Source organism: Peromyscus eremicus, chromosome 8a, assembly GCF_949786415.1.
Source record: "Peromyscus eremicus chromosome 8a, PerEre_H2_v1, whole genome shotgun sequence".
NCBI lineage: Eukaryota > Metazoa > Chordata > Mammalia > Rodentia > Cricetidae > Peromyscus > Peromyscus eremicus.
In genome coordinates this window covers 103,219,230-103,289,966 of record NC_081423.1, presented here as the reverse complement: position 1 = coordinate 103,289,966, position 70,737 = coordinate 103,219,230, and the positions used below count along the sequence as shown (strand labels likewise).

Sequence of the window (70,737 nt, the reverse complement as noted above, 5' to 3'; positions counted from 1 at the left end):
CCTGGGATTCCTTTGAGAGTGTTAGCTGAAGCTCTCTATCCTGTGTCCAGCATCCATGGTTATCGCAGGGATGCTGACCATGTTGAACAGGGTCCCACCACTTGCTAGCTACATGTGGCTCTCTATAGACATTTTTTTCCAAGGCAGAGCCTGGTGGCAGCCTGGAGCACCCTGCTCAGGGACCTATGGGGAAGTTTATCTTGTCAGTATGACAGCTCCCTGGCCTAACTCCTGAGCAAGCTGGCTCAGATCCGCCAACGTCAATCTGAGTGGTGAATGGTACTCTCCTCAGATGACCTGTGTCCCCACCTGTGGTCTGTACACCCAGAACTTCACCCTTGGACAGAGCAAACCCCAAGTTCTCCACTCCTAATTCAAGTGGGCTGTGGACATCCATCAGCCCAACCCTGGTTCCCAGAACGGTCCAGCAGCTCCTTGAAAGTGGGTTATAAATACAAGTCATGAAATGGGACCCTCAGGACATAAGTGGATGGAGGAATCTGGTGATGGGACTGATTCAGCACTTCTAGGAAAAGAAGTGAGCTTCTCCGAGCTTCGCTTACAGGAAGCCTGCAAGGAAATGGCCGGCTATTAACAACAGTTCCTAAAAAGGAAGAACAGGAACTCCGCTGCCCACTCCCACCCATGGTAACCTTGCTCCTCTCCCACATGCCTCAACTCTCCAGTGAGATCACTTGAGGGGCCTTTTTGTCCATAGCCCATCTTCAGTCTCATGGGCCTCCAAAAAAGCTAACCTCCTGCCCCAACCAATTAGACTCAGTACCCCACGCTTAATGAAAGGGAAGAATCAGTAGCCATCTTGAGAGATGCTTTACCCCTCCCCTCCTCCAAAGGTATTTGCTGACCAGCAGTTTTAGAAGTGATCAGAAGTTGAACTTAAGGCTAGGACAATAAATCTATGTATCCTGGACTTGGCGAAACAAGATATGGGGAGTAATGGGCTCAACTGACCAGAAGCTGACATCAGAAGAGAGTAGGACTGGAACAATAAATCTGAATGTATATATCCTGGGTTCAACAAAAGCAGGACATAGGGAGTAAAAAATTTATGTCTCTGTAGATACCCTGAATCCTGTTAGCCACCAGGAACCTCATGCTTATAGTTCAGCCAGTAACTTCAAAGAACTGCCTCACCCCTCGCCCTCCTCGTCCAATCCCAAGCTGCATGTAAACTTTTCCTATGTAAACCCCTTAAAGTGAGTGCTCAGGGCCGTTCTCCACCCGCTGTGTTGGATGCTGGATGCTGACCAAGCTTGCTTGTTTTGTTTTTAAAAACCTGTGTGTGCTTGCATCAGATATTGGCTCTGTGGTGGTCTTGCTTGGGGGTCTTGCAACCTGGGCACAACACTTACTAGTGAGCCAGACAGGAGGAATTGAATGTCAGTGGGCTGTTAGGTTACCTTGTAGCCAAGGATCTCATTCTTACTCAGACTCTTCACTTAGCTGAACATTAAGGTGAGATGTCTGAGCAGTTTTCAAACACTGTGCAAAGATGGAGGAGAGATACAGGAATGTCTGCATCCTAATGTGAGTAAAGAGATCCGCCTGATTGAACTTGGGAAGAAAGTACATGTTAATACTGTGACATGGTCTTGTAGAAGTTGCCAAACATTCTGGACCACCCACTAGTTTCTGATGTGGAATGCTTAAAGGAGACAGATTTGGAATATGTTTTATTTTATTTTATTTTGTTCTTTTAAAAGAAAAAGTTACTGTTCTGCTGGAGAAATGACTAGCTGGTATGAGTACTCAGTGTTCTTCCAAAGGACCCAAGTTCATTGCCAGCATCCGTGTTGGTCAGCTCACAACCACTTTTAACAATGGTGCCAGGGGATCTCATGCCTTCTTCTAGCCTTCCTGGGCATGTGCAAACATGTGGCATACACTCACAGAGACATACGTATGTGCCCATAAATAAAAATATATGCATAAAATGTGTTGGGGACCGATTCCGAACAGCGGTGTCCTTACTTTATCAAACCTTACAAAAGCAGGAAGTTCCTGGCCTAACCTCGGGCTGTACAACTTCCTGGAGTACCTGCTAATCAGCCAGCTGCAGGGGCCTGGGACCAAAGCGACCTCACCCTCCCTTAGGAATTTTCCATTCTTCTCTCCGTGCTTTCCCTGTTCCCCCTCCCTGCCTGAAGCCCTGTTTATAAGCCTCAACACCCAGTCAATAAACGAGACCTCGACGCAACTCAGAATGTTTCTGTCTTCCTTTACGCGCCTGGTCTCCTTTCTCTCTCGCCCCCATTGATCTTTCAGGAGGTGCCTCCTCGGGTCTCATCAAATAACCTGGCCCGCAGGACCGGGCAAAAATGTATTACATTTATTTATTTGGGTGTCCCAATGTGTGTGGGCACTTGTGCTACAGCGTGTGTGTGGCAGTCAGTTAATTCTTTCCTTCCACAGTGTGGGTCAAACTCAGGCCATCTGGCTTGGTGGCAAGTGTTTTTACCACTGAGCCATCTCATCAGCATTTTTTTTTTCAAAGATTTATTTATTTATTATATATACAGCATGTATGACAGCAGTCCAGAAGAGGGCACCAGATCTCATTACAGATGGTTGTGAGCCACCATGTGGTTGCTGGGAATTGAACTCAGGACCTCTGGAAGAGCAGTCAGTGCTTTTAACCTCTGAGCCATCTCTCCAGCCCCAGCATTTATTTTTTATTCTTATTATTTATTCTTGGTTATTATTAGTATTTTGGGTTTTTTTTTTTTAAGATGGGGTCTCACTATGTATCCCAGGCTGGCCTCAAATTCATGGCCATCCTCTTGCCACAGACTGCTGAGTGCTGGGGTTATAGGTGTACTCTAATGTGGCACTTGGAGAAGCTGGCTGGTGGCAGCTAAATCTCTAGGTGTGGTATCTGGATTCCTGCAGTCTTCTGCTCCGACCTTTGGAGAGTGCCAGCCAGGTTTGCTACAGTGAGGAGGCACTCCTCAGGACATCCCTGGTCCTTGTTCTGCTGTTCTAGAAGCATCTCCTCATTCTGCCTGGTGGTGGCGGACTAATGACAATCAAGCCTGGAAGTGGTGCCCAGCAAGTCCCTGTCCCTGTCCATCCTGCAGCTCTTGATAAAACCCCAACTGGAATTGAGAGCAGGCAGTGGGGGGCACCTGGGCCCTCCTCAATACCTTGTCCCCAGCAGCAGCAGAACAAGGCTGGTTCTGAGATACCTCTTAAACTCTGTCTTCCTACCAGAGAAGAGTAGCATCCTAGGGCCACGGCCCATCCCTGGGTGCTTAGGGACTGAGGCATGGCTGTCCTTTAACTCACTGTCGTGTCCTGTCTCCAAGGACCAGCACTCTGATCCTAAGATAGTTCTGGGAAGGGGAGGCAGGCAGCCAACAGGACAGGGTGACTCAGTTGGCCTTTCTCTGTGCTGAGCACCACTCCTGGCTCTGAAGATCAAAGCCCTGCCAGAGAAGACATAGAAGGCCATCAAGATCAGGGCTGCTGAGAGAGAAACCAACACTAGCCCTCAGTCCATGCCACCTTCCTGGAGTTGTGTGCCTCATCTAGACTTTTGGGAGAAGGGAACCGATGATGCTGTGGTTAGAGGATGGGTGGACTCCTTGGTTCAAGAGGCATGGCCCAGTAATTCTCCCTGCTTTGGGATCCCACTCAGTCCTCAGCCAATGTCTGATAATTAAACCACAACTAGATCTGGGAGAAACTCATGTTTATAGCATAGAGGAGTTTAAGAAAGAGGCAAGATCTGAGAACACACATGTATATGGGTCCTGTCAAAGAAAAGCCCTTAGGAGCCTTGCTACCTTATAGGTGTAGTTCTCTGAGAAAGCCTGAGAAGTACTGGCCTGTCCATGCCTGCTTGGCACCCAGACAGTGGGCCCAGTGCTCCCTCCCCCTCAGGGTCCAGGGCTCTCCTCAGAGGTGAAACAGCTGGGCCTGAAGTCAAGCCCCCTAAGTGGGGCAGAGCCATGTGTTTTAGCTTTCTACTGTCCCAAAAGTCCTCTCCAGAAAGCCACGGGGCTGAGGGACTGGCCTATTCTTGCCTCATCTTGAACTCCAGCTCCTGGCAGGGAAGCTGTCTCCTGCAGGCTTCCCTAGAGCTCATGTGTCATCACATCAGGAGTGATGAGGATTCTCATACACTATCAAAAGAAAGACTCAAGTTTCCAGGAAAATGGCCTACCAGGGGTGTGGTGCCTTCAGTCTGAGCTCAGAGGGCCCAGAACAAAGCAGGGGCTAGCTCTCTGGAGACCTAAGCCATGCTGATGAGGACATCACCCCTGGCCAGAGGCTGCTGGGTCTGGTGGGAGGCTGGACCTGGAGGTGAGTGGACATCGTTCCTCTGTCTGCAGAGTGCAAGGAGACCCCAATCCAGGAGCTCTGCCTTCCATCTCTAGGTTCTATGGCCTGTGTCCAAGCCCAAAGGCAGAGAGAGAGTCCACAGCCTAGAATGTGGATGCTCTTCACATACTTGATGGCAGGAAAGAGGGAGGATGGTGCCATAAACATCAGTGACATCTGCCTGCATCTGGAGAAGGACCAGTAACACTCAGAGCATGCAGAGGAGAAAAGGGCTGCCCATATTGCACTGTGTGGACCCACCGAGTGAATTTAAACCTCAGAGGACCTGGCATAGCAGAGGCTTGAAAATTCCCTTGTGGGCATTGTTACAGGTGATTTTAAAATTTCCATTATTTAATATTTTTAAATATCTCACAAAAAAAGTCGTCATAAAGGGAAGACCATACTCGTTTTTAGAAGCCCTCAACTATGCACATGTGTGCTGCAGACCTCTGCCCTGCCTCTGCCCTGCCTACCCCTGTATCCTTCCTGCCATACTCAGGAAGGTGACATCTGAAGCTGTACTGCTGAGCTGCTTCTCGGCAAAGGAGAAGATATAGGAAGATACTGGGTGGAGACAGAGGCAAGGGCAGGGAAATGGGTCCCCAGCTTTACACTTGAGCAAGGGATTCCCCTAGGGTCAGCGCCCACAGGGATGGAGACAGCGTCAGCTACAGCAGCCTGAGGATTCACCTGAACCTTTTAGGGACTTTAACTCAGGCAAAACTGGATCTTTAGCTTTTTATTTTATTTTATGAAAAATTATATTCTATTTTACATATAGCAATAAAACTTGCATATTGGAATACTCTGATATAGCTATAAACAGAAGGAAAAAGGGAACTTTTTTTGGCTTACAGAACCCCTTCCCAGAGAACAATTTTTTTAATCATTTTTTTCCGAGCCAATGTGACAAATATCCTTAGGGACTGGTCACAAATGGCCAGTGGAATTTTTTTAAAAGCCGACTTTCACAATCACTGTCTGAATGGAATAGAAAGTTCTGGATTCTTTTGAAATGCAAAAAAAAAAAATAAATAAAAAAAAATTGGTTCTTGTTACTTCAATTCCCCAAAAACTGAATTTCCAGATCTGCCATGGAAAAGAAAATAACAACAGAGACAAAACAGTTATAGAACTAATACGTCTTCTCTGTGAGAAATCACTCCTCACACTTAGAGATTAATAAAGTGAAACACTCAATAATAACACAGGACTGGTTCTGGCTAATGCATAGAAGGGAAGCAGCCTTGAGTAGACATGTCACCAGTTTCTGTCTTAGGCTTAAACATTCTGCATATCCTGTCATCTTTGAATCTCTTTCAAGCCTTGAATAACATAAACAGAGAGAGGGACAGGGGACTGCAAGTCTGGTCACTGGAGCAGGTGGGTGGTTTCTACAGCAAAGATATTGCCAGAACTACTTCATAGGTACATCAGTGTTGTTCTCAAATAGTTGTTACGCAGTTACCTTGCTCACCTGGCAGAACTATTGTTTTCCTGAAAACAGAATTGAGACCTGTTGGCAGGTGAGGATTTAATGTTGGTTGTCACCGGTGCTGCCCCCATAAACTGTGGTTAGAGGAACTCTTTGATGTGGCCAGTTTTAAGTCAGGGTTTTGTTCTGGGATGGAGACTTTGTTCCTTTTGTCATGGAAACGGCAATTAGGGGTCAGTCTTGGTGAGCAAACACTAACAGCAGTCTTCTAGCAGCCCTCAAACTTCAATGATAGGACAAAAGTTTCTAACAGCCTTGTCAGTACACTGCCTATCTTCCGGTCGTGTGGGAGGCAGCACTCCTTTAGCTAAGTTCTACTTGAATCACTTAGTACTTCCTAAGCAAGTTTATTAGGAAGTACTTTTGTCTATTTTGTTACCTCAGGTTTCTCCTGCATCAAAACTAGGGGAGATTTTAGTTTCACATCCTTTTCATGACTCAGGTGTCATTTATTCTCACTCATCACCTAATATTACCCTCTCTTGATCTCCTTTCTAAATTTTAGACTATGCCCACACTTACACTTGCTTGCATGTATATATTGTGGGCTAGGATGAGGGAGAACATGTTGTTTTTACCTGAGTTTGGGTTGCCTTAATATACTTCCTAGGTTATTTATTTTCCTGCAAATTTCGTAATTTCATTTTTCTTTATAGCTGAATAATACTCTGTTTTGTATATGTACCACATTTTCATTATCTGTCCATCTGTTGATCGACATCTACACTGGCTCCATTTCTTTGCTATGGTAATTAGAACATCAATAAGCATGGATGAGTCTCTGTGGTAGAAGATGGAGTCCTTTGGGTATATGCTTAGGAGTGGTAAAGTAGTTGGCTCATGTGATAGTTCTATTTTTTTTAAAAGAACATCCAAACTGATTTGCACAACGACTGTATTCATTTGCACCCCCACCAGCAGTGAATAAGGGCTCCTCTTCCTCGACATCCTCCCCAGCATTTCTTGTCAGATTTCTTGATGATAGCCATTCGGACTGGGGAGAGGTGATATCTCATAGTAGTTTTAATGCATGTCCCTGAGGAGTAAGAATGTGGAATACCTTTAGAAATAGTTACTGGTCATTTGTGTTTCTTCTTTTGAACTTTCCATTTCATTAGTCCATTTTTAACTGGCAATTTTGTTACCTTGATGTTTAATTTCTGCAATTCTTTGTTGTGGGGTGTGGTGGTTTGAATAAAAATAGCCCCTGTAGGCTCATAAGAAGTGGCACTATTTGAAAAGATTAGGAGGTGTGGTCTTGTTGGAAGAAGTGTGTCACTGGGGGTCGGGGGTGGGGTGGGGGGTGGCTATGAGGTTTCAAAAGCCAAGCAAGGCCCAGTGACTCTCTCCCTGCTGCCTGCAAATGTGGATGTAGAACTCTCAACTCCTTCTCCAGCACCATGTCTGCCTACATGCTGCTATGCTTCCCGCTACACTGATAATAAAATAAACCTCTGAACTATAAGCCAGGCCCTATTAAATGTTTACCTTTATAAGAGTTGTTGTGGTCAGCCTGGCGGTGGTGGCACACATCTTTAATCTCAGCACTTGGGAGGCAGAGGCAGGCAGATCTCTGAATTCAAGGCCAGCCTGGTCTACAGAGCGAGTTCCAGGACAGCCAGGGCTACACAGAGAAAAAAACCTGTCTTGAAAAAACAAAAAACAAAGCAAAATAAAAAAAGTTGTCGTGGTTATGGTGTCTCTTCACACAATAGAAAGTTGACTGAGACATGGGGGTCCTTGCAAGCTCTATGTCCAGCAGAGAAATGAACCACTAGAGGCAAGAAGAAAATTCAGTTCAGCACAATTTGGTTAGCCGGGCTCCTTCAAATCTAGGGAGTCTAACTTCAAGCAGTTTATTTTTCTTACATATTTAAACACAGTAAAACTTTGGGATACGTTTCCTTATGACAATTATCACAACAAAGTTTAAGGCTTGGCTACATCAGAACTCCCTTACAAACTGTATGTCCTTTGTAAAGTACCTTGTGACCTCTTCCACAAGAATGGGTTCTATTGATTGAGAAGCAATGGGCTGTCTCCACAGAACAGCAAAAGATCACCAAGTTATTAAACAATATTCACTCCAGCCTTCCATGTGAACAGGTGTCAATTTCTTCTGTTGAAGAAAAAAGCCTGCATGTTTAACAATTCTGGCTTCTCTAGTGCTGCCTGTGAGTGAGTGGACCTCTGTCCTCTATACTTTGTAAATTTTGAATATTTAGCCCCATCTGAAGTACAGCTGGTAAAGATTTTCTCCCAATCTGTGGGCTGCCTGTTTGGTCTGCTGAGAGCTTCTTTTGCTGGAGATTAGTGGACCACACCTCTGGGTGTGTCTGTGGTAGCAGTTCCAGAGACTTTGGTATATGGGACAGTAACTGGGGAGAAACCCCTGCCCTGGATGCAGGCAGCACCATCCAATAGGTTGTGGGCCCAGGTAGCATAAAAGTACAAGGAGAGGAAGCCAGCTATTAAGTGCAAGCTCTACTCTTCCTGCTATGTCTGTGATATCAGACTACCGGTGGCCAAAGGGAACTTCCAGGCCTTGAGGGTTGAACTGCACCACGGAGGCTCCTTGTCCTGAGACGTCCAGTATCTTGTGCTGGGAAGCTTCTGGGGTCCTCCTGTAAGCACCTTCCATTTCACGGTAGGATCATGGAGAGTACAGACACTTGTTATTATTTCTGGCTTTGTGTAGGTTCTGGGGATTTGAACTTAGATCCTCGTGTTTGCACAGGAAGTGCTTTACCTGTGGAGCCATCTCTTCACACACAGACACACACGCGCACACACACACACACACACATCCTCCCTCTCTTCCTCCACAGAACTTTGAATAATGCAGAAAGAAAATACATTGTTACAGGTAGCCTACCAGAGATAACCACTCAGACACAGTTTATAGTCAACTGAAAGTCTTCATCCAGGCTGACTGGGACCACACCAGATATTCCGGGACCTAGGTGTGGCCTCAAGTGTCCAGAACACAGGATTTTAAAGGCAGAACCCACACACTGGCATCTCTGGGCGGGGGGGGGGGGGGGGGGGGGGGCGCTTCACAGAAGAAGGCAGAAGCAAACAGTTTTAACAAAGGCTAAAAGCAATGAAGTAGAGGGGTTTCATATAGGCCATTTACCAGAAGCTAAATTAGCTAGGACATCTTGACTTTGGGTTCCTAGAACAGAGTCGGGTAATTTTGCATGAGATTCTCCATCAAGTTAAACCTGGAATGGCCTCAGCAAGAATGCAAGATGGAGGAACCTCTACGTTGCCTTGCCCTGTCACAACATTTAGGGGCGGAAAGAGGAAAGAAGACGTAAGAAGGAAGGGAAAGGGATCTCAGAGCCAAGTGCTCTAAAGGAAGGTGGTAGGAAAAACAGAGAGAGGCCTGGGAGATGGTGCATGGGTCAAGGGCACAAACTGCTCTGACAGAGGGCCTGAGTTCAGCTCCCAAAGTCACACACTGCCTGTACCATTCGAGCCCCAGGGGATCTGATGCCCTTTTCTGGACTCATTGGGCACCTGGCCACTCACATATACAGACACATGCATACACACATAAAATAATAAATACACACATTAAAAATAATAAAAATAAATCTTAAAAAATAATAAAGCTTCAAATAAGAGAACATTTAAAATTTTCCCTGAAGGTGAGTAGCCAAAGAGAGAACCAGATGTCTATATCTGGCCCTCACACACACATACACCACATATACACACACAAACACATACTAAGTTTTAAAAAACTGTCCCTAAAGAAACAGGAACCAACAAACATCTCGTTCTTCATCTGTTCTGGAAGAGATTAGAACACAGAAACCAAAGTACTGTAAAAATGGGAAACAAAATCCTAGAATTGTGCTGAGCATGGTGGTGCACACCTCTGATTACAACACTTAGGAGCAGAGGTGCACGCCTCTAATTACAACACTTAGGAGCAGAGGCAGGTGGATCTCTGTGACCTTCAGGCCAGCCTAGCGTAGCTGAATTTTTCTTTGGGCCATCAGCTCACAAACAACGACACAGAGACTTATTATTAATTATGAAAGTTCAGCCTTAGCTTAGGTTTGTCCCACTAGCTCTTATCACATATTAACCTGCTTCTATTAATCTACATTTTACCACATGGCTTTTTATGTTTCTTTCATTCTGTATGTCTGACTCCCTCTGTGTCTCGTTGGCATCTTGCTGGTGTAAATTCGAGTGCCTAGATTCCTTTTCCTCTCTCTCCCCAGAAATCCCACCTAGCCTCCCTGCCTAGATATTGGCTGTTAAGCTTTTTATTACACCAGTCACAGCAATACATCTTCACAGTGTACAAATATTCCACAGCAGCCTAGTCTACATAGTGAAGTCTAGCTATGGCTGCATAGTGAAACTCTGCTCCCCACGAAAAAAATTCTGGAATTGTGTCTCTACGTATCACTGGGCCTGAAGCAGTCAGACACACCCTAAGGCCCACGAATCTCAGAGCTTGGCCACTTAGAGATGGCCTCAAAACCATCTGGGAGATGGGAGAGCTGGGAGTCATAAAACTGACTACATGCATAAGTAGTGACAGTGTCCATGCCCTCAGGAAGTTAGCTGTCCATGATGAAGCAGTGTAACAGTAACAGGGACCGTAAACAATTCAAATTTCAGTGCCTGATATACAACTCAATTTACAGAGTACTTGCCTAGAATGCATGAGGCCCTGGATTTGACCTCCAGTTTCACGTAAACCAGACATGGTAGCACAGGTCTATAACAGCAGCACACTAGAGTTGAAAGCAGGAAGATCAGAAGCTCAAGGTCATCCTTGCCTACGTAGAATATTTTGAGGCCAGTCTGGGGATATACGAGACCCTGTCTCAAGAAGGTGGGGGCGGGGAGACAGGGAGAGAATGAATTTAAATTCCTGCAGGACATCCTATGTTGTCTAAGGAGCAGTCTAAGGAGAGACTTAACAGCTTACTCACAGGAAAGGGTTAACCCACAGCTCTGATAGCCTACCTCAGCTAGATCTCAAGTACGTATTTCCTGACTTCATTTTACTCTTCTACATAACATTGCTACAGAGAAAATGAGAAGAAAGTCTTTTCATTCCACTTCATGAGTCAAACTGTGACTACATGCATTTCCTTCTGCTAATTCCTGCCTCAGGAACCGATTCCAGTAACAGCAAGGCTCAGTCTAGGCTGTCAGCAGATGAGTGCTGAGTTCTGCCAGAGGCGGACACTGTGGGTCTGATCTTGCTGGGGAGGTATGTATGGCAGGCTTTTTGTTGCGTTTGTTTGTTTTAAGTAAGTGTTTATAAAGGAACTTAGAAACCCGCAAGAGCAAAGCAACGAGGAAAGGCCAATGCTTATCAAAATGAACAGGAACTGTGGTGCCCAGCGGAATCCTCGAATAAACGCTATGCTCTGATCATGCAGCACACAGTGGTACAGGGGGAGTTTTAGGAAAATACCACTCAGGAATATGCTGGCACAAAGAGCCAGCTTTCCTTTTTGTTTTTGTTTTGTTTTATTTTTTGAGCCAGGGTCTCAAGTAGCTGAGGGTGGCTTTGAACTCTTGATCTTCCTGCCTCCATCTCCCAAATACTAGGATTATGTGTGCCACCCTACTCAGCTGATATGAGAGGCTATGATTTTTCTCTTTGTGTATGTGTATATACACACTTGTGCACATAAGTGTAGACCACCACTGTCCACCTTATTTTTGAGATAGGGTCTCAGATTGGCCTTGAGCTCACCAAGTTGAGTGGGCTTCTACTTGAATCTATATGTCTCCACCTCTTCAGCATTGGGATTATAGAAGTATGTCACTATACCTGGCTTATAAAAAAAGATGTAGCAGGAATCTTAAAGAGTCTTATTAATAAAATCAAACCTGAGGCCAGGTATTGGGGTGAACGCTGAAAGATCAGAGAAACAGAACAAGCCACAGACACCTCACCTTGCCAGTTCCTCAGCTGATCCTGTTTCCTCAGACTGGAAGCCTCTGAGTCCTCATCCAGAATGGCTCTCAGCTGAACTGCTGCTCAAAAGCCTAAAAGCTTAACCAGCCAAATGCTTAACCAGCCTAGTTCCTGGTTTTCACGCCTTATATACCTTTCTGCTTTCTGCCATTACTTCCTGGAATTAAAGGCTCAACTCTTGGGATTAAAGGCGTGAGTCACCATGCCTGGCTGTTTCCAGTGTGGCTTTAAACCCACAGAGATCCAGATGGATCTCTGCCTCTGGAATGCTAGGATTAAAGGTGTGAGTGCCACCATTTTCTGACCTCTATGTCTGTCTAGTGGCTGTTCTGTTCTCTGACCCCAGATGAGATGAGTTTATTAGGGTGCACGATACACTGGGGAACACATTATCACCACAAAAACATGTATTGGTTTTATTTATTTGAATGAGTAGTATTTTGTCTGCACATATGTATGTGCCCCATGTGTGTGCCTGGTCATCCTTGTCCTTTGACCCCTCTCTTCCCAGAGGCCAGAGAAGCACATTGGATCCCCAGGAACTGGAGTTACAAATGACTGTGAGCCATCATATGGGTTCTGGGAACTGAATCCAGATCCTCCAAAAGAGAACTCACTGATCCTCACTGAGTGGTTTCTTTGCTTTTTACACAGCTGCTTTTTTCTCTTTTTTGTTTGTTTGCTTCTTAGTTTGGATTCTAGTGATCGAATCCCGGTCTTCATGCTTAAATAGCAAGCACTCTGCCTACTAATCTGCCTCCCAGTCCTAGCAAAGCTCCCTGAAAACATCAGTGTGGCCACGCCCTTAACCCACAGTTTGCCACCTACCTGTTGTCTTTTCTCCCTTGTCAACAACATATGGGATATATTTATCCCACTTTCTATCATCTTATTACCTTGGGAAAATCCACCCGGTGCCAAGATAATGCCTGTCATTTCAGCACTTGAGAGATGGAGGTAGGAGGATCAAAAGTTCAGTCATTCTCGGCAACATACTGAGTTCAAGGCAACCTAGGCTATATGAGATCATGTCTGAAAAATAATAGATAAAAAACAAGGACTGGGATATATATAGAGAGATCAGCGGTAGAGCCCTTGCTTAAGATGCACAAAATCAGCCAGGCGGTGGTGGCGCACGCCTTTAATCCCAGCACTCGGGAGGCAGAGCCAGGCGGATCTCTGTGAGTTCGAGGCCAGCCTGGGCTACCAAGTGAGTTCCAGGAAAAGCACAAAGCTACACAGAGAAACCCTGTCTTGAAAAACGGAAAAAAAAAAAAAAAAAAAAAAAAAAAAAAAAAGATGCACAAAATCCTGGGTGTGACACTGGGTACACACACACACACACACACACACACACACACACACACACACACAGACTTTTAAAAAGAACATGATTAAGACAGAAAGGATCATAATATGCTGCTGGCTACACATCTACACATCCTTCTTTGTTTTTACTTTTGTCCTGTGGTCCGGCTGGCATGCTCCGTGGCTTCTTTTTCCTCATTTTGCTCACCCAGCCTTCTTTCCGAAGAGAAGTTGTCTCAGTGGCTGCGCCCTTGTCAGCTGTCCCTGGCAGAGCTTGCTTCTGCCACGCCCCTTGCCCCAGCACGGTGAACTCTACATTGAAGCCACAGCTAAACAAACAAGAGGCTGGCTTCTTGAGATCAGCTGTGCCTGGCTCTAAGTTACTCCATCTTGTGTGGAGAAGTGGCTTCAGGCTGTGCCTGCCCCTGGTGACTCCATTTTACAAGCAGCATTTGGCTCTATTTAGAGTGCAAATGCCAAGACAGATATCAGCACCTGTCCGTTATCAGTGGTGACATGAGGCCCAGGCTTATGCAAGTAAAAAAGAACTAGCTATGGCACCAGCATGGGTTAGAACCACATGGATGTTACTCTGAACTGGACATCCCACTGAAAGAAACTTAGATAGGTTGGTGGAGGACACGGGACTCTACATCTCACAGAAAAAGCACTCTAGATGTTTTGTTTGTTTTGTTCTGTTTTGGAGACAGAGCATGGGGTAGCTCAGGCTGGCCTTGAACTCCCTATACTCCTTCCTCTACTTCCCTAGTGCTAGAATCACAGGCATGTGCCACACAGCCTATCCATTCCCAATTTAAAAAGAAACCGGGCAGGCCATGGTGGTGCATATCTTTGATCCCAGCTCGGGAGGGAGAAGCAGGCAGATCTCTGTGAGTTTGAAGCTGGTCTGGTCTATATAATAATTTCCAGGCCAGCAAGGACTACACAGTAAGACCCTGTGTTCCCCCAAAATTGTCAATTGTCCTTGGCTTTGTTTGTTTACATTATTTAAAAAGTGTGTGTGTGTGTGTGTGTGTGTGTGTGTGTGTGTGTGTGTGTACAACCTGCAGGAGTCGGTTCTCTTCTTCCACCATGTGGAGCCCTGGGGTCAAACTCAGGCTGTCAGCCTTGGTGGCAAGCACCTTTACCTGCTGAGCCATCTTACTGATGCCCCAGGTTTTGAAAGAAAAAAAATCTTGGAATTTCTTATGAGGTAGTGGGTGGAAGCGTCCCATGCTTTGGCAAATTCTTTGTTTCCTAGGGTGTTCTTTGAAGGATCTGGACCGCAGAGACTTACTCTGTCTTTTTCTTTGAAAATCAGCTTCCGGCCACTCTGCTGGCGTGTGTTCCTACTAACGAGGGGCGTGCACTACCACTGACGACACCTTCAAGGAAACACTAATTTTGTAAGTGAGACACACAGAAGGGCATCGTGGCACATACCTGTAATCCTTTCCCCAGTCAGTTTGGAGACTCTGTGGAGTTGTTTGGACTCATTCTGAATTAATTTTACTTTCTGCAATTTGTCTGACAGGAAGTGTGGGATCCTTATCTTTCGGAGCTCTTCTGGGCCATTAGAGTTCTGTTGAACCGTTGGGGTGACTGCCACTTGTGTGACAAGCCAGCTTGTGGAGCACTTTTGAGCAAATCTGAGTTCTGTTGAACTATTTGGGTATTCCAGGAAAGCTTGGATCTTGTGGTAGCAAGCAGGAAAAGGAAATAAGGAACTGAGAAAAACAAGAGTATAGAAGATACCTCTTTTAATTTGTGTAACTATGAAAAATATTAAATCTATACTACTTTGGTGTTCCCTAGAGAGAATTCAAACTAAACTTAGGGTAATTGTTGTGGTTAGTTTTCTTTTTTAAAAAAAAATTTTATTTATGTACATTGGTGTTTTGTCTGCATGTATATCTGTATGAGGGTGTCAGGTACCCTAGAACTGGAGTTACAGACAGTTGTGAACTGCTGTGTGGGTGCTGGGAATTGAACCCAGATCCTCTAGAAGAGCAACCAGTACTCTTAACCGCTGAGGTATCTTTCCAGCCCCTATGGTTAGTTTTCATTGTCGATTTGAAATAATCTAGAGTCACTTGGTTAGTGAGAATGACTAATTATCCACTCACTGTGGGCAGCACCATTCCCTAGGCAAGGGGCCCTGGACTGGATAAGGATAGAGAAAGTGAGTTCAGCATGAGCATGCATCCATTAATTCATTATTCTCTGCTCCTGGCTATCAATGTGATGTGTGACTAATTGCTTCACGTTTTTGTTGCCTTGAATTTCCCAGAATGGTAGACTGTGACCTGAAATTGTGAGCCAAATAAACATTTTCTCTTTTAAGTTGATCTTGTCAGAGTATTTTAGCTCAGCAATGGCTAACAAAACTAAGACAGTAAAGCTGGCATGGTGGTGCAAGCCTTTAGTCCCAGCATAGGAGGCAGAGTCAGCTAGAGCTCTATGACTCCAAGGCCAGCCTAGTCTGTAGTCAGAAGTTTTCCTGTGTCCTGCCCAGTCCTGCAGCCACACAGACTCAAGCAAACACACAGAGGCTTATATTAATTACAAACTGGGTGGCCTGTGGCTCAAGCTTCTTGCTAGCTAGCTCTTGTATCTTAAATTAATCCATTTCTATTGATTCATAAGTTGCCACGTGGCCATGGATTACTGGTGTTTTTACATCTCGCTTCTCCTGCCAGTGGCTCACAGCGTCTCTTCCCTTCTGCCTTTCTTCTTCCTGCCTATCTGCTTTTATTTCCTGCCTGCCTCTAAGCTGCCTTGCCATAGGCCAATACAGCTTTATTTGTCAACCAGTCAGAGCAACACATATTCACAACATACAGAAAGATATCCCACAGCACTAATCTACATAGAATGTCTCAAAAAAATAAAACAAACAAAAAATTAAGACAGTGATTTATCTAAGAGTGCTAATGTAATTGTTTTTGTTTTGTGTTTAAAACAAAGCATGAGCATTTACCTCTCAAACCCTAGTTTACCTTTAAAGGTTTATCTTTAAAACCCTGTCTCTAGGAAGATGGGAAATTAAGGGGACCCAGGAAGCTCCAACACAGTTAACAACATACAGTTAATATTCATTTTGTTTATAGATATTTTATGTTCAATTAGCAAGGAAAAGTAATAATAAATAAAATAGTAAGGAACCAGACTGAAGGCCTGAGTGTATATGGTCTCAGGTCATGTGCCGTTCCTTTCCTGTACATCGATGTGATATGTGACAATTAACTTCGTGTACAGGGGCAGAATGTAATCTTCCTTCATTCCTGTGATCTGGATTTTAAGTCTGTTGATAGTATCCTGTCACGTGTCCCTCAAGAACCACACTGTGTCTTCCCTCTGAAGACAGCCACTTCAAAATCCACCCAGATTCTATTCTTGGCTGTCTGTGACTGGTGCCCACACTCTAGGACATGTCTTACCATCTCCCCAAGCACCTCTTTCCTTCTCTTAACCTTCATGTTTAAAAATCTAAATTTAAAATGTCTTTTAAGGCTGGTGAGATGGTTGAGCTGATAAAGGCACTGACTATCTCTATCACTCTCTATAGTGCACTGAAGTTGCCATCCTGAGCCTCTATGGCTTGATTCTACTCTTTGGCTAAGTTTTGGACCTCCTAATAGTTTCCTTATTATCTTCTTTTTTTTTTTAAAGTTTTCTGCAATGTATATATTTTATTTTTATTTATTTTAGAATAAGTATTATTTATTTTATGCGCACTGGTATTTTGCCATGGGTGTTGGGTCCCCTGAAACTGGCATTACTGGCGGTTGTGAGCTGCCATGTGGGTGCTGGGAATTGAACTCAGGTCCTCTGGAGGAGCAGTCAGTGCTCTTAACCTCTGAGCCATCTCTCCAGCCCTCCTTATTATCTTCTTATCATGGTCATTATTATTATTTGTGTGCGAGAGAGTAAGGCTACTGTGATGTGCATGTTGAGATCAAAGGACAATTTGCAGAAGTCTGTAGCAGGAATCTTAAAAATTCTTATCAATAAAACAAACCCAGGGTCTGGTATTGGGGTGAATGCTGGAAGATCAGAGAAGCAAAACAAGCCACAGCCGCCTCACCTTGCCAATTCCTCAGGTGATCCTGTTTCCTCAGACTGGAAGCCTCTGTGTCCTCATATCCAAATGGATCGCAGCTGAACTGCTTCTTGAAAGCCTGAAAGCTTAACCAGCCTCTAGTTCTCACGCCTTATATACCTTTCTGCTTTCTGCCATCACTTCCTGGGATTAAAGGCGTGAGTCACCATGCCTGGCTGTTTCCAGTGTGGCCTTGAACTCACAGAGATCCATGCCTCCAGAAGGCTAGGATTAAAGGTGTGAGTGCCACCATTTTCTAGCCTCTGTATATAGTGGCTGTTCTGTTCTCTGACCCCAGATAAGTTTATTTGGGGAACACAGTACCACCACAGAAGTCAGTTCTTGCCTTCTACCACATGGAACACAATATTTTGGGGAACACAATACCACCACAGAAGTCAGTTCTCACCTTCCACCACATGGATTCCAGGAATGTAACTCATGTTATCAGGTTATCAATCTTAGGGACAAGTAACTTTACCCATTAAGCTATCCTGCAGACCCACGGATGCCTTAATAACTAACCACTTATAGTGACTGTTTATGCATCTGTATTGGCTTCTTACTCCAGCAAGTCCTCTTTGAATGGTGTAGCTTCTTTAATGCTTTGGAATCATCCAGCAACCTACATTTACAAACCAACAACAGCAAAGTGAGGCTGAATGGAAAGACAGGGAAAGTTCAGGGATACAGAAAGAAAAATGAGCCCTCACCCAGAGTCTGGTTGAGGCCTCTCACCAGCTGAGAGTTAAGGTTTCATCACAATAAAATTAACTGTGAGGAAAGTCTACAGAGTCAATTGCTATTTGAGACAGTCTCCATTCTGTAGTCCAGGTTGACCTAAAATTTGTGGTACTTTTCCTGCTCTAGATGACAAAATGCTAGAGTTACAGGAATGAGCCACCATGCTTAGTTAGAATTCTTACTTATAGACAGAGCTCAAATAGGGATGTTAAAATATCAATGACCCATGTTTATATCCTAACATATATACATTTGAATTTAGCCTTATTCCTTTCTGGTTCGAAGTCCTGTAATTTCCTAAGAATCACAATAACAACATAATCAGCCTTGTTCACAGTCAAAACATACATTGACTTCCTTGTAACCTAATAAGCCAAGGGTTTATCTGACATTTTCACCTGAGTTTTATTATTATTATTATTATTATTATTATTATTATTATTATTATTATTTGGTTTTTTTAAGACAGGGTTTCTCTGTGTAATAGCCCTGGCTGTCCTGGAACTTGCTCTATAGACCAGGCTGGCCTCTAACTCACAGAGATTCACCTGCCTCTGCCTCCCTAATGCTGGGATTAAAAACATGTGCCACTACATCTGCCTACATTTTGATCTGTTTTTATCTTAGCCATCTATAACTGTCCTGTGCACTGAAGAAACCACCCTATGATCTCATTCAATAAACTCCTTAGATCAGCATAAGCAAACTGAAACACTGATATTTAATCTTTAAAACCTTTGACCATCATGACTGCAAGAGACACTAAATCCATACATGTGGTGATCCTTTGGATTCTACTGTGAAGTTCATGCTGCTCCAGGATGCACCTGGCCTTCAAGACCCTCTCAAGACGTCTCACTTGGGTAAAGGTACTTACCACCAAGGCTGACAACCCAAGTTCTATCTCTGGAACCTTAATGATATTGGAGAAGAGACTCCTTCAAGTTGTCCATTGGCTTTTATACACCTGCTATGGCACATGTGCCCCCCACAACAAAATAAATAAGCATCAAAAAAATTTAAGAGAAAATCCTGTCTCCCTCTCCCACAGTTAAATCTATATTAAAACTCTCTATCTCTATCTATCTGTCTGTGTATCTCTATCTCTTTCCCGTGTGTGTGTGTGTGTGTGTGTGTGTGTGTGTGTGTGTGTACATGAATATGCACATACAAGTGTGCTTGTGGAGGTCAGAGGTCAACACTGGGCACTTCCAGCCCTATCACTCTCTGCCTCGTTCTCTTGAGATGCGGTCTCTCTCAGAACCTGAAGCTTGCTGGTTTTTTGGTTAGGCTGCCTGGCTAGCCAGCAAGCTCTGCTGATCGCCCCATCTCCACTCCTCATAGCACTGGGATCACAGGCATACAGGATATATCTGGCTTTTCAAAGGGTGCCAGGGATTCAAACTCGGGTCCAAGTGCTTATGCAACAGGTGTTCTTACCCACTAAGTCGTCACTCTAGCCCTTCCACCTTACTTTTTTGAAACTGGGTCCCTCATTGAACCTTGTACTTATAGGTTAAACTGGCTAGCCAGTAAATCCTAGAGACCCTCCTGTCTCTCCTTCCCCAGATCTGACATTGCAAGTCTGTGCTGGTGTGTCTGCTTTTTGTGTAAGTACTAGAGATTTTCTTACACAGAAAGCACTTACTGACTGAGCCGTTGCCCTGGGTCCCAAATTCTTTTTTAATAAATTCTAACTTTGTGTTGTATTGACTAGTTCTGAAAGTCTATTATGTGGTATAATAATCTCAGCATTCCCAGAATATGGGAGACAGAGGCAGGCAGATTTCTGTGAGTTCAAAGCCAGCCTGGTCTACACAGTGAGTTCTAGGCTAGCCAAGGATACATAGTGAGACCTGGTCACCAAATAAATAAATAACAATCCCAGCATTTCTGGGTATAGTGTTACATACCTACAATCCCAGCCTTTGGGAGGTGAAGGCAAGAGAAATAGAAGTTCAAAGTCATCCTCATCTATGTAGTGAGTCCCACACTAGCCTGGGCTACATAAGACCCTGTCTAAAAGAAAATAACGGAAGAACTGCAACACACTTCTCTCCATCACAGAGGGCTCACACCAGTCCAAATCAGCTACTAAGATGCCGGACCTGAGAGCATGTTTGTGCATACGAAATATGAAATCTCCAGAAAACTAAGCATTTGTCACTGGTAGATGTTGATACTGGAGTGGGAGCCAGGCATGGTGGTAAGCACCTTTAATCCCAGCAATCAGGAGGCAGAGGTAGACTGGTCTTTGTGAGCTTGAGGCCAGCCTGGTCTACTTAAGGAGGTCTAGGTCAACCAGGGCTCCATAACGAGAAAAAAATAGAAAAGAAAAGAAATGGAGACGAAGAAATAAAAAGGAAGCTGAAGTGGGAACTGTCACTGTTACTGTTCTGACCTGCTTTTTTCTTGCTCTTTTTCTTTACTACTTTCAGAGTACACAAACTGGTTGCACTTTCAAGATGTGCATGCTCTTTAGGAGGAAATAAACTTAACTGTGAAGGGCATCTCTGTGGGTAAGACACTGGGTACCTTAAGCTGTCCCTTAGCTCCTCATCAGCCAGAGGCACTTCTCACATACGAAGCCCTGCCTGGGAGATGCAGCCAGAGGAGAGAAAAAGTAGGCAAGTGGTAACTTGGGCTGTAGTCTCAGGGACAGGGGCAAGGGTATAGAGGCCATGAGGTCAGAGGCATTTGGCTTTCTCCAGCATGTGATGGCATTGGGGATGTCTGGGGAACCTGTGAGGATGCTGCCTGGCCTCAGAGCCCCATGTAAGCAGCTGGGTTCCACACTTACATGGAACTGTCTTTCTTGAAGCTGCAGGCTCTTGGTTTTAACTGCCAACTTGAAGTAACTTACTGCTTTGAAAGAGCACAGAAGACATTGTTCTCTGTGGTTAGTTCTGTACTCTGGGCTGCTGGACACATTCCAATGTGTCCCTTCTCACTTCCTGAATGCCTGCGACATTCTAGAAGTTCTGCCTGTGGAACATCTGGGCCCCATACCACGTCACTCTGGTCTTTCTGCCCTTCCCCACAGCTTCAGGCTCCCAGAGTTGGAGTCTGCTTCCTTTTCTCCCCCATGTGACTGGGGGGCCACCACATCACACTATCCACCAATCGCCTTCTTTAGGGCATGGTCACCATGTGTCTGGAGACTGTGAGGCCTCTTCTTAGTGTCCAGAGGTCTCTGTTCATCCCTGTGTGGCAATGCCAAGTTCAGGTCCAGTGTGGGAAAGGTACTGGCCTGCTGCACAGCCTTTCCAGTGCTCTTCACCCATAGAGCTCACACCTCAGGGTTCTCCCTCTGGACGTCACTGTGGGGCCGCAGGTCTTGCCCTAGCGTCCACTGTGCTCATGTGGGCATAGATTTTTTTCTAAATACAGGTCTCATCACAGCTCATAAGCCACTCGGGATGTAAACAAACCCTCTTCAGGATCACCCAGTCTATCTCCTGCCCCACAAATGTATCTTCCCCAGGGTCCCCCATTACATCCACAGCCACAGACGACTCCTTCCTCTGTCCATGAGAAAGTTCACAGTGCAGACACTGGGCTGACCTCGAAGCACTACTAAGCCACAAGGAGGCTGGAGCTGAGCATGGATCTGGCTCAAGACTGGGTCCACAGCAGCCCTTCCCTCCAGTAGCTGTAGTGGACAGCAGTCTGCTTCTCAGGTGCAGTCTTCACAGCAGGCAGCAAAGCCTCTTTGCAAGGAGCGGGTGTCAAATGCCTGCAATCTCCTTGAATTTGGGACATTCTCCAGGTGGGGCCCGGAGGGCCTTCTAGGGTTTGCCTTCAAAGTGTAGGACCCTGGTGCAGACCAGCAGAGCAGACTCCCTCTGTTCTGGTGCTTTACTGGTTGACAAAGGATGTCGACCCTGGAACTCTCCTGCTGCCCACTCCATCTTACCTGGCATTTTGTTCCTGCCACACACCCTGAAGCTGTCCAGATGGATCAACCCTAAGGTACCTCTGGCCTTGACCCCTGCAGGGGAGCAAACCCACACAGCTCCCCAAAGGGCAGTCCCCTGAGCCCTGACGCAAACACCAGCGCCATCCAGGGCTTTCCTAGAAAAATCCTGGACCCTCCTCTAGTGTTCCTGAGATGCAGCTAATGCAAGGCTTCTAATTAAAACATATTAATGACGGAATCTCTAAGGAACTCATGGCACTGTTATGTTAACTCAGAGTAGTTCCTGAAAATTGAGCAGTTTCCTACATAGTGCCTGGCAAGGAACTGGACAGGCTGCCTTCTCTAGCCCCTCCCACTAGGCTTTCAGTTTCCTACTGAGAGTTGGCCAACTTCAGACTTCCAGTGGCAGCTGAAGCGGTAACATTGGAGAGCTTGCTGCAGAAGGAGCAGGTGAGGGACTGGGGTGTGCAGGGAGCATCCAGGAGCATCCAGGTGCACCTCGGGTTGAGGGTTCTGTGGAGTGGGAAGGGCACCCTCAGAAAAGGAATGAGCCAAGGCAGAGCTGGGCCACCAGTCAGGCAGTTGGGATTCAGAAAACACAGGACACAAGGGTCAGGGCTGTGTTCAGCATTCATTCAGCATTCAGCAGGACCTGTGTGTCTTCAGGTGCCTCAGCTTGGCTCTGGAGGAGTAGAGGAAGTCTGAAGTTCTTCAGTATTCACTGAGTAGGGCAAGTAGGATGGAGTCCTCTCTGCCCTCTAAACATGTATGATAGAGGATTTGGAGGATGGGAGGACGGACACTGTGCTCCAGGTCTGTGAATAAGAAAAATGAACTCACCCAGTAGCAGAGATTCCTGCACATTCTCATCACCCATGGGTGTGTGCACACACTTTTTTTTGTGGGATCCTGAGCCTTTGCCCTTGCTCGTACCCACACCCCAAACATTCCCACATACCCACACGCACACATACACATTCTGACTAGACATCAGGGTGCTCAGTGGCTCCTCCTCCCTTCATTGTTTCCTGTGAGGGCAGCACTTTCTCAAACTACTTCCCACCTTCAAGTTAATATCTGCAGTTTGAAAATCACATTATCTGTCTTGGGTCTAGGAGTTCCAGCCAAGACGCCGAAGCTGAGCCTAATTCCCTCGGGGCATCTATTCTGTGTCTCTGGGAAGTGAGGCCCTGAAAGGGATTAGGTCCTTGCAGGGAGGGGGCCATCTGCTCCCAGCAAGGGTGGAGGGTTTCTGTGTTAGCTACCCTTCCTAGCCACATGCTAGAGGAGATAAACTTCATGAGGCTTAGCATTGAGTGGACACACACAACAGGCCACTAACATGCAGGAAATGCTGGCTGTCATCCTTCAGGTAATAACTGAATCAGGGCCCACTGTGCTTCTTACTGAGCTGGGTGCTGTATTGTAGAAGGCCAGCTGACTGCCAGCTTCTAGCCTCATGTCCTGGAGGTGGATGCTCCACTGTGTCTGTAACACTGGCCCTGCTGGGCCTTCACATCTCCCAAGGGACTGGAACAGGATCTGTGGGGTTGGCGCCTTCAGTCAATGGCCCTTGGGATTATGTCTTTACATGCTTCAAGGCAAGAGAAACCCTGGTCTACCCTCTGCCTGCTATGCCTGGAACTGGGTGGGGGAGTTGGGGTACATCCTTATCTCTTAAAGGACATCTTCAGGCAGCAAAGAGCTGTGGCCCAGGAGACAAAAGTCCACTGATGGTCAGGAACAAAAGTGTTGTCTCTGAGGCCAGGAATTCTTCAGTGACCTCCAGAAGGGATCCAAAGTAGCCCAGGCCACCACAGGACAAACCTCTATGATAAGACAGTGACTTTGGCCATCCTGGAAGGTGGCTTTACATAGACCTGCAAAGGCCCTAGGGTAGAGCCTGAGTGACGTGCTCTACATATCATGATCCAGCAAAACACCTACAGCCAAGGGGACCCAGTGCTGTCCCCTGTCCCACTGCCAACTCCAGCCCTGAGGTTTCATCTACTGAAGAGACAGGTGGGAAACAGAAAATCCAGAAGTGGCCTGCCTAGTGTCCTCTGGTTAGAGAGGCAAGACAGACTGAGGTTAATATGAGATGTGGCCCCAAACACAGCCCAGTTTTGGGATGGGCCAGCACCCCAGGCAGGGCCCAGTCTTCATCAACTGCAGTTCTGAGAGCAGAAGGGAGGCATGGGGACTCAGCAAACCCACCGTCAGCGTGTTCAGCAAGGTCACTTAGGAAGTTGTGTTCTGGTAGAAACTTTGGAGAAAGTGTTTCATGGCACTGTCTCAGGGAAAGTATTAGGTAGATCTTGTCAGTGGTGGAAAGCCCCCTCAAGAGAGTTGCTACACCTTTCTAGAAGTTTCCACCCCAGCAAACCAGAATGCTGGAAAACTGGTTATGTAAACCCTGATGATGGGTAGGGATTGGAAGACTGAAATGCATAGGCTGCATTTGTAGGGTACAAAATAGGTTCTGGCACACTCCTGGTTCTAAAGAAATAAGGTACAGAGTTAGGTCACCATTCTGCCTGGGAAACAGATCTAGAGGAAGATAAAAAACAAAGAAGGGAGATTATTTAGCCAGGTGTTAAGTCAGGTGTCAAAGCTGCTTGCTGAAACTTGCAAAGTAAAGGTGGATGCCCAAGTCAGGGACGCAAGTGCCTGAGCATCTGGGCTCTTGGTGTAGTGGACAGCTTGTCCTGCTTAACCAGCATCTCCTCACATGCTGCCCATAGCCGGCTCTCATAGTCACAATTTCCAACATGGCTTCCAGGAAGATTTGAGAACGTGTGTGTGTGTGTGTGTGTGTGTGTGTGTGTGTGTGTGTGTGTGTGTGGTGTGTGTGTGTGTGTGTGTGTGTGTGTGTGTGTATGTGTGTGGTGTGTGTGTGTGTGTGTGCGCGCATATGTGTGAGTGGGTGCATATGTACATATTTGTGAAAGGTGTTGTTTCTCAGGCACTTTGCTTTTTTGAGACTTGGTCTCTCATTGGCCTGGAGCTCACCAAGTAGGATAGGCTGGCTGCCCAGCAAGGCCCAGGGATCTTCCTATTTCCACTTCCCCAGTGGCAAGGTTATATAAGCCACCATATCTGACTTTTTTTTTAATTAAAAGATTTTAATCTTATGTGCATGGGTGTTTTGCCTGCATTTATTCTGGAGATATATATATATATAATGCTCTTGGTTGCCTGGTGCCCTTGGAGGCCAGAAGTGGCCATCAGATCCCCTGGGACTACAGTTACAAACTATCATAGGTCAGCATGCAGGACTGGGAATCAAACTTGGGTCCCCTGGAAGAGTAATGTGTTTTTAACTGCTGAGCATCACTCTAGCACTCATACTTGACTTTTGTTGTTGTTGTTGTGTTGTGTTTTTCGAGACAGGGTTTCTTTGTCCTGGAACTGGCTTTATAGGCCAGGCTGACCTCAAACTCACAGAGATCCACCTGCCTCTGTCTCCAGAGTGCTGGGGTTAAAGGCATGTGCCACCGTGCCTCGCTCAATACCTGACTTTTAAATGTATGTTCTAAGTATCAAACCCACTTTACTAGCTGAGATATCTCTTCAGCCTCCAGTGAACATTTTTTTTTTTTTTGTTTGTTTGTTTTTTGTTTTTCAAGACAGGGTTTCTCTGTGTAGCTTTGCGCCTTTTCCTGGAACTCACTTGGTAGCCCAGGCTGGCCTCGAACTCACAGAGATCCGCCTGGCTCTGCCTCCCGAGTGCTGGGATTAAAGGAGTGTGCCACCACCGCCCGGCTCTAGTGAACATTTTAAAGCTAAAACTTGAAGCTTTGAAAGAAAAAATAGGCAAGAAAAGCATTGATGTGTAGAGTCAGTTTCTGAGGAAAAGAAATGAGAGAGAGGAATAACCGAGAAAGGAATTCACCTTGTGTAAGGCAGACAGCGTGCTTCTCTAAACACAAGTGTCTCATAAACCAATCAGAAGTCAGATGGCTGCATGAGAAACTGGCAATGGCTTAGAACGGGCAGTGTGCAAAATAGAAACCAACCCCCAGGAGCAAGAAGCAGCCCTGGGAGGTGAGCACTGGCTCCCTGTGCTGTGAGTCCACGGATGTGTGAGTAACAGGAAGCAGTGGGCAGGTTCCAGTAAGAGGGTTCTAAAACCCTCTTCATGTATCTGGGATTTGTGTGTGATGACACCAGTTGGGTAAAGCCTGGATTCTTGGTCGCTAGAGGGAGGCTGCAGGGATTGAGGAAAGGCTAGGGCAAGACCAAACCCAGGGCCTTATACTTGCTAGGCAAATACTCCACCACTAAGTTAAATCCCCAACCCAGCGTCAGTGTTCTGGTCTTCAGGTGACCACAAAGCCCACAGCTCACAGCTGCAGGAATTATTTTCTCACAGACCTGGGTGTCAGAAATGGAGGCCGTAATCATGTACCACAATGCCCAGGCTCGGGGAGGGTCTATTTTTGTCCTGAGGCTCCAGGAGACTAGGTTTTGCGGCTGTGGACTTGTGGCTTCACCAGTTTCATCTCTGCCTCAGTGTCAGATGGCCTTCATCTCTGTGCCCATGTGCCAAATCCCTTCTTCTAAGATATCAATCCTACTGGGTACAGCTTACCAGATCCAGTACAGCCTCATCCTGACTGGCTACACTGGACTAGCTTAATTCCAAATAAGGTCACAGTCATTCAGTGGATAATTGTCTTGAGGTATGAAAGGGAGAGGCAGAGGAAAGAGGGAGGTGTTGGAACTAAGCTTCACATAAAAATGACCTCATTTGTGTGTGTGTGTGCATATAACACACACAGGGCATGCATGAAGGACAGTTTTACATGCTTCTGGCTTCTCTCGGCTTGTGTCTACCTAGCAGTTTCTATCATATACTTTTCCTTATTTATTTCTTTGGGAGAGAAGTGTGGTAGTGGCGAGGCAGAGTCTCAAGCTCAGGCTGGCCTCAAACACAAAGAAATCTTCCTGCCTCACCCTCCCAGTGTTGGAATGACCAGTATGAGCCACCACAACCAGCTTGCCTCATACTTTTCTGTTGCAGGTTGTTTTTAAAGAAGCATGGGAGAAATGTAGTGATTTAAGCAAACTATCCTTCTTGTAACAATAAATTAGAAATAAGAAAAGGGCCCAGAGTGGTGGCACATACCTCTAACTCCAACATTCAGGAGGCTGAGGCAGGAGGACCTTAAGTTCAAGGTCAGCCTGGGCTATATAGGAAGATTCTATCTCTAAATAAAAAAGAAAAGGTTACTGTTGGTTTTGTTTTTTGAGACAGGATTTCATGAGTCCCAGGCTCGTCTTGAATTTGCTATACAATGCGATTGACCTTGATCTTCTGATCTTCACGCCTCTACCTCCCACGGGCTAAGATAACATGCAATACTATGCTTGTCTGGAAAAGCTTTTTAGAATAAGATAAAAGCAACACCAACTGCCATAAACTCAAAGATACTCCAACTGCAGTCCTGGAACCATACAATACAGACCCGACTTCAAGCTGTCACCCTGAAACAGCTTGAAACAGCTGTTGGAGGGAGAGCCCCTTTGCCTTGCCCAGATTCTGCTCCCAGGGGCTTGGGAACAGGTTGCAGGTGAAACAGGAGCAATGTGAGCCAGGGTGGAGGTGGAAGTTGGTGCTGAGCACAGGGTAGGGCAGGAATTTGAGAGTCTGGGTTTGCACTTACATACCCCAAGACGGGATGCTGTGCCTCTGGATGGGTTTGTTTAAATGAAGAAGGAATCCTGTGCAGACTGTGGACCCTGGGCACTGAGGGTATGTCCTGTAAGTCTGTGACTGAGTATCAGCTGATGTAGGATAATAGTAACAAAGGAGCTGGGTATGGTGGCAAACTCCTTTTATCCCAGCACTCCAGAGACAGAGGCAAGTGTATCTCTGTGATTTGAGCCCAGATTAGGCTACAAAGCAAGTTCCAGGCCAGCTAGAGCTTCATGGTAACATCCTTTCTCAAGAAAATAGAAAAGAAAAGAAAGAAGTCAGCAATAAAGAAAATTCAGAGCTGAGTCAAAGAGGTATGTGGAAATCCTTCATGCTTTCTGGTCAATATTTCTTTCTATAAATCACTCAGGTGTGGTGGTACCTGCCTCTAATTCCAGCATTTTTGATGTTGAGGCAAGGAGGTACAAATTTAAGGTCACCCTGAGCTACATAGCAAGATACTGTCTAAATAAATAAACAAACAAGACAAGTGACTTTAAATGTTCTCTCTGCCATGACTCCATTCCCATAAGCAGTGTCATCCAGACACTTGCTACCTTCATGTGTTTATCACAGCCTGTGATACCTCACCAAATGCTGGTGGCTCAGAATCCTACAGAAGCTCAGGTATTCAGGCAGGGCTGGTCAACAGCTCGGGAACTGTGGGCTGTACACCCATGGCCAGGCTAGGACTGCTCCCACCAGGCTCTGCCGCAGCCTCATGGGCCTCTGACCCTTGTGTTTTCCTTCTTCTAGGTAGTGTTCCCAGACAGCTGGAAATGACAAGGCTCTCCTAAGGCCTCCCATTCCACCACCTGGCCATGAAGACCTGCCCCTCGGTGTCCATTGTCCACGCTCCCAGGATGTTCGGCGTACTGCTCCTTGCTGCTTCCCTGAACGCTCAGAATGAAAGTAGGTCTGGATCTGACGCTAGCGGAAAGGGTACAAGGGTGCAGCCAGGACGAGAAGGACACACTGAGGTTACATTCAGGTGATAACTGCCACCCAGCAGACTCGGCACTGAAGACAGCTGGGAGGCCTGGTGCTACAGAAGTGTGAACTGTGTACCTCTGAGGATGGCTAACAGCAGAGGGCCAGCAACACTTGGAGCTGATGTTAGAACACTGGTGGGACTGCCCAAAACTATACTCAGGCTGCAAGGGAAAGAGGGTGCCCTGACCGGGCAATGGGGGCACCACATAACTGAGGACCTGCTTAACCTCCTCTGGATACATCCAGCCTTGTCCAGCAGCCTAGGCATCATCTGGACCCTTAGGCCAGCAGACACTCAGGACAATCAGAGTGGGTATAGAAAATGGGGCCCAGGGAGTTCCCCAACACAGCTCTCCAGATCCAACATCCCCGGATAGGTAGTGAAATCACTGCCATTACATTCCTCCCACACAGTGTGTGCCTATCTTTGACCCAGTCAGTGTGAAATATTTCATTCTGTCTCTTGGAGGCCTTGACACCTGCCCCTCTGTCAATGGCCTACAAGAGCAGCCAGCAACTGTCCTGCAGCTCTGCCTTGCCCATATGTGATCATCTTCTCCATACAGGCTGGGACAGTCCTATCTGCACCGAGGGCATGTTGTCTGTGCCTAGAGGCAGTCTTACAGTGATGACCTGCAACATCTCTAATACCTTCACTGATGTCTCCATCTGGCTGATTGCCAATGGAAAGAAGATGGCCATCTTCAAGGAGGAGCCCCAAGGAAACTTCCATTGGCGTGGGTGGGAGCTCCACGTTCAAGGGGGCCAGGCACAGCTTGTGATCAAAGACACCCAAGACATCCACACAGGGCTGTACTCGTGGAAGCTGCATGGACGCCAGAAAGTTTACAGAAACATCACCCTGGATGTTTCAGGTGAGGTGAGGGCTGTGGAGTAAGGAAGTGAGAGGGGATAAAGGCCAGTATGCAGAGTGTGGTGAAATATGGCGACTTGGGGGACAGGAAGGCGGGCAGAGGGGAAGGTGGAGATTCTTGTCTTTTTGAGGAGCTTAATCTGTCTGAGATGTGGAAAGGGGCTCCATTGTCCAGGGCGGAAGCCCATCAAAGGTGGGCAGGAAGCAGTTGAAGCCAACACACATCTTTTCCTGCCACCCCCAAGCCTCTCACACATCAGCTGTGGAGACAAAATTGCACCCCGATTCTCTGTGCCCTGGGAGTCTCCAGAAGAATCCAGCCACTGTCTGGCCGAGGACACTCATGCTATACCCTACTATTGAGAAGTCCATAGCCATTGTCACCTTAACTGAGGATGTGCTAAGCCTTGGTGACCACAGAGTGAGGCCCCAGTTCCAGCAGCATTCACACTGCCATGATCCTATCCCCCTTCCCACAATATTCTCCACCATGGAGGCTTGCCCCATGTGCATCTTAAGGAGAGCAAGTTCAGCCAGGTGTGATATGATTCCAGCACTTGGAAAGTTGAGAGGCAGGAGAGTCATGAGTTCAGGGTCAGACCTTGTCTCAAAACAAGAGCTGAAAAGCAAAGACCTTTGTCTGATAACCCTCCTGTCTGTACCTGGATCCTCTCCCCAGAATCCTCCTCACTACTCTAGCCTCAATTCCTACCTGTTCCAGTTTAATTCTGTTGCTGTGACAAACTCCATGACCAAAAGCAACTTAGGAGAGGAAAGGGTTAGTTTCAGCTTATGAGCAATGTCCATCATCAAGGGAAGTCTGTAGGAACTCAAGCAAGAACCTGAGAGATGGGAACCATGGAGGAGGCTGCTCACTGGCTTGCTGTCTAATCCATGTTTCCCCACTTCCTTTCCTCTTCCTTCTCTCCTTCTCTTCTTTCTTCCCTCCATTTTGTCTGTCTGTCTCTGTTTCTCTGTCTCTCTCTTGCACTCTATTTCTAAACAGGGTCTCACTGTGTAGCCCTGGCTGGTTTGGAACTCACAGGAATCTGCCTGCCTCTGTCTCCTAAGTGCTGGAATTAAAAGTGTATGCCACCCTAGCTAGCTTTTTTATGTAGATCAGGACCACCCGCATAGGGAATGGTGCCACCCACAGTGGGCTGGACCCTCCTACATCAGTTAACAATTAATAATTAATAATAATAATAACAATTAATAATCCCCACAGACGTGCCCACAGGTCGATCTGATCCTGCCATCCCCCAACAGCTCCCTTCTCAGTCGACTCTAGGCTGTGTCAAGTTGACAGTTAAGGCTAGCTAGAACACCACCCTGGCCACTTCCATGACTCATTCACAAAGTGGAAGTAATTGCAGAAGACCCCTGTCCTACCACAGCCCTCTGTGTCACCCCATATCTCTCTAGAGACCAGCACACCCCAATGCCCATCCTTACTGCACCTAAAAAAGGATTCCTCCCAGCCTGAAACCCACTGCCCTCTCCATCCTTTCTGCATCTGAAAAAGCCCTAGTCTCCATATCCCTCCCACCCTCCCAACAACAGTTCAGTCTGTCATAATCACTGAGCCCCTGAAGGTGAGACTGATGGTAGTTCCTCCTGGGACCAGCCAGCCCTGTAGGACTACGGCAGCTGGAACTGGGGGTGTAGTCACATAACACCCAATCTGATGGTATGTCTCCGACAGAACCTTCAAACAAGGATGAGGCCACAGACACGAGGCTATCCACATCCCCCTCAGGTAGGTGTCAAAATCCTGTCCCCAGGCTTCTTAGCATTCCAGCTGCTCCTGCTGCCATGGAGCCAAGTGCTGGCCAACTGAGACCATTCACCCTTAGCCCTTCCTGTACTTGCCCACTGGGTGTCCCTGCCCATGAGGGTGTGGGGCCAGCAGGTGGCAAACAATGGGAAGAATAGGACTGTGAACCAGTGAGGAATACCAGGAAAGAACCAGTGGTGACAAAAATCACCCCTGACTACTCCTGACCCACTTCAGATCTGGTCAAGAGCCCTCAGCAAGAGGCCAGGCCCAAGACCCTGGTGGGAGTCGTGGTCACTGTCATCTTGATCTTGGGACTCGCAGGAATCAGCGCACTAATCTGCTACAGGCACCACCGTTCCTAGAAGTCCCAGTGGACATGTTCGTCAGTGCCTGACTTGAGGTATGTGTGGGGTCTTCCTGGGATCCTTCCCTCATACCTCTTTGGGGTGTCCCCTGAGTTCTGCTACAACAGGGGATCAGAGAGATTGTGGAGGCCTCACAGGTCCCACTGCAAGAACATTTTTAGTCTTCTATAGCCAAGAACATGGGCCCGGAATTGGGTCTGCAAGGATCATCTGTTCTCAAGGCTTTATTCTGACACCTTGGAGAGCAGCATGGAGTCTATAGTCTTCAGGATCCTCTCAAGACTCTTGGGAACTTGTGTTTAGGAGGGAACCTGTGGTTTCTGATCCAGGGTGTTTCAGACCTATGATGCCCTGGAAGTAAGCCCACCGTGGGCTTAGACCCAAGTTCTGCTTAGAGGAGGTGTGTAAGAATGAGGTGAGTGTTCTTAGCAAAGGTGGTATGACCGTTCAAATATGTATGAGATGATGGGTCATCTGTGCACACCTATGCCTATCTGTACACAGGTCTGAGCTCAGAGATTCACCCCTCCCCTCTCCTTTCATCTCTCCCTGTCTAGATAAGGAAGCTCTAAGTCTGAGGGCCAGTAGAAGCTAAAGGAGCTGCCTGCAGAGCTGATTCCAGAGAGAGGCCACCAGCATGGGCTTGTCATATTCTTAGCCCTTGCCAGCCTCTATGACCCTCTGGAACCCAACACCATGGAACCATTATCACATGCTTGGGAGAGCAAAAGACTGTTTGTGTTTGCTTTCCCCAAGGGTGATGGAACCCTTGGCTCTGTGCAGAGGAGAGGACAGTGACTTGCTGGGGAAGGGCCTTGGAAGCTGGAAAACAGTTTGGGTGTCCCTCAGTCACATGAACAAGAGGTACAGCCTCTGGACTGTGGTCTTCAGTCATCTGATCAGCTCCTCAACTCTTTCCAAAATTGGGGTCTTTCCAATCTGCACAGCCCTTGACCCTCAGCATCCCCATTCTCTGCCTCCTACGAAGGCCTGGGCTCCTTTTCTTCTGCTGAGACCCTGAGGTCAGGGTCTCTCCACTACACAAAGATCTCCAGTGCAAGTCTAGGGCTGCACCAAGATTTGCTTCAAGTAGAACTTGGGCACACACCTGCTGTTACACACAATAGTAACAAGTTTGGGAAACCCAGGTGTTAAGTTCCAGGGGCCAAAATAGGAAGATTGGAAGTCTAAGATGAACCATCATCCCACTCCTGACACTGGAAGGTAGAACACCCTCAGGATAGGGTCTATGGAAGGGTGTAAGTGTTTGCTGACAGGTAATGCTCTCCAAGGGAAGATGGCCAGCCCTGGGACTCCCCAGGGACCCCTCTTCAGCAGACCCCCAGCCCCTTCTCCTTGATTCATATCCATGACCAACTGTTCTTTTCTGACCTTTTGTCTTGGTTACAATGCTGTTTTTCCTTAAATATAGATTAAAAAAGGAGTATTTTATAGAAATTCCATATATCATTGTTATTGTTATTATTATTATTATTATTATTATTATTATTATTAATTTTATTAGCATTGCTGTTGTTGTGTATGAGTGCAGGAATGGGCATGCCAGGACGCATGTACAGAGGGCAGGGGACAACTCTGGGGACTCAGTCCTTGCCTTTCACCTTGTTTTGAGGCAGGATCTCTCTTGATTCTGTTGCTGTGTGGTATATTCCAGTGTAGCTAGCCCGTGAGCATCCAGACAGTTCTCCAGTCTCTACCTCCTGCTTTCACCCTAAGAGTGCTGGGATGGCAGAAACCCACCGCCACGTCTGGTTTTTACATAGGTTCTAGGAATCAAGTTCAGGTCATCAGGCAAATGCTTTCAATGGCTGCACCCTTTCATTGACCACTAGATATGCCGTACTTTAGAAAATCTTCCTGGATGCTAATCTTTAAATAAATATAATAAACCAATGCGGAGATCAACAGGTCAGCTGGGAAATAAAACTGTTAGTCAAAAACTTAAAAATCTACAGGAAACCTCAGACACTGGTGCCTGAATGAAAGCTGAGGCCAGGGATGCTGCTTGGTGCCTGTGGCCTCCAGAGCCAACCCCAGAGTGTCTCTGAGCTGCAGCTTGTGTCCAGATGCAGAAGGACCTGCACTTCTCAGATCAAAGTAAGGTGATCCACAGCACTGCGATGCTGTCCTTGTTTGGAGCCATGTGTTAGTTACTAAGCAGCTTAGGGAAGAAAGGTTGACTTTGGCTCAGTTTGAGGATACAGTCTGTCATAGCGGGGAAGGCGTGGTGGCAGAAGTGTGAAGCAGCTGAAAGCATTATGCTCACAGACAGGAAGCAGAAAACAGAATGCTGGTACTCATCTTGCTGTCTCTTTTGTGTTCAACCTAGAATTCTAATCCCAGCCCACAGGATGGTGCCTCCCATATCCTCCTCAGTTAAACTTTTTTGGAAACACTGCCAGAGACATATGGAGAGGTGTGATTCCACGGTGATTCTAAATGCAATCAATTTGACGGTGCAGGATACGGATCACAGGTCTTGTCACAGCCCACCGGCTCCCCAGGTCCCTCTTACACTGGGCACCAGCTCAGGGCCCTGTGTGTCTTGGACTTTGAAGCTTGTCATGTGTTTTCTAAACCAGTAAAATGTGCTGATGCATGAAGTTCCATAAAAAGTCTGAATCTCTACTGAGAAGGGAAAACGTCAAAGTCCATGAAGTCCCTCTGCCCCTGCAGCCACAGGAACCCAACAAGAAAACTGGTTCAGGGCCTTGAAGGGTGCTCAACTTGCTGCAGCGTCGGTCTTCTCTTCAGGTTTTCTTTTCTGGGGATTGAGTGAGTGCCAGTCCCACAGTGTTTCCCTGCCCTGGTTCTCTCTGTCATCAAAGCCAAAGAGAAAAGTCCTTCAGGACATAGAATTCTTATAGGGACCTTTAAAGGCCACCTGGGCACACGCTGCCTCCAAACAGGTTTATCCTCATAGAGTAGGAAGCTAGTCCCAAGAAACTCATCTGCACATACACTGTTCTGCTGTCCATGTCACAGGACCTCAAACTCACTACCAGCACAGGGAGCAACTCTGTCACTCAGACAGGAAGGTGCTCTGGGCCATGTACCCCTGTATGATGGTGTACATGCATTGTCTCTGCATGTGAACATGAGATCACCCTCACAGTGACACACACTGATTCTGTTGTTAGTATGAGAGCTCACAGGAAACTCTGTGATAGTACATGCTTCTCCTGCTGTCCTGGGGGGTCAGGGCCAGCAGGGTTTTTGACCTTGGGTCTGGACACAAGCCTGTCACTTTCATCCTAGGAGAAGGGCTGCTCTTGTGGTATCTCCTGGCTACCCATAGGTCCCAATGACCTGCCTCTGCTGTACTCCTGGGGCAGTTACAGCCTGGTGTCTTCAGGGCCAGAGCCAGGTCTTCGGTCAGGCCAGTCTTTTAGTTCAGGTAATGGTGCAGATGTAAGGACACAAGTCAGACCCCAGAGGAAACCCTGAAGACCAAGATCCTGACAGCAGGGACATCAGCTACAATCTGACCCCTCCCTCCACCCTGTGTCCTCTTTCCTCCTGCTCCATCCCAACGCTTCACTAACACTTCACGCTCTCTACTTCCCCCTACCCCACCACGGATGGCTCAAGTCAGTACAAATAGGTTAGTGAGTAACCCATGCCATTGACACCTGGATAACGGAGACACTTGTAGAACTCAGCTTCCCAAGAAGAGAACACACAAAGATATGAGCCATCTGTGCAGATGACCCTGTGTGTGACCATGGAGTCATGCATGCAACCCCAGTAAACATGAAAGACAAAGAGATGGACTGCTGAGATGTCTCAGTTGTTAAAGTGATTGCTTTACAAAATGAGGACCCGAGTTTGATCCCCAGAACCCATGAAAAAATAAAAATAAAAAGCTAAGTATGATGTGCACAGTTGTAATCCTATCACTGAGAAGGTAGAGACAGGGGGATCCCTGGGACTTACTAGCCAGCCAGTCTAACATACTTGGTGAAATCCAGGCCAATGAGAGATCCTATTTCAAAAATGTGGACAGTGCCTAAGGTAGGACATTTCACACACACACACCAAATTAAAAAATAGGATTAAGCCACAGGGGACAACAGGAGATAAACACCTAGCACTCCTGAGTCTTTAGCAGATCCTGCTGGAGAAATTGAGAGTGACCTCAGAGCATAACTCCCTGAAAACCCCATGAATCAGAGATGGGAAATATCACAGCCCCTCTGATCAGGGGACATGCAGAGGATGACTCCTAGTGGAGCTAGGTGGAACACAAGCAGCTGTCTATCTGTACACATGGGAGGAGACTTGCCTGACCAGAGTGTATTTTGGCACACAGAATCTCCAGAAGGTTAAGCACACATCACCTGTGGACATTGACACTAAGTTGAGACTCTGTCACCGGGGAAGACTTGGAATATTCTTCTCCTGGCCTTGTAGTTTCAAAACAAACAAACTAGTTTCACTTTCACAGTGCATTTTCATTCAACCACGAAAGGCATTTTGATGGGTGGGGTGAGACACTGGAACCCTTCAGCTGCCCTTCAAGACTCCTTACCACAGGGCATTCTTGCCCCCCTTACCAATGACCCCTACCTCTGATCTGTCAGACAAAGCCCTGCCAGGAGGGATCATGGGATCATAGTTATTTGACCCTCTCTACATGGGTAGACACTAGGGGTATCTGGGTACCCCATGGGTGTAGAATCCATGGGCCGTGTCCAGTGTGGGGCACTAGGCTCCTACCTTCCTTAGCTCAATCCTAAAGTTCCTGCCTTTCCCTATGTGCTTGCCCAGAGTGGTCATGCCTGTGCTGTCCCATGTAGGAAACAAATGCACACAATTTTCCTAAAGGAGCAGCCCCTGAGTCCTGAATCAAACATTAGCCCCAGCCAGGACTCTTCGAGAAAAAGCCTGGACCCTCCTCCTGTGTTCCTAAGATGAGTGGCTAATGCAGAACTTCTGTTTAAAATGTATAAATGAGGGAATCACTGAGATACTTCTGTCGCTGTTGTGTAGACTCACGGTAGTTCCTATAAGTCACACTGCTTTCCAGAACTTATTTTCTTCCCAGGTGAGGCCAGACCCAGATATGAATGGGCGGTACTTGGAAAGCCTCCTCTCAGCCACACCCCCTGGGCTGGATGAGATCATTGGTGGCAGCAACAGAGTTTGGCCAGAGGAGCAGGTGAGAAGCTGGAGAGCATGCATACAGGTGAGGACTGGAGTGGGACCGCAGCGCTCAGAGGGCTTGGGGCATATGAAAATGAAGATGGAACCCTCAGGCAGGTGTCCCTGGCTGCAGCCTCGCTGGGACCCTCGCTTCACTGGCTGCCTCTTGCCTCAAGGATTTGTCCAGAATAAAAGTGGAGCTGAGGTACTGCCCAGGTGCCTCGGACTCCCGGAGCAAGGTAGATCTGTCTCTCCACACTGAGATCCAGGAGGGGCAGAGACAGCAGCTGGGTTCTTCCATGTGTACTGAATGGGAAGAGGAGAATGGCCACCTCACATCTGACCATGAGTATGGGAAGCCAGGGCATGCAGTTGCCCAGGCTTACATAAGAGGGGCGCTGTGGCTGGTATCTGTGAACTTGTGAGGCTGGTCAATCAGGATTGGGAATCTATGTCATGTTTGGTCAGGGACACTGTGGATCCTTTTGTTCTCATCTTAATGTAAGTAGAAGCCAACTTCTGGTTGTGGGGTTGAAGATTCTTCTTGTGACTTTCTTTCTACTCCAAAATTCTTGAGGCTCCATGCATGTGACTCCTACCTGACACTGAGCTGAGGCTGCTGTGCTGTTTGAGACAGGATGCAGAGGGGTCGAATCTGCCCCTGACCCCTTTGTGGCTCAGCACTCACATCCACTAGACATGGGTCAGGGTATCAGACCCACCAGGGGATTCAGTGAGGCACTTATTACAAAGGCATTGGGAAGGGGGTGTCAGAAAGGTGGCATACCATGTTGTCTGTGTAACCTGAGTCCTGAAACAGATCCGATTCTAGGGGCTCCAACATGTGGGTTCTGCTGCTCATCCCTAAGAAAGCAAATAAAAATACAAGAAAGGAACTTAGCCAACACAGTCCTTGGGTAAGTATGGCAACAAAGTCTGTCAATCCATCTCCAAGGTACTACATGAGTTTTGGGCTTAAGTAGAGGAACAGGAAGGTTCTACATAATTAAGGGTCACAGTGTGGTCTAGTTGGTCACTGACTCAGTTCTGATTGAGTAAGGTGTTGCCAAGAAGTCCTTGTTACTTAAGGGACAATGGGGTTCCCAAGAAGTGAGCGCTGTTCTGAAACCCAGGGCTGCTGCACTTTAAGAACAATGGCTGGAGACTTTTCATGCACCTTCGGGATCAGGAACAGGACAGAGCTGGCAGATGCCTCTGTGACTCATCTTTGTTTCTCCAGCCGTGAAGGATTTAGGTTTAGGGGGGCTACTTGAGTAATACCATACCTACGTGCGGAGTTGAGCAGGGACTGGATCGTAAAGGAGACAGCTGCAAACGAGGCAGATGCCAGGCTCACCCTGCCTCCCGTTATTTTGTTGTTCTGGGTAAGGAGGTCCTGTTATAGCTGGAAGAACTCCAGAGGTTGCCAGGGCCCAAGAGCCTAGGTGGCCAGGATCTAGGACCACGGACTAGACAGAGGCCAGAGACGGGGGCAGTACCAGCTTCTCCCTCTCGCTGCTCCCAGTTGCCAGGGTGGTCCACTACCCCAGTCTACTGGAAGGAGGCTGAGAATCCTCATGGCAGGAAGTGGCTTGGGGCAGTTAGGGCTTTGGAGAAAAGCAGGAGCCACGTTGACTGTGGAGATCCAAGCTCAAGTTTCTCTTCTTCCAATATGTGGATCCCAAGGATCAAACTCAGATCATCAGACTTGGCAGCAAGCGCCTTTACCTGCTGAGCAGGTGGCTCTTTCTTTCTTTTTCATTTTTCCTGGTGCCTCTGCTTCCAGAGTGCTGAGATTAAAGGCAGACACAACCATACTCGGAAAAAAATGAATTAAAAATTTATGTGTGTAGGTGTGTGTGTGAGACTGTGGGTGTGGGTATGTTTGTGTGCACAAATGCGGGGTCAGAGGACAACTCTGTGGAGTCTGGCTTTTTCCTTATGTTTTTACAAGGGTTTCTGGGGAAAACCCCAGTGGTCATAGTTTTGAGGCAACCGCCCTTACCTGCTGAGCCACCTCATCAGCCCTTAAAGGACATTATTTAACAGAGATTGATGTGAGAACAGGGGTTAACAGAAAGAAAGCAACTCAGGGAAAGAGTAAGACACACCCAAGAGTGTGGGTATAAGTCTCTCAAAGGAGAATCACACTTCTTTGTATTTAAAATAGTTAGGTATAGGATTTTGGTGTGTTTTGAAGTTATTGCTTTCGAAGGGTTACTAAGACATTTAAATGGTGAGGCTGGAGCAGTAGCTCAGAGGTTAAGAGTACTTACTGCTTTTGCAGAGGACCCAGCTTCAGTTTCCAGTACTCACATGGCTGCTCACAACTGTCATAATTCCAGTTCCAGGGGATCTGATGCCCCTTTCTGATCTCTGAGGGTAACAGACAAGTGTGTGGTGCACATACATGCAGGCAAAAACATTCAAATACCAATAAATAAATAATCTTTTTCAAAAAATTAAATGAGATTGCAAGGATACTTCTGAGGACACTAGACAGACTTGTAATTGATAAAGTAAATCCTGGATCACAGATTCAAGAAGGTAGAGTACCATTATCATAACGGAAGGCAATAGTCTTGTTTGTTTGAGTACCAGAAGACATCAGGGAGATTGACTAAGGACATACTTTAGCTCACATATGCTCAAGCCTTAAGCATGTTCATTGCTATTTTAACTTTTTTTTTTTTTTTTGAGACAAGGTCTTCCTGTGTAGCCCTAGCTGGCTTAGACTTGTTATGTAAACCAATTGGCTTTGAACTCACAGGGTTCTGCCTGCTTTTGCTTGCCTCTGTGTCCCAGTTATTGAAATTAAAAGTATGTACCAACCAGGCAGTGGTGGCACACGCCTTTAATCTCAGCACTCAGGAGGCAGAGCCAGGTAGATCTCTGTGAGTTCAGGGCCAGCCTGGTCTATAGAGTGAGTTCCAGGACAGGCACCAAAACTACACAGAGAAACCCTTTGTAGAATTTAAAAAAAAGTATGTACCGCCACAGCCAACTATTTTAACATTTTTATTTGAAAATATCTTTATATAAAGGAGTATTGTCTATGTATAAGTAATCTCTCCAAAAAAAAAAATGTTAACCATGCTGTAATTCTTGATTCTCATCTAACAAGTGGCTTCATTCAGGCTCCTTTTCTTTCTCATGTCTCCATCATTTCCCTGTTTTTCTACCCTTCCTCAGGAAAAGAGGCATAGGGTGCTGAGGTGGACATGGTCACAGGCCAGTCAGGAGGCACTCCCAGTCTGCTGTATATGCTGCCCCTCAGTTCCCTCAGACCTCACCACTGACATCCACTCTCTGTGCTGAGCTGGGGCTAGGATCTCAGGCAGCCAGGGCTGGTCCTGTCACTGACAAGGAAGAAAGGGCAAACATGTACAACTGGAGGGTGAAAGAGGACCCAGGACTCTCAGAGCCCTGAGGATTCGCCTGACTCGGTGCAGAGCCTGAAGGTCCAGAGTCCCCAGAAAACAAAGACATAGACTATAATGCTGCCCAAGGCTCTGGTCAGGACAAAATCCCCCTGAATCAAGGGGCCTGGGGCTCAGAGAGGGAAAGATTTGGCCTTTTTTTCCTACCTGCTTGACTGTGCTCCTGAATCTATTTCTAGCTGGGTCCCTAGGAGAGGCAAAGTTAGGCTCCCAGAAAGAAAGAGGGAATAGGCTTCCAGTTCCAGGAACAATGGGAAGATTGTTCAGTTTGGGAACTGAGAGGTATCTTGAGGGACAGACCTATGCTTGTCCTGTTCTCTGACGGCCAATCTCAAACCACATGGCATCCGTGTCCATAGTGCAAGCCAAAGATTACCTCAAGGCCAGGGCAACCTGCCCAGCGTCATCTGGGCCAGGAACAAGAATGTGGCCCCTAGGCCCTCAGTCCTTCTGGGTCTACTGTAATGTCTGTCACTACACTGTGGTTTTCACTTAGTCACCTGACTGCCTATAGTGCCCGGCTAGCACCATAGGTACCATAACAAAAGCCACAGCACCACCCCAAGCAGAGGTACCTGAGAGTGAAAGAGAGGTGTGACCATGGAATCCCCTAGCTGGATTTCAGAACCATCTCCCGCTGTGATGACCTCATGGTGGGCATGAAAAGAAGTTTTGGATGATCAGAGTCTGAAGTTGGAAGATGGGCTTGGCTTTGGACAATGAGAGAAGCCTTGAACCTGGGCAGTACTCTTGACAAGCGAAGATTCCAGCTTCCTATGGAGGCCACCATGAGGATGTCAGTTCCAGGTTCAGCCTCCTAGGACTGCTGGATCTAGCTCCCACAGCCTCAAGACAGAGCCCAGCCTCTGTTTTTCACTTTCCGTGGGTGTCCCTATCCTAAGTCCAGCTGTGGATCAGTAGGCATTACATAAACACTCTTTTGGCTAAGGTTGCTAACTTTCCATGTTACCTGGGTTCAGATGAGGACCAAGATTGACCTTTGACCAGCCTAGCTCCAGCCCAGGAATATGGACCAGGCCTCCATGGGGCACTGACCAAACCTTCCTGAAGGTCTACTGGCTAAGGTCCCAAAGAGCAAAGCTGTGCTCCATGTCGTCCATGTCAGGTAAGGCCTCAGAAGAGGCTAGGCAGGGACCCTTACCGTTCCTACATCTCAGTGGGTCCTGATGCACTTGTTGGAGTACCTACTGTGTGCATAGTATGTATCAGGCCTGCGGGAAACACAGAGCTGGTGACATCATCAGGGTTGTTAGAGGTTCACCTCCACTGTCTCATCCTCCTCCAACATAGTATTTGTGTACATGTATATGCATGTGTGTATGTGTACATATATGTGTATGTATGTGTGCGCATTTATGGAGGTGGAAAAAGTCAGGAAACAGGTTATTACACATTTTGCAAAGGAAGCAGTAAACTTGTACTCCAAAGAGCTCCCCATGCTGTCTCTGGGGAGCTCTTTGGAGTACAAGTTTCCTAACAGGAACTGTCAGTGTTTTGCAGAGCCTTCTCTTTTCCTTTATTGCCAGTCAATGTCCCAGGGACCCTTAGAACAAGATCTACACATATTACGGAAGCTGTACTAGTGAGGAGGATGTGTAGAAGGGTCTCGGTCCTGTGCTGGGAACTGCACATTGAGGCTGCGAGGGATGGTGTGATGCAACACGCATGTCCAGGAATCTGGAGTTGCCTCTACCATAAGACAGTCAGTTGGGTTGATTTTTAAGGTATAGAAGACATTGCCCACCTAATAAAAGCAGCAAGTAGCCTGTCATGTGGTAAACAGAAGAAATACAAAACTTACCATGCTTTAGAAGTGTACAAAAGTAATATGTGACCAGGGCAAGGAGACAGAGCTCAGGGTTTCAGCAAGGTGGCACTGGGCAGGCCGCTTGGCTGAAATACGGGTGCAGGCTTGGCTAATGTCTCGCCTTTACTGGCATGAGTTATTGAGGTGGCTAATCTTGCTTGTTGACTTGACTACATCAGCAATCAACTAAAATGCAAGCTGCTGGGAACTTCTGTGTGGGATTTTCTTGATCAGATTCTTTGAAGCAAGAAGAACCACCCTGAATGTGGGCAGCACCTTCTGGTGGCACCCAGACAAGAGGAGCGGAAGCTTTGACTTTCACCTGCTTGCCCTCACCCTCGCTGGAAGTTTCTTCTATAATGTTGCTGTAGCGTTCTTTCACCAGTGTTAGAACCTACTTCTTCAGGATTTCAACATAGACCGGAGCCCAGCAGCAATCCTGCCGCCTTCAGCACCAGACTGGGACAGCTGAGACAGCCTAGTAGACTGAACCATGACCAGATTCTTGGCCTCTCTGGCATGAGACAGCCATTGTTGGACTACACAGACCACGTCCTCTCAGCCATGGTGCTCAGTGTGAGGATGACTGAGCAGGTGAAGAAGGACAGGCAGGATGTGAGAACAGCAGGCACCACTGGTGAGAAGAAGGCAGCTCTGAGGCCTCAGGCGCTACGCACTGAACAGAGGCCACTTAGTGCACAGTAGAGAGGCAGTGCACAGGTCAAGCCAGTGTGACAAAACTGTAACATGACCCTGTTTCTGTACAAAGTACAACCCTAGCAGTTTGCCTGGTTAACTATGCAGCTCTGAAGAGCCAGCTCAGTGCTCCTCACTCCTGGCTTCCTCTGTCTGCCCGTTGCTTTACCTCTCCTTAGCAAATGTAAGGACTGGAGGGGGTGGCGCACTGGTGGCTGCCCCCCCCACTCCCCACCTCCCACCCCCCCACCCCCCCCACCCCCCCCACCCCCACCCCCCCACCCCCCCCCACCCCCCGCACAGGTTCAGGAATCTGGGGAGAGGCAGACAGGAGGAGGAGCTCTTGTCAGGCTGGTGCTGTTTTCATGGGCCTCTGCAGCAGCTTTGGGGACTTCTGACCCCTTCTTTTTCCTTCCTCTAGGTAGTGTCCAAAAAACCACTGACCAGAACAGTTGTCTCCTGAGGCCCATCCTACGAATGAGCCATGTTGGCCTACCCTACAGCATTCACTGGCGCATGTCCCAGAATTCTCTGGACCTTCCTTCTCCTGGTTGTCTCCCTGAATGCCCAGAATCAAAGTAAGTGTGGGTTTTACTTCTCCCAAGTGGAAGGCCTCAGGCCAGATGTGGTCAGGCCCAGGTGGTGACCTTGGCTTTATAGACTCAATATGGTGGAAGCTGGGCTACAGAAGGGTAAGCCATTATATCCCTGAAAATAGCTGACAGTAGAGCACTAGTGGTCCTGGGATCACTGCCGGGGCATTGGTAGGGGTATCAAGTAAAGATTGTGTTCTCTTGCACAGACTGGGACAACCCCAGATGCACTGAAGTAGTGTCTTCACCCAGAGGCAGCTGTGTGGAGATGTCCTGTAACATCTCCAACACTTTCAGAGATATCACCATTGAGCTGACTGCCAATGGAAAGACCACGACCATCTTCAACAAAAAGCCCCCGGGAAACTATATTAATGATTCATGGCAGCTTCAGATTCAAGGAGGCCAGGCCCAGCTGGTGATCACAGATGCCCAGGACATCCACGCAGGGTCATACTTGTGGCATCTGCATGGATGCCAGAGAAGAAACATGCACCTCATCCTGAATGTTACTGGTGAGATTTAGGCTAGGAAGTGAGTTGGTGAGTAGGGGAGGAAGGATCAGGGAGGAACCCCATACAGTCGACCTCTGGATTCCATCTGCTTCCACATACAAACAAGGACCTTATGTGTCTAAACCTACTACCCTCCTCACCCATTCCTTCCTGCACAGTCCCTTCCATCCAGCTCTACTCCCTCTGGTCCTTAACACCAGTTCAATCTACCATAGTCATCTGAGCCCCTAGGAAATTGGGGGTGACATCAGAGTTTCCTGTGATTTAACCTGGAGGTACATCATGGCTGCTGTCCTCAACCCTGATAATTTATCTCTAGCAGAGCCCCAAGACCAGGAAGGCATTGAAGGTCAGAAACTGTTCATATTCTCCAATTCCAAAGGCATAAGACCTTCACACTTTTCCCCCTCCGGCCACAGCCACTGTTCTTAGAGCCCCACCCATAGCCCTCCCCTAGCCTCCTCCACAGCCCTTTCCTACCCATATACTCCATGATGGGAGTGTTGAGGGGTAGGAGGGGTACAAGGGTAAAGTGAGTGATGCTAGAGTGAATGACTTATGCAAGCCAGTTATCATCTACTTCTCTGCTCCAGACCTAGCCACTGCCAACCAGGATCCAGAGAGTTTGCAAGTCAGTGCTAAGGCCCCATCTGCAGTGAGCACGGAAGTCATCGTCGTCGTCGTCTTCAGCATCATCATCATAATAGGAATCAGTGCATTTGCCTGGTACAAGCACTCCCATCTCCTGAGGCGTCACAGATTTGAAGTCCCAGGGCCCGGTTTGAATCATAAGTTTCCTGGTATCCCCTACCTGACACTACCTAAGATCTCCCAAGTCCTGCCCCAAAAGGTACTCAAGGAGCCTTATTAGTTCTGGAGAGCAGAGTACAGAGAGCCTCAACTGGCTATGGCTGACCATCCAAGCCCTGACTTGGGACAGGCTCACAGGAATCCTCTGTCCCCAAGCCCTTGCTTTGACCCTGGGACACCCAGAGAACAGAATGAGGTCTGTACTCTTCAGGTTCCTCCCAGGACTCCAGGAGAAATTTATATTGAGGACGGAGCTGTGATTTTTGATTCAGGATGCCCTGGAAGTTGACTGAGCCCCTCCTGTACTCAAAACATAACTCTGTTGGGATTTGGGAGACATCAAAGTATTTCGGAGTATCCCAAGTGTGTGTGGTATAACTGGTTATTTGTGTAAGCTGTCTGTGCTGGTGGGATCTATACCTCACACAGGCCCAAGCCAGGCTCTCAGGCAATCTCCCTCCCTCTCTCCCTCTCTTCCTCCCTTCCTTCTGTTCTCTCTTCTTTCCTTTCATCCTCCCTCTCCGTCTCCCTCTTTCTCCAGATGAGGGAGCCTTATGGGTGATTGGAACCTGAGGGGAGTCACATGAAGAATGGATTCCTATGCTTGGAGAGCCCAGAGCAAGGTCAGCACCGTGGGCTGATCATGTTCTCAGGATCTGGAGCCCCTTGGTGCCCTCATCGCCCTGTAAACATTCATGAACCTACCACCACCCACTTGAGACAACAAGGAAGAATCCTGTTTGTGTTTGCTAGGCACAATAGTCCATGTCCTATGTCTGGGGAGAGGCACAGGATCCCATCCATGTCCTGTGCAGAAACAGGGACATGGGCTCACTACAGAAGGGCTTGCTAAGCAGTGATCCAGGCCTCTCTCTGGCACTCACAATAACAGACTTTTTCCTGTGGTCATTAGTTGCTTACTCTGCACCTCAACTTTTTCCAAACTTGGGGAAATTCCAAGTGGCACAGCCCTTGGCCCTCAGGATTCATCCCCCTCTGCCATTTAAAAAGGGGTTCCTTCCCTTCTGCTGAACCCCCTCCACTTCCCTATGGTCTCCTGCACCAGCTGGGAGTGGTGGGAAGGTGCTATGCCAACTTTGCTCCAGGCACACAGATCTGTCTCTAATTCACAGCAACAGTAAGTTCCAGGGATCCTGTGGTCAGGTCCCAGAGTCTATGAGAGAATTAGAGGTCCAAAATGATGCATCACCATACTCCTACCACAAAGGGGTGAAGTGAGCCTGTCTGCAGGGAGTCCTCAGGGACAAGGAGCTCATCAAAGGGGCAATACCTGCTGGTGGACAGCAATACCTTCTGGGGAGGACAGCTAAGCCCTCAAATTCCCTGTGAACCTCTCTTGTAGACCCTCTCCCTGACTGCCTCCTTATTCCCACCCTCGCCTGCTGTTCCTCTTGGGCCCATTTATCTTCTTTATTGTAATGCCAACTTGAGTAATTTCATCATTTATAGACTACAACTCATGCTTCAGAAAAAACTTCATGATACAAGTTGTTAAATAAATATAGTAAATCAATTATTATATAAAGCCATAGGTCTGCTAGGAAATACACTTAATAGTGAGAAACATAAAAACCCACAAAACAGGTCTGGGAAGATGGGTCAGGATTAAGGGCACTTTCTGCTCTTGGAGAAGACCTCAGTTTGGTTCCCAGCACACCCACATGGCATCTCACAGCTGTTGTATGATATTTTGTTTGTGTTCTGACAAATAAAGCTTGCCTGAAGATCAGAGGGTGGAGCTAGCCACTAGTTAACCATAGAGGCCAGGCAGTGGAGGCTCACGCCTTTGATCCCAGCACAATCAGGAAGTGGAGACAGGAATATGAGGCTGTGGAAACACGATCTCAGCCCCATTCAGTCAGAGGATCTGGTGAGGTAAGAAGTTACTGGGAGCTGTTCCTTTGCTTCTCTGATCTTTCAGGTTATAATCCCGATATCTGACTCCCGGTTTTTATTGATAAAACTAAATAGATTCACGCTTCACACAACCACCTGTAACTCCAATTCCAGGGGATCCAATGCCTTTTCTGCCCTCCACAGGCTCCTATATACATGTGGTGCACAGACATACCCTCAGGTGCACATACACACACAATAAATAAACAAACAAACAAATAAATAAATAAAAATGTTAAAACCTTTCACAAAACACTTGCTTAGCACTACACACTGAATCCTAAAGATGAAGGCTGAGACTGAGGACACTGCCTGGTGTCCTTGACCTGGCCCAGATCAGGCCCATAGCAGCTTGGAGTTGGTGGCCCTGAACCCAAGTGCACAGAGATGTGCGTCTATTAGTCTAAATTAAGGTCCCTGTCATCATGATGCTGGGTTTAAGCCAGTTCAGGCCAAGTCAGCCCACAAGCACCTCTGGTTCCCTGGGTCACATTGGGCACAGCTCATGGGACTCATGCATCTGGGGCCTCTGAAACCCGCTACATACTGCCTAAACCAGTCAAGAGTGTTGCTACATAAAGGTCATAGCAGATGTCAGCTCTGAACCCTTGTTATAATGGGAGGAGCCAAGTATCCAGGTGCCCCCTGTTCAGCAGCCACCAGAATGCTAGAAGAGAAACCAGATAGGAGCCCTTGGCTTTTCTTTCCTCCCCCACAGCTTCTGCCTCTTCAGGTTTTCTCTGCTTCAGACAGAATGCTGCTCCTGCAGTGCCTAACCACCCTGACTCCTTTCTGTGTCTTTCTCCCCTCACTCCATCCACAGGCTCCAGATCTACTGTCCTTGTGCTATGCCCATGGGACCTACCCCTCTCTGTCCTTTAACCTCCCTTCCTCCAACAGGCCCTTCCCTCGTGTGCCCTGTGTCCACAGATTATGGCTAGATGTCCATCTCTCTTCACAAAGAGCGAAGAGTAAGATGTCAGGATAAAGGTATATCCAGAATGGATATAAAAGTTTTTAAATTAATTTATTATTTTCTGCTTGGAGGTGTGTATGTGCCACGGTGTGTATATGGAAGTCTAAGAACAACTTGTAGGAATCAGTGCTCTCTGTCTACCATGTGGAAAAAGCAAACTCAGGTCATCAGACTTGGTGGCAAGAACCCTTACCCAGTGAGCTAGCTCTCTAGTGCTGGGTATAAAAAACGTAATAAGTATATTCTGTAGGATAGACAGAGGCAAGGGGTGAATTATTACTAAGTCACTCCCTGGAAGGAAATGTTCCTTTTATAATAGTTAAGAGAAGTTGTTTGGTTTTATCTCGTGCTGCTTCTGTAGAGTCTCATTTGGATAGATAAAAAGTGGAACCCTCTCCTCCTCCTCCTCCTCCTCCTCCTCCTCCTCCTCCTCCTCCTCCTCCTTCTAAAAGATGATTTTGCTGCCTGGTGCTCTTGGAGGTGAGAAGAGAGTATTAGATCCCCTGAAACTGGAGTTACAAATGGTTGTGAGCCACCATCCGAATGCTGGAAACTGAAACCAGGTCCTTTGGGAGAGTAACAAGTGATCTTAACTGCCTAGCCATTCTCTCCAGCCTCTAAAGATTTTTATTTTATTTTATTTTATTTTATTTTATTTTATTTTATTTTATTTTAGACAAGGTCAGACTAATTAGCCCTGTCTGGCCTGGAATTCACTGTATAAAACAGGCTGGCCTCAAACTCTCAGAAGTCCACCTGCCTCTGTAGGTGGAGTTTTCCTGTCCTGCTCCCAAATAACCAACTAAAATAAATAAACAAATTTATTTATTTATAATAAATTTTTATTATATATTTATTTATATATAAATAAATTTTTTAAAACCACAAAATACTTGCTTAGCACTACACACTGAATCCTAAAGATGAGGGCTGAAGACTGAGGACACTGCCTGGTGTCCTTGACCTGGCCCAGATCAGGCCCAGGACACCAACACAGAGGCTTAATATTACTTATAAATGCTTGGCCAATAGCTCAGGCTTGTTGCTAGATGACTCTTACACTTAAATTAACCCATATTTCTTATCTTTGCTTTGCCACGTGGCTCATGGTTTGTTACTTCATTTTCTTCTACATGTCCTGCTTCCTCTGCAGCTGACTGGTGTCTCCCTCACTCCACACTTCTTCATCCCAGCATCCTTAGTTTGGTGACCCCTCCTATACTTCCTGCCTGGCTACCAGCCAATCAGCGTTTTATTAAACCAGTTTGAGTGACAAATCTTTACATTGTACAAGAGGATTATTCCACAGAATGCCTCTGCCTCCTGAATACTGGTATTAAAAGCGTGTGCCACCATGCCCAGCTAAAGATTTTATTTTTAATTATGTATATGTGTGTATGTGTTTATGTGTGTGAGTGCAGTGCCAGCAGAAGCCAGAAGATGGCGTCTGATCCCCTGGAGCTGGAATTACAAGCAGTTATGAGGGATGATGTGCATGCTGGGAATTAAACTTTGCAAGAGCAGCAAAGCACTCTTAACTGGTAAGCCATCCATCTCTCCAGCCTTCTCACTGTCTTCTTAAGTAGTAACTTTTATAAGTACCAAGATCATTAGTGGTGAGGTGTCATGGGTCATTAGGAGTTACATAAGGCATCACAAGTCGCTCAGAAAACTCCAAGAGCCATTAGAGTTGGGCCTTTTGCTTTTAATTTTGGGCCTTTGTGTTTTTAGACCCATCTCCCCCCAGATCAGCAAGTTCAATCAGAGGGGCAGACATGAAGCTCTTGATAAAGAATGGAGAGAGGCTTTGGGGTACCCTGGTTGGTCTTGCTTATCAGACATAGGGTCATAGAGAGAGCCATAAAGCATAAAAGGCTTGAGCTGCATTTTGGAGGGAGAAGGAGTAGTTATTGAAAGAGGTTGAGGCTGGAGAGTGGCACTGCTTGAAGACTAAGAAGCCCTTGGGAGTAGTAGGCAGGCACTGGTGTTGATGGTAAAAGCTGATATTCCTGAGACAGTACTAGCTGGATCTTGATGGTCTGTAACCTGCAATGATTGTACAGGAGTGTTAAGTAAGAAAAAGCAAAAAAAAAAAGGAGAATTATTCAGGTGATTGGACCCAGGAGAACTAGTAACCAGGAAAGCCAGACCCGGTGCCTTTCCAGGGCACCGTCACTCAGTAGTGCTCTCTCTTAAATCTGATGTCTGTTCTTCTAGTCTTTTAGCTGCAGCTGGCACTGTCCCTAAGGGACTGGCATAGACTTAGCATTCCTCTCCCAGGGCCAGGCAAGAACCAGGTATGACAGTTTTGGAGAATTACTTAGGAGAGAGGACCAAGCTGGTCCTGAAGGGCCTCATAGGCTACTGAAATGTAGCTAATCCCATCACTAAGTTCACTGACAAGTTATGATAAACATAAGAAGCACTCTGGAGGCAGAGACAGGCAGATGTCTGAGTTCAAGGCCAGCCTGTTCTATAGAGCGAGTTCCAGGACAGGCAGGGATACACAAAGAAACCCTGTCTTGAAAAAAAGAAGGAGGAGGAAGAGAAAGAAGTCAATCTGATTACACATGTTCTGCTTTCCACTTCTGCAATAATGCTGAGCCACACAAGAAGGGTGTGCTGACTAGTTTTATGTCAACTTGATACAAACTAGAATCATCTTAGAAGAGGGAACCTCAATTGAGAAAATGACTCCACAAGATTGGCCTATGGGTAAGCCTGTGGTGTGTTTTCTTTGTTGATAATTGATGTGAGAGAGCCCAACTCACAGTTGGGTGTTGTCACTCCTGGGCTGGTGGTCCTGGGTTGTATAAAAAAGCAAACATGTGCTGGGAACAAAAACCAAGTCCTCTGCCAGAGCAGACGTCTCTCCTGCCCAGGGATTTTAACAAAAGTGGAAGCCAGGACATGAAAGAAATATCTGGAAGTCGTGACCACTCCAAGGAGAGGTTGAAATTTAGGGATTTGGTGTTGTGGTGCTGAGACTGTTTTATTTTCCCAATATAGGTATCAAGTGAAAATGAGGACATGATTGCTCCTAACTGTGGTTGAGGAGAAGGTTTTATTATAGATATGAGAGAAAGAATAGTCAGAGGCATCTAGAAGGGTCCAGACTGAACTGGGCTAGGAGAGGAGATGGGGTTGGTGGGGAGGAAGAGAGGAAGAGAAGAAGGAGGGAAGAAGAGAGAGGGCAAACAGAAGAGAGGTCCATGAATGGGGCCAAGAGAAGAACCAAGAGGCCAAGAGAACACAGCCAAAATGGCTGGGGTTTATAGGAAAGGAGAAGCTAGGGGAAGAAGGGAAGGAAAGCTCAGTGGCTGGAGAGGTCTAGGGTAGTGGGAGGATATGAGAAGTGCTAAGGAGCCAAGACTCTGTAACAGGTACTCGCTGAGAGCCTGGCCAGCGTCTGCTTTGATATGTTAGTAGGCCTCTCAGTCAGCCATTTGTCCCTGGTTTCTTGGAGACCTGACAGGTATCTTAGTTACTTTTATAATACTGTGACAAAACACCATGACCAAGGAAACTTATAAAAGAAAGAGTTTAATTGGGTTTCTGGTTTCAGAGGGTTAGAGTCCATGATGGCATAGTACAGGCATGGAGGCAGCTAAGAGCTCATATCTTATAAGCAGGAGTCAGATAACACAGTGAATGGCTCCACTCTTGAAACCTCAAGCCTGTCTCCAGTGACACTTCCCCCAACAAAGCCACACCCCCTAATATTTCCCAAGTAGTCTACCAACTAGGGACCAAGTATTCAAACTTGAGCAAGGTCAAATCAATGACAGAGATGAAACTCTTTCTCTAATCAGCTGTGGAGCCTCTCATTCAAACCAACTCAAGAGGTAAGACTCAGGGGACCTGTTAGGATCCACTATTGTTTGTTAGAGAGAATAGGAATCCAAAGGGCTTCTTGAGAAAGGGTACAATCTTGCCAAGTAGACAAGTTAGGACAAGTGCTGTTCTGGTTAGTTTTTGTCAACTTGACACAAGCTAGAGTCCTATGGGAAGAGGGAACCTTAATTGAAAAAAAATGCCTCTATCAGATTGGCCTGTAGGCAAGTCTGTGGGAGCATTTTCTTGATTAATGATTGGTGTGAAAGGACTCATCCCACTCTGGGCAGTGCCACCCTGGACAGATGGTCCTGGATTGCATGAAAAAGAAAGCTGAATGGGCATAAGGAGCACGCCAGTAAGTCACATTCCTCTGTGGTCTGCTTCAGTTCCTGTCTTGAGTTCCTGCCTTGACTTCCCTCAGTGCTGGACTGTGATCAGGACCTGTGAGCCAAATAAACCCTGTCCTCCCTAGGCTGCTTTTGGTCATAATCTTTTTAGTAACTTATTTTATTTTATTTTTATGTGCATTAGTGTTTTGCCTGCATATATGTCTGTGTGAGGAAGCCAGATCCCCTGGAAATGGAGTTACAGACAGTTGTGAGCTGCTACATGGGTGCTGGGGATTGAACCCAGGTCCTCTGAAAGAGCAGCTGGTATTCTTAACTGTTAAGCCATCTCTTCAGCTCAGTCATAATCTTTATAACGGTAAACAGAGGCTTTTCTCCCGCCTGCCTGTTCTTGAATACCCATCAGCCACTTCCCAAATTAGAGGCTTATATTAATTATAAACATTCAGCCAGTAGCTCAGGCTTATTGCTAACTAGCTCTTACATTTAAATTAATCCATTTCTATTAATCTATACATCACCATGTGGTGTAGCACAAATCTTAAAGGGTCTTATTAATAAAAAACACAGGAGCCAGATATTGGGGTAAACACTGAAAGATCAGAGAAACAGAACAGGCCACATCTAACCTCACCTTGCTAACTTCTCAGCTGATCCTGTTTCCTCAAACTGGAAGCCTCTGAGTCTTCATCCAAATGAATGTCAGCTAAACTGCTGCTAGAAGCCTAAAAGCTTAATCAGGCTCTAGTTCCTGGTCCTCACACCTTATATACCTTTCTGCTTCCTGTCATCACTTCCTGGGATTAAAGGCGTCTGTGCCTTTAATTAATTAAAGGATTAAACACCATGCCTGGCTGTTTCCAATGTGGCTTTGAACTCACAGAGATCCAGATGGATCTCTGCCTCTGGAATGCTAGGATTAAAGGCGTGAGTGCCACCATTTTCTGGCCTCTGTATCTAGTGGCTGTTCTGTTCTCTGACCCCAGACAAGTTTATTAGGGTGCACATATATTGAGGGGACAAAATATCACCACAATGTGGCCCATGGCTTGTGGGTCCTTTGGCGTCCTTGCTTCTTGGATGGCTGGCTCCCTGTCTGTTCTTCTCTGCCCTTCTTCATCCCCTCCTTGGTTTGATTTTTCCACCCAACCCTATTCTGCCTGGCTATTGGCCAAGCAGCTTTATTGTTAACCAATGAGAGCAACACATATTCACAGTGTACAGAAGGATCCTAAGAACAGGCAGTGTTCTTTTTTTTTTTTTTTTTAAGATTTATTTATTTATTATGTACACAGAAGAGGGCGCCAGATCTCATTACAGATGGTTGAGAGCCACCATGTGGTTGCTGGGAATTGAACTCAGGACCTCTGGAAGAGCAGTCAGTGCTCTTAACCTCTGAGCCATCTCTCCAACCCCAGGCAGTGTTCTTAACTACAGAGCCATCTCTCCAGCCTGGTCATAATCTTTATAACAGTGATAGAAAGCAAACTACGACAATTAAGGATAAACTTGATCGAATGTTGAATTTCTATTTAGAGGCTGTCGGACATCTGGAAAGCACATACCTGTGAGACTTGTATGCATATATGCTGCCTTGGAATTAGGGGTGTTTGAGAGAGACAGATTCTTTTTGTCCTGTGTAACAGAATGATGTCTTTGTATGATGAAAGAGTGCCCACAGGAATGGACTTTTCTCTGTGCTTGGTGATACAGATGGAGCCTGGCTTAAAAGGCCAATATCTGACAAAACTTGCAAGAAAAAAATGTGAGAGAATTAAATTTGTACTTATATTTTGCTATGAGAACTGTGGAAAAAGTGGTAAGTCTAGTGAGAAAGGTTTCAGTTAGGGTGCATGTGGAAGGAGATTGTTACTTGGGTCCACATTCTGACATAGGAGGGAACCTCAATTGAGAAACAGCCTCCATAAGATCAGGCTGTAAGGCATTTTCTTAATTAGTGATTGATGCGGGGAAGGTCCAGCCCATTGTGGGTGAGGTCATTCCTGGGATAGTGGTGCCGGGTTCTACAAGGAGGGAAAGTTTCAACTCTGAGGAAATAGCTATGCAGTGCTTTGTTCAAGGACACTAGACACATCTATGATTGATCCTGTGTGTGGCTATGCATTCACACACACAACCCCAACAAAATTCAGAGGAAAAGGAACCCACAGAGCAACGTCACACATTAGCCACAGGAAATAAGATATATTCACCCAGCACTTCTAGAAATTCAGCTGCTGCTAAATAAATTGTGAATGACTGTAATGGTATTGTGTTCCCCAAAATATTGTGCACGCTAATAAACTAATCTGGGGTCACAGAACAGAATAGCCACAATATTAAACATAGAGGATAGGCAGTGGTAGCACACGCTTTTAATCCTAGCATTACAGAGACAGAGATCTACCTGGATCTCTGTGTGTTCAAAGATATAGCCAAGCATGGCAACTCACACCTTTAATCCCAAGAAGTGAGCCTTTAATCCCAGGGAGTGGTGGTAGAAAGCAGAAAGTATATAAGGCATGAGGACCAGAAACTAGAAGCTTTTTGGCTGGTTAAGCATTCAGGCTTTCGAGAAGCAGTTCAGCTGAGATTCATTCTGGATGATGACTCAGAGGCTTCCAGTCTGAGAAAACAGGATCAGCTGAGGAATTGGCAAGGTGAGGAAGCTGTGGCCTGTTCTGCTTCTCTGATCTTCCAGCATTGACCCCTGTACCTGGCTCCAGGTTTGTTTTTATTAATAAGACCTTTTAAGATTCCTGCCACAGAACGACCCTTGAAAACCCTAGGATTTTGCTCCTTAATTCACTTGACCTTCATGTTCCACTGCCTCTGCCATTTATACGTGGTGGTACATGTCTTTAAATCCCAGCACTTGGAAGAGTTAGGAAGGGTTGGAAGGCAGAGGCAGGGCTATCTCTGTAAGTCCAAGGCAGCCTGATCTACATAGGGGATTTCATACCAGCCAGAGTGACATAGTGAGGTTCTGGAGATAGTGAGAGAATGAGAGATCAAGGGAGGGAGGGAGGGAGAGAGAGAGAGAGAGAGAGAGAGAGAGAGAGAGAGAGAGAGAGAGAGAGAGAGGAGAACTGGGCATCATCCCTTCAGCCGAATCCCTCATCTCAGAGCCTCTCCACTCCCTGATAGTCTCCAGTGCTAACAAGGGCCACATCAGCTTGCTTCAGGGGATCATGGTCACAGTCCTTTTTTCTGACTCACAGCAATAATAAATGTTGGTGGCCCAGCTGTCAGGTTCCAGGGGCACTTGGTATTAGACGTCCAAGCTATGTCTCTTTAATCAATGAAGTCCATTGGGTTTGGGTCTTCATCTCCCCTGGAGCACTGGGTTACATTTGGGCACAGTCCACAGGGCCAAGTGTGTCCATAACCTCTGAAACTTGCCACATGCTACCTAGAACAGTCAAAAGTATTCATTCATGACAGCTATATCAAGGTCAGCCCTGGGGGTGTCAATAGTCCTGTCCACGTGCCCCTTATATGGCCACAAGAATCCAAGCAGGGAGACTAGGTTAAAGCCTTTGAATGTTCTCATTTCCCTATAACTTCTGTCGTTTCATGATCTTCTCCTCTGGGGGTTGATTGATGATTCCCCTACTGCCCACCTGCCCCAGCTCCCCTCATGTTTCTCTCCCATTTCCTCAAATTACAGGGTTTTATACCTGTTGTCCCTCTGTTGAACACAAATGGCCTGCCCCTGCCTAATCCTCTGTTCCTAAAACATTCCAAATTTGACCTTCCACCACCCGAGTTCCTCTCCCATGTGCCCTGGAGTGCCCCACACGGTACTCCGTCCACATGATAACACTCCAAATCTACCCGTCACTCAGAGTGGGACCCCACAGAGGAACTGGCTTTAGGCCCCTGTGTGGCAGTGTACACACACCAAAGCTCACCCTCACTGTGACACACACTGGCTCTGGTACCGGCGAATAAAGCTCTGTGGTGGGCAAGAGTCCTAGATCTCCCTTGACCTGGGAGCTGGACACAGGGCCCGCACTCTCACCCCAGGTGGGCTGCTGTTGAAGGTGTTTCTAACCACCCTTTGACCCAGCAGGTCTGACTCAACCCTGCTTCTAAGGAAGGAGCATCCAGGCCTTCAAGGCAACCATGGCCTAGGACCCACACCTGACTTCTCCTGAGACTATAGCCAGGTGTGCTCTGTGATGCCAGTGCTGAGACTCCATTGAGTAGAGCTGACAGGTGACACCATAGATCTGTCCCAGCGGAAAAATTACACCAAAAAACAGATCTCAGCTGCCTCCTGGCCTCTAACCATCTAACCCCCTTATCTTTCTACTACAGTCGCAAGCCTAGCCCTTATCTTCTCTCTCTTGAATGTCTCCTGTGGAAACTCTGGGTTGGGGTGAAGAGGTGGACCAGACAACCAGCTAAGGAGGACAGGTGGAGTCAGGTGGCGATGTAATTAGCTTCCCCCACCTAGCTTGCTGTGCTTCTCTGCCCTCTAAGTCTCTACCTTCACCTCCCACCCCCCGGGAAGCCCTACCTCCTCTGCTCTTCACCACCAACCAACTGTGCTGAAATACCACGCCCCTGTTTCTTCCTCTCACGGGGCATTTGGGGTATCTCTGTCACGGTGCTCAGTAATGTGGTGATCTGGCTCTGGTCAGCTGATGTGGGCAACATGGCTCAGGAGACAATGCTGACCTTGCTGCTCACACTGGCTGGAGTCCTGCCTGGCCCCCTGGATGCCCAAGGTAAGCATTTCTCTGCACCACAGGGCTCCAGGGAGCACCTCACACTCCTGCCTGGGAAGGTTTGCTGCTGAGCTTGATGTCCCTGAGTCCCAGAACTTTCAGGGTCCTAGAGTAGTCTCTGCTCTGTGGAAAAGTGGGGGCTTGAAAGCTTTGTTTACATGGCTAACAATCGCCCTTGCTGCTAGTGAGGACTGTCCTCTAGTTCCCTTTCAGAGCAGCTGTGGGAAGTCCTGTGGTAAGAGGCAAAAAATCTGCAACAAGAGTATGGAGGCTCAGGCACCCTCCCAGGCACAATTCTTACACACACACACACACACACACACACACACACACACACAAAAACACACACACACAAAAAAAAAACAACCAGCGCAGCATTCAGTGTGTGCGATGCTGAGGTTGGCACTCAATCTGGTGTACACAGGAAAACAGGTGTTGTGCGCTCCGGGCAGGGCAAACTAGGCTGGGATCTGAAAGAGTGGGGATCCCATGAACAAGCCAACATGTGCCCCTTCTACAGAGCCACAGGCTCTGGATACCTGGAAATGACAGAGGAGGAGGAGGGTGGCTGTCTGGGGACTCACTCACCTAAGAGAGACAAAGGGTAGAGCCTGGGGGCAGAGGGAGTGGTCAAAAGGGAAGAAGTCCCAGTGCTGGGATGCAACAAAGTTGTAGACAGCCCACCCTGAAGCCCATGGATTGCTCAGAACTTGGGCATAGTCACAGGGGTGTCAGCACCTAGCGCTGCTCCAAGGTCCCCACAGCACCTTCTCTGAAGTGCCACATTAGCATAGGGTTGACCACAGGACTGGCCTCAAGTCCCTACACCAGTTCTTCAGAGAGGGGTTTGAGAGAGGCATCTTACAGGAGTACAAAATGGGAGAGTAAAGCCTAAAGGTGTAGAGTATGAGGTCTCTGTGCATAACAAAGAGAGTTAGCATGACAGGTGTGTGCTGTGGGGGATGCTTGAATGTGCGTGGACATATATGAGCATGGGATGTATGGAGTCGCTAAGATATGTGTTAATGTGTTTGAGTCCCCATGTGCTGTGTGGGAAGGCAGAAAGAGCTGTGTGCCAGCACAGTGGTAAAAATGGCTGGTCCTTCACAGAGATGCAGCAGTCTTTCCAAGTCATGATAGCCTCTGAGGGGGATTCCATCAACATTACCTGCTCTACAAGGGGAGACTTGGAAGGAATCTACCTGAAGCAGAGTTGGCCACAGGATTCCGATGTGATTTACTTTGAAGATGGGAAGGAGTCCACAGTAGACAAGCGCTTCTCAGGCCGAATTGATTTCTCCGGTCCCCAGAACAACCTGACCATCACCATGCGCCTCCTCCAGCTGGCAGACACTGGAGTCTACTTCTGCGAGGCCGTCAGAAGAAGCACAAGCCGTGGCTCGTCCACCATGGTTGTGGTAACAGGTAGGAAATGTGCCCATCTACCGCTGGCTAGGCTAGGAGCCTGCTGGCTGCGGGGACCTCCTTTTCACTTGCTGGAACTGTCTGCTCAGAGCCTATTTGTTCCTGGAAGCATCCTAGTGGTTGCCTCTCAGCTGCCGCCGTACCTCCTCCCTGGCTTGAACCCCAAGGCCTTGAGTAGAGTCCTCTCCTGCCAATGGCTCTTTCTGTTCATCTTCCCAGAAAAACTGTCCCAAGAAGCATACAGATCCCAGGAACCTCTGAGGATATCAGTTTCCCTCCCAGCTGCCCTGGCTGTAGGCTCCTTCTTCATGGGGCTGGTCCTTGGGGTGCTGTGCACACTGAGGAAAACACAGGTCAGTGTGAGCCTATGGCTGTTACCAACAAGCTGGCCCTTCTCACGGGCTGACAGAAGGAGAGAGAGAAGGCTTAAGGGCCAAAGGTCTGGTCAGGGGCACACGGCAAAGTACTGAAGGAGCAGAGAGGGGTGTGAGTAAGGCATCACGCAGGGACACAAAACGAAGCCTAGAGGTAGAGTATGGGGCTTCTGACCAGGCCCCTGTGCGCAGCAAAGTGAGATAGCATGTGTGTGAATATGCATGTGTGTGTATATGGTATGTGAAATTCATGAGTGTGCACATTCATATGTGAATATGGGGTATGTGGAGTATCTGATTAGTTTGAGTCCCCATGTGCTGTGTGAGAAGGGGAAAGGGTTTGGGCTAGAAGGGTTCTGACAGTGGTCAGCTCTTATTGATCACTCAGCTGCTGGCCCTGGGACCTGCCTGCGGTTGACCTACCAGGTGCAGATGGAGCCTGACCAGCGCCCCAGGTCTGAGGAAACAGCTTGTTGAAAAGGGGGTTGCTTGGAGACAGGCACACTTTGCCCAGGTCACCATGCTGGCCACTGCCACTGTCTTTTCAGATCAAGGAACTGTGTGCCTCGAAGGATAAGGACACACCATGTGTAGTATATGAGGACATGTCCTACAGCAATCGCAAGACTCCATGCACCCCCAACCAGTACCAGTGAGCCCTCTACCCACAGTCCCCCATGCCTTGTTTCGGCAGAGCTCACAATGATCCTGCTGACCCACCCAGCCCAACTCCCCCAGCACCCTTCCTGTGCCACTCAAGTGCCCCTTGGTGCTTCTGGGTGGATGGGACCCCTCCTCTGTAAGCTTCCCTACAGAGTTCTTCAATCTACCCCCCACCCTAGCCAGGTATCCCTGATCATGCTGCCACCAGGGAAAAAAAAAAAGCTTGGGAAAAAAAAAAAAAATGTGGTATCTACCTTGGAGCCATCTGGCCAGAAATAAATAAATAAACAAACAAAGAGAGCACTTGTTTTTTGTTTTGTTTTGTTTTTTGTTGTTGTTTGTTTTTTTCCTTCTCTAACCATGGTTTTTAATTTTCCAGCCAGCTCCTAGATGAAGAGGGCAGGGACTCCGGGACTGTCAGTCCTCCAAGGTTTTGTGGCCAGTGTCTGTGAGAGCACAAGAGGGCAGAGGTGGGGGAGGGGAAATGGGGGAGGGGAAGCTCTCCTGCCCCAGCCCCCAGGAGGCTCAGCACTCCAGACACCCCGTAAGGAGCAGCTCACCTGCACAGGTGAAGAGCCAGTGGCAACAGTCTCACCCATTCTAGAAGGCCATGTTCCTAAGGGCCCATCCCTCCTGGGTCCCTGTTGACACAGCCCTAAGGCCCTCAGTGAGAACAGTATGAGTGCCGGCTTTCCCAGACTCCCCCTTTGTCTCAGAAGCCCCTACAACAGCGCTGTCCCAGCATCTAGGGCCAGCTCCCCTGTTGCCCTTGGGGCTAGGAACCCGAAACTAAGCACAGGCACTCAGCTGATACAGCTACTCGGCCCCTCATCTACCTCACATCACTGACTCCTGGGACAGCTGGAAGCATCAAAAAGAATAAGAACGAAGTCGATGTTTGAGTTGGCCCCACTCCTGCTCCACACTCTTACCTGACACCTCTTCCTCCTGCCCTCTGTCCTATCCCTGCTGCCAACAGAATAAGGTAGGCACAGAGGACAAGTGACTAATAGCAGCAGTACAATGGGACACTTAATAGCCCTGTTCTGTGCACCTGGAAAATGGGGTGTCAGAACCCAGCGGTGAGGGGTACCCTTGCACCCAGACCATGGCTCCATCCACCTCTCCACAGAGCCTCCTGTCCTGCCAGCTCATCCCCAATTCAGCCTCCCCTACCCAGGCTGACCTCTGCTCCCCAAGCTACCACCATGGCCCTCATAGAGACTGTGCACCATGATACTGGCATGACAGCAAAGCCCCAAAGAGTTGCAAGAGCACCAGAGCCTGAAGCAGCCATGTAAGTCACTGGGGTTGTCAGTGCCCAGCCTGCTGTGTAGATAGATCCCTGGTCAAGGGTCACAGGGGCCTGGATTTTATAGGGTTAAAACCCTGGGGCAGCAAAGGCCTCTGCTAATAAGCCTCAACAAGTCTTGTCCCTTTGTAGGTACCTCTCACTTGCTGCCCCAAGTCTCATTTGGCTGGGCCACTGTCCTGGGTCTAGGCGGCCTCCTAGATAGTGTCACCAGCCTCACTTAGGAAATGTGATGTATTTTCAACCTTGAATGAGTACTCTAGGACATGAGACCTCCCTCTAAACCTAAACTCAGGCCCTCTGCCCTCCATCCAGGCCTGCTCCACCCCTAACATCTCAGAAGAGCCAAATCACTCCTGCGTTGGTTGGCCCTCCCTGCAGGCCTTCACTTTGCTCAACTGAGAGTCACCCACAGAGAGTCCTCCATCAGTATGAAGAGAACCTGGCTAAGACATCTACAAATCCAGAGGCCAACAGTGAACCCTGAGCCTGTCTGTGCCTGACCACCAGGGCAAGGCATAGAGACAAAGCTAATGGGGTCAGCTGCATACTTAAAAACATCTCAAACAAAAATAAACGATAGAGAACTACAAACTGCAGAGAAATGTTTACTAAACAAACTACAGGTCAGGAGCCAATATATTTATTTGATTTATAAGATGACTTGTCAGCTGGGTGGTGGTGGCACATACCTTTGGCCCTAGCACTCGGGAGGCAGAGGCAGACAGATCTCTGCAAGTTTGAGGTCAACCTGGTCTAAGTAGTGAGTTCCAGGAGAGCCAAGGCTACACAGAGAAACCCTGTCTCAAAAAAAAAAAAAAAAAAAATACAGTCAGTCAGTAAGTAAATAAATACATAAGATGACTTGGCCCTGAATAGGAAGACAACATCTGAATAAAATATACCAAAAATGAACAGGTGGTCAGCAATACCCAACTGTCCCATTTCCTTTACAGTAGCTCTTCAGTGTCTGCCGTCACTTAGTGCTCTCTTTGTATCAGCCCCACTCCTCAGCATCTGGAGGCCATCAACCCTCTGCAGATCTGGGAGATACTGTAAAGTCTCTGTCTAGAACACCTTGACACCCCCCCCCCCCAGCCAGCAACTACGGACCTGGATGGCTCTAGCTGAGTCCTTTACACTTAGCACCACCAGCTAGCTGTGACCAGGAAAGGCAAAAGAGCACAGATAAGGGGTCCTGGGAAATAGGCTGAGCACAGCTGACATTCTGAGGTTCTCAAGCCCGGTCAGTGTGCCTGACTAGTGCTGACAAACATCCCTCACCATCAAGATGTAATGTATACGAAAGCTTCTCTCACATTGCAAAGCAGCCATGTTGGCAGTTGCTCTGTGCAGTAACCGAAGTCTTGTTCCAGCACAGCCTCCCACACAGAGCAAAGGATCAGCAGTGGGACGGAGCCCATGAGGCTAGTTTCTGGGCTCTCTACCTCCCTGGAGGGAGGAGCTGAGACATCTAAGGCCTGGAACTCAGCCAAGGACAGATCCAGATATATAGCAGGTGCCACCAGGGGCTTGCTGACTCAACAAGGAAACTTTATTATTGGCCCTGGGGCCTCATTCCCCACCCAGGAATTAAGTAGGTGGGGTCTACTTCTCTTCAAGTGCTGGTTTGACTGCCAGGCTGGCACCAGCTAAGTCAGTTCCCACCACAGAGAAATTCTGAAAGATAAGCAGAAAACCTACAAGCCCATCTCAGAGCCCTTGTGATCTGAAACATTGCTTGCCAGACCCCACCCAACAACAACAGGCCATGTGTCCACAGAACTGAATCCCTAGACCCCCTCCCTCCTCCCAGCCTTGCTTGCTCAGGGCCATCACTTCATGGTCTTCTTTCTGACCCCTCCATATTTAGTACCCCATGATCTGCCCCATGACCCTTCTATCAAGGCTGAGCTCCCCACAGTCCTCCTCTTTTTCTACATTCAGGCCTTGATGGTGTGGTACACAGGAATGAATCCTTCTACTATGTCCCCACCCCCACCCAGGCTCAGAAGTACCCAGCCTCTTAGTGAGCATGACTATGTGCTATGCATGTTGGGTAATATTCTGGTTTATTCCTCTAGTGAAAATAGCATGTGCTTGGTCTGAGCTCTGGTCCCCACTGTGCTAAATTCTGTGCCTCACACCTCCCTGCAGGAAGTGGAGATATTTATGGCTTGGGACTCAGCCAAGGGCAGAGCCAAGTGTACAGCAGTGCTGCCAGGGGCTTGTTGACTTCTGATTCCAGATCTTGACTACTCAACAAATAAGCCTTGGGGCTTTGTGGAGGCATCTCTCCAGGCTGTGGCTCCTTCATCTGTAAAATGGGACAATGCAGTAGTTGGATGCCATAAAGATTAATCAAGATGCTACATGCAACACAGAGCTATACTCCCTCAGCTACCCAGGCTTGGCCAGACAGGGGAGTTAGACTACATGGGGAAAAAACCTTAGGGGAAGCCTCACACACAGGGGAAGACTTCCCCCTAACAAAACACACACACACACACACACACACACACACACACACACACACACACACACACACACGAGAATTTCATGAGATCAGCCTCATGAAGCAGAGGTAAGCCTCAGCCTAAGGCATCCCAGCACAAAGGGGAGCCACCGAATCACACACCACCTCATCCCTTCCTCTCCCCTTCCTCCCTCCCTCCAAGCCTGAGGGTCTCAATAAATCTTTTTTGTTAGTGTTATACTCTGACACAAGAACCTGGCCAAGGGGAAGCAGCCAATGGGAAGTATGGGAAAGGAAAGGTCAGCAGCAAGCAGAGATCCTGTGGGGCAAGACACCCTGAAGGCACCTTGGGGTACCAGGTGAGAGGAGGAGAGCATTGCTTGGATTCAGCCTTTGAGAAAAGCAGAACAGTGAGGAGATTCCAGACTCAGATGATGCCAAGCTCCTCACACATGAGGACAACAGGGTAATTAAATACTAGGGGGTCAAGAACTTGATTCCTTGACTGTCACATTCAACAAAATTATACAACTTAAGGACAAAATAAATACTCAGGCATCTAAGCTCTTAAAACACACCATCAAAGGTCAACCTTGCAGTCACTCTTGGAGGCAGTATTCAAGTCAGGCTAGACACAAGTGCAGGAGTCATTACAGAAAAAAAAGAAGTCAGAGGCTGGGTCCGTACAGGTGTTCAGAGGTTAAGAGCACTGGCTGCTCTTCCAGGGACCAGGGTTCAATTTCTAGCAACCATATGGAGGCTCACAACCATCTGTAACTCCAGCCTCAAGAGACCTCCTGTCTCCTGGCCTCTGGTACTGTGCACACATGTTACACAGACATGCATTCAGGCAAACATTCATATACATAAAATAAAAGTGAATACAGTCTCAAAAAAGAAATCTTAGTTGGCAGAGTGCTTACCTGCCCTGGTGAAGCCTTGGGTTTTATCCTCAGAACCACAAAAACCAGACATGTTGGTGCACACCTCAGGAAGCAGAGGCAGGTAGATCAGGAGTTCAAGGTCATTCCTGGAGATATATATTTCAAAGCCAGCCTGGGATACATGAGACTGTGTTTCAAAACGCAATAAATTTGAGATATCAGCTAGTATTTGCTTTTGCTTCAAAAGAATAAAACACTAAAGAAAACAAAAGCAGGATCTATCTATATAACAATACAGAACTGAAATTCTGTTTTATTGCAATACAATGGGGGGAGGGGCAGAGGCAGAGATGGAGAGAAGTGAGCACATGCCCACACATTTCTCATTTCAGAAAGAAATCATACTGCAGGGAATCAAGTGTGAGGCTTATAGGTCATCACAATAAAAAACAAAATATACCTATGTCTTTTTTTAAATGAGCAAAAAATACAGAACAAAATACAATAGCACAAAATATAACCAGTGTGAGATTAGCAGAATTAATACTGCAAAGATAGTTATACTTTCAAAAGTAACCTATTGATTTGATGCACTGCACTGCCTTTGGATCTAGAGCATTTCCCGCTCGTCCAGAGGACCTGACTTTGATTCCCAGCACCTACACCAGGTGGCTTACAGCCGTGTGTTCCTCCAGCTACAGATCTAATGCTTTCTTTTGGACTCTGCAGGTACCTGCACACACATGACACTCACACAGACACACATAAATATATTTTAAAAATCTCTATCCACTGTCCATCAAAATTCCAAACATATTCTTTATAAAACTAGAACAAAATACTAAGATTTGTGTGGAAACATAAAAGACCATGGATAACCAAAGCAATATACATAAAGAAAATACCAGAGTATCCCATTACCTGACCTCAAATTATACCCAAAACCATACAGACAAAGACAGCATGGTGCTAACACAAAAACAGGCATGGAGAACAAAATAGAAAGCCCAGGAATAAGTCCACTCAACTATGAGCAGCTACTTTTTGACAAAATGCCAAAAAGATATACTGGAACAATGACATGCTATTCAATAAATAGTGCTGCAGAAACTGGATCTCTACCTGCAGAAGAATGGAATTAGACTCGTATTTCTCACCCGACATTAAAAGAAAATCAATTCAAAGTGGATCAAAGACCTAACTTAAAATCTTAAACATTTAAATTGCAAAAAGAAAATCCAAGGAAAATGCTTCAAGACGTTAACATTGGTATTGATATGGGCAAGGATTTTTGTTTGTTTTTAGAGGCCAAGTCTCACTTTGTAGCCCTGGCTGGCCTAGAACTTGCTATATAGACTAGGCTGGCCTCCAACTCACAGAGGTCCACTTGCCTCAGCCTCCCAAGTGCTAGGATTAAAGATGTGCACCACCATGCCTGGCTTAGGCAAGAATTTCTGAACAGAACCCCAATAGCACAGGAAATAGTCTCGGTGGAATTACATGAAATTCAAAAACTTCTGTACAACAAAAGAAAATATCAACAGAATAAACAGTCTGTAGAATGGAAGAATCATTGCCAGCTGTATTTCAGACAAGGTGCTAGTATCTAGACTAAAACAAGAAGTGCAAAATTAAACACACACACACACACACACACACACACACACGCACACGCACGCACACACACACCCCAAAAACTGCCAATCAATAAACAGGTGAGCTGAATATGAAGTCCTCAAACACAAATACAAATGGCCAACAGACACTTAAACAAGTGTTCAATATCCTTAGCCATCAGCAGAATGCATACTAAAATGACTCTGAGATCCCATCTCACCCCAGTCTAAATGGCTATCGTTAAGAAATAAAAGATAGGACTGTAGCTCAGTGGTAGATCACTTGCCTAACATGCATCAAACTCAAGGTTCGATCCCAGTACTGTTAAAAATAAGAATAAACTAAGAAGAAGAAAACTAGTAAGCATATGAGGAAAGATATTCACTGTTGGAAGTGCAAACTACTGGGGCCAGAGAGATGCTTCAGTGGTTAAGAGCACTTGTTGCTCTTGCAAAGGACCTAGGTTTGGTTTCCAGGACCCATGTAGTAGTTCACAGCCATCTGTAACTTCAATTCCAGGGGATTAGACACCCTCTTCTGACCTCTGTGGGCACCAGGCGCTCACATGGTACACATATGGACATGCAGGCAAAACTCTCATACACATAAAATGAATCTAAAAAAATTTAAACCTAAAGCTAGAACTACCATATGGCCGGACAGTGTCACACCTGGGCTTATAGCAAAAGGGCTCTATATTCTGCAAAGACACTGACCCATAATGTGTATTGCTGTGCTTTTCATAATAGCAAGGAAATGGAACTAACCTATGTCTCAATCAACAAATGAATAGATAATTAAAATGTGGTACAGCACATAGTGGAATTTTATTTACTTTTTTATTTTATTAATTTTATTATTAGTGGAATATTTATTACTGCCATAAATGAAATTATTAAATTTTTTGGAAAATACTATATTAAGTGATGCAACCCAGGATCAGAAAGATAAATGCCACATATTCCTTTTCATATGCAAATCCTAGCTTCTAATTGTTTTATATATATATATATATATATATATATATATATATATATATATATATGTAGATATTTGTCTGAGAAGAGACCTCACAACTCCAAAGGGGCCCAGTAGAGGGAAAAATGGAGGTTTGAAAGGAGAGGGTTAGGTTAATAAAACACATAAAGTAAGAAAACCTATAAAAGTGGAAGGGTGGATCCTGGAGACAGGGACAGAGAGGTGATAGAAAACATGGGAGAATCAACCAAAACTAACTTGTATGAAAATGCCATATGGCCAGGCGGTGGTGGCGCATGCCTTTAATCTCAGATCTCGGGAGGCAGAGCCAGGCAGATCTCTGTGAGTTCGAGGCCAGCCTGGTCTACAAAGTGAGTTCCAGGAAAGGCACAAAGCTACACAGAGAAACCCGTCTCGAAAAACCAAAAAAAAAAAAAAAAAAAGAAAAAGAAAAGAAAGAAAGAAAGAAAGAAAGAAAGAAAGAAAGAAAGAAAGAAAGAAAAGAAAATGCCATATGGAAACATGTTACTTTGTGTGTTGATTTAAAAAAAATTAATGAAATAACCACTGAAAACATGTGACCTGAAAAATGTAAAATTTGTGCAGCTAAAGATGTTGTAACCACAGACAGAAATAGATAAATCAGTAGTTTAAGCAGAGATTTCACAGCGTGAGGGTGAGGAGGAGAAGATGGGTGTCATGTGGCCCCAACAGCCTTCAAAATCACTGTACAACCAAGGATGACCTGGAAGTCCTGATCCATGCTTCAGTGCTAGGATTACAAGTGTACGTCACCATGCTTGGCTTTGGGGGAAGATTTTGAGGCCCCTGCAGAACCAATTCACAGAACCAGTCAACAAAGGATTTCACACTCATTCAGATGCTAGCATGTATGTGAAACTGTATTTTAATTATAGCTCTTGTCGTCAGGCCCTGCAGAGAGAAACAGGATGAGGTCTAGGAGCCCAGCGTCCTCTGTGCAGCTCATGAACTTGCAGAAAATGTCAGAGCTTGTTTTGCTGTAAGCAGAGAGAAGGAGAGCGCACTTCAACTCAGAGTCAAGAGTGACTATCTTGGTTTTCTTACAAGGGAAAAAACAAGATACCACAAAATAGGAGAGTGGCCATGATAAGGCAGGTGATAACATCTGGTCCTAACATCTGTATGTTATCTGTGAAGTTCAGCCTGGCCTCAGTCTGGACCCAACCTGAGGACCATGTGCCAAAACCTAGATCTGCCCAGCAAGGACTCAAGCCCTTGACCACCCATTCTCCCACCTGGGCTGCAGGTTCCTGCCCAGCTCAGGATAGAGGACCTTAGAGTGTGCCTTGGAAGGAAGCAGCCCCCCTCACAAAGACCCTCTCGGTGTGAGCCCATCTCTTGTAATTTTCACAGCCTTCCCAGCAGTCTGTGGGCTTAAAGGGGCAGCTGCTCTGGACGGCCCAGATCTGTACAGAAACCCCAGAAAGTCAGAGAAGAGGCCATCGGGGTATTAAAAAGGAGGGTGAGCCAGACCTGGTGTGCCAGACCTGTCATTCCAGATATTCAGAAGGCTGAGGCAGGAGGATCAGAAGTTCAAGACTAACTTGGCCTACGGAGCAAGTGCAAGGGCAACTTAGTTGACTGGGGGTATAGCTTAGGGGTAGAGGTTGTCTAGAAAGTGTGCGCGAGGCCCTTGGTTCAACTTCCAGTACAGTGAATGAGTGAATGAATGAATGAAATTCAATGGAAGATGGAGGGCTGGTGAGCTGGCTCAGTGGGTAAGAGCCCTTGTCACCAAGCCTGATAATCTGAGTTCAATTCCCCAGGCCCCACATGGTGGAAGGAGAGAAAAGACTTCGGAAGTTCTCCTCTGACCTCCACACATACACTGTGACACACACACACACACACACACACACACACACACACACACACACTTGCATGCATACTCAAATAAATAAAACGTAATTAAAAGGGGAGAGAAGGCTCAGCAGCTAAGAGCACTTTCTGCTCTTCCAGAGGACCTGAGTTCCACTCCCAGAACCCATGTTGGGCAGCTCACAACTGTCTGTAACTTCATCTCCAGAGGATCTGATGGCCTCTTCTGGACTGGGGTGTGTGTGTGGGGGGGGGGGGTGTGACACTCACACAGATCCATTAAAGTAACTCTTTAAAATGTATAAAATATAAAACATTTTAAAAGAGCATTTTTCTATTTTTGAGAGTAATATTAGCTGCACATTCATTGTAAAGAAAGCTGTGCTACATATAAAGGAGAGAATAAAAATCTTTTATTCACTTAAGTATTTTGAACCAGGATTTCACAATGTAGTCCAGGCTGCCCTTGAACTGATATTAATTCTTTTGCTTGTCTCCCAAGTGTTGAGATTATAAGTGTGCACCACCAAAACCTGCTGAAATTATTCTTAATTCTACCACCAAAAATAACCACATTTTGCCTTGCTTGTATTAATTCACCCACTCAACTCACCACCCACTTGGGCAAATGCCCAAGGTCTAGATACTGGGCTCATGTGGCTGTGCCGGCTCTGGAGAGGGTCATCTTCAGGCTATGGGCACCAAGTAGAGCACAGAGGGTTTCCTGGTCCCCAGAGATGCATCGACTCAGCTGACGGAGCCTGAACATGTACAAACTGAGAAGGTGCACCGAGAAAATAAACACAAAATCACAGATATAAAACTGTGCCACCCTGGTGAGGGAGAACTTACTCCAACTCAGCACTGGGAAGGTAGAGGCAGGTGAGTCAGGAGTTCAAATTCAAGACTAGCATGGGCTACTTATTCAGAATCAAAAGATTATAGCCGGGAGGTGGTGGGCACCCCTTTAATACCAGCACTCGGGAGGCAGAGGCAGGAGTATCTCCGTGAGTTCGAGGCCAGCCTGGGCTACAGAGTGAGTTCCAGGAAAGGCTCCAAAACTACACAAAGAAACCCTGTCTCGGGGGAAAAAAAAAAGGATTATAGTGTGTATGTTTATGTGAATGTTTGTATGTGTTCAGAGTCATGTGTGTGCCAGTATATATGGAAGTCAGAGGTGAACCTCCAGTGTCTCTCCTCGGGCACTGGCTCCTTTGGTTTTTGAAGCAAGGTCTCTCACTAACCCAAGTGTTGCTGGTTAATCTAGGTTGGCTTGCCCAGCAAACTCTAGATGTCTGCTATTTCTACCTTTCAACTGTCTACCACCACGCCTGGATTTGTATGGAGTTCTGGGGACAAAACTCAGATCCTCATGATTGCAAATCAAATTCTTTAACAACTGAACCACCTCCCCAGCCCTATTTAGCTTGTTGTTTTGTTTTTGAGAGAGGGTCTCTGTGTATAGCCCTGGCTGTCCTGGAACTTGCTCTGTAGACCAGACTGGACATGAACTCACAGAGATCCACCTGCCTCTGCCTCCTAAGTGCTGGGATTAAAGATGTGTGCCACTATCGCCCAGCAATGCAATCCATTTTTAACCCCAACTAACTTTAAAAATAACTATTCTGGGGTGGTGGCACATGCCTTTAATCCCAATACTCAGGAGGCAGAGCCAGGCTGATCTCTGTGAAGTCGAGGCTAGTCTGGTCTACAGAGCGAGATCCAGGACAGGCACCAAAACTACACAGAGAAACCCTGTGTGTGTATGTGTGTGTGGGGGATTGCCAGGGGGGAAATATCCCGAGACTAGCAATACTCTAAAACAAAGTATCTATCTATAACCATTTTTTTTTTTTTTTTTTTTGGTTTTTCGAGACAGGGTTTCTCTGTGTAGCTTTGCGCCTTTCCTGGAACTCACTTGGTAGTCCAGGCTGGCCTCGAACTCACAGAGATCCGCCTGGCTCTGCCTCCCGAGTGCTGGGATTAAAGGCGTGCGCCACCACCGCCCGGCCATTTTTTTTTTTTTGAGACAGGGTCTCTCTGCATAATTCTAACTATTCTGGAACTGGCTATGTAGTTTAGGCTGGCTTTGAACTCACAGAGATCCTCCTGACTTTGCCCCTTGAGTGCTGGGATTTTGAGACAGGCATCACCACAGCTGAATACTCATAACTATTTTTTTCTGGATGGCTTCACAGCCTTCTCTCTACCTCTTCAGATGTAGAGAGAAAAGAAAAGAACTTCTGTGGAGTTCTTTTCTAGAGTAAAGATATGGAGTCTAAATGCTGGTTCAACAGAGACGTGTTTAGGATACCCAGGTAAGTGCAATCTACTGGGGATTTCCAAATCTGGGCATTACTCACAACACGCATAGGGATTCTGGAGGATGATTTTTGAGATTCTCTCAAAATAGTAAAATAGAACAGTGTGGTTACAGATGTGACAAGCAGCTGCATCATGGAAAGTAAAAGCCTGTGTACGTATGTGTGTGTAAAGGGCGTGAATGCATACTAAGCTTTTCCCAAGAATGTTACAACTCTGATGAATTGCACACAGCAAACTCCCATTCTGAGCCACATTGTTTAACTCCAAAGGGCACTGGTGAGCCTCAACTCAGCCTCACATCTAGGTCTCCCACCAGACCCCTGAGCCAGCGCCCAGAGGAGTGACAGAAAATTCAGAGGACAGAGAAAGAAA

At 46.9% G+C, this 70,737-nt stretch overlaps 3 protein-coding genes across 3 annotated transcripts; all 3 read left to right on the top strand.

The window, feature by feature from the left end:
* Window positions 1-22,261: 22,261 nt before the first annotated feature.
* LOC131916519 (secreted and transmembrane protein 1A-like) lies at window positions 22,262-33,029 on the top strand. The gene is made up of 6 exons (XM_059269880.1): window positions 22,262-22,327; window positions 28,335-28,490; window positions 29,138-29,446; window positions 31,151-31,204; window positions 31,460-31,625; window positions 32,148-33,029. The coding sequence occupies exons 2-5, from the start codon at window positions 28,400-28,402 to the stop codon at window positions 31,585-31,587; spliced, it is 582 nt and encodes a 193-aa protein (XP_059125863.1). The 5' UTR covers window positions 22,262-22,327; window positions 28,335-28,399; the 3' UTR covers window positions 31,588-31,625; window positions 32,148-33,029.
* Window positions 33,030-43,169: 10,140 nt separating this feature from the next.
* LOC131917133 (secreted and transmembrane protein 1b-like) lies at window positions 43,170-45,361 on the top strand. Its single transcript, XM_059270766.1, has 3 exons — window positions 43,170-43,298; window positions 43,523-43,828; window positions 44,422-45,361. The coding sequence occupies exons 1-3, from the start codon at window positions 43,205-43,207 to the stop codon at window positions 44,697-44,699; spliced, it is 678 nt and encodes a 225-aa protein (XP_059126749.1). The 5' UTR covers window positions 43,170-43,204; the 3' UTR covers window positions 44,700-45,361.
* Window positions 45,362-56,326: 10,965 nt separating this feature from the next.
* Window positions 56,327-59,110, top strand: Cd7 (CD7 molecule). Its single transcript, XM_059269879.1, has 4 exons — window positions 56,327-56,451; window positions 57,562-57,876; window positions 58,096-58,229; window positions 58,799-59,110. Exons 1-4 carry the CDS (start codon window positions 56,379-56,381, stop codon window positions 58,904-58,906), a joined length of 630 nt encoding a protein of 209 aa, XP_059125862.1. The 5' UTR covers window positions 56,327-56,378; the 3' UTR covers window positions 58,907-59,110.
* The last annotated feature ends 11,627 nt before the right edge of the window (window positions 59,111-70,737 follow it).

Bases quoted from the DNA above. Each gene is read 5' to 3' on its own strand.
- LOC131916519 (XM_059269880.1), top strand. From the start codon at position 28,400: ATGAAGACCTGCCCCTCGGTGTCCATTGTCCACGCTCCCAGGATGTTC. The intron at 28,491-29,137 runs GTAGGTCTGGAT...TTCTCCATACAG, and splicing joins CCTGAACGCTCAGAATGAAA to GCTGGGACAGTCCTATCTGC. The intron at 31,205-31,459 runs GTAGGTGTCAAA...GACCCACTTCAG, and splicing joins GCTATCCACATCCCCCTCAG to ATCTGGTCAAGAGCCCTCAG.
- LOC131917133 (XM_059270766.1), top strand. From the start codon at position 43,205: ATGTTGGCCTACCCTACAGCATTCACTGGCGCATGTCCCAGAATTCTC. The intron at 43,299-43,522 runs GTAAGTGTGGGT...TCTCTTGCACAG, and splicing joins CCTGAATGCCCAGAATCAAA to ACTGGGACAACCCCAGATGC. The intron at 43,829-44,421 runs GTGAGATTTAGG...TCTCTGCTCCAG, and splicing joins CCTCATCCTGAATGTTACTG to ACCTAGCCACTGCCAACCAG.
- Cd7 (XM_059269879.1), top strand. From the start codon at position 56,379: ATGGCTCAGGAGACAATGCTGACCTTGCTGCTCACACTGGCTGGAGTC. The intron at 56,452-57,561 runs GTAAGCATTTCT...GGTCCTTCACAG, and splicing joins TGGCCCCCTGGATGCCCAAG to AGATGCAGCAGTCTTTCCAA. The intron at 57,877-58,095 runs GTAGGAAATGTG...TCATCTTCCCAG, and splicing joins CACCATGGTTGTGGTAACAG to AAAAACTGTCCCAAGAAGCA.